Source organism: Astatotilapia calliptera, chromosome 13 (genome assembly GCF_900246225.1).
Source record: "Astatotilapia calliptera chromosome 13, fAstCal1.2, whole genome shotgun sequence".
NCBI classification, from domain to species: domain Eukaryota; kingdom Metazoa; phylum Chordata; class Actinopteri; order Cichliformes; family Cichlidae; genus Astatotilapia; species Astatotilapia calliptera.
This window is the reverse complement of record NC_039314.1, coordinates 1442237-1514325: the sequence shown is the minus strand read 5'-3', so window position 1 is coordinate 1514325 and position 72089 is coordinate 1442237. Positions and strand designations below refer to the sequence as shown.

At 40.9% G+C, this 72089-nt stretch overlaps 2 protein-coding genes across 2 annotated transcripts; both read left to right on the top strand.

Moving 5' to 3' along the window:
* Positions 1 to 22884: 22884 nt before the first annotated feature.
* On the top strand, positions 22885 to 36265 carry LOC113035007 (B-cadherin-like). The gene is made up of 12 exons (XM_026190233.1): positions 22885 to 23023; positions 23617 to 23758; positions 24073 to 24245; positions 26985 to 27113; positions 27737 to 27922; positions 28073 to 28320; positions 30214 to 30356; positions 31174 to 31265; positions 31450 to 31582; positions 31717 to 31932; positions 32034 to 32146; positions 36172 to 36265. The coding sequence occupies exons 1-12, from the start codon at positions 22955 to 22957 to the stop codon at positions 36187 to 36189; spliced, it is 1662 nt and encodes a 553-aa protein (XP_026046018.1). The 5' UTR covers positions 22885 to 22954; the 3' UTR covers positions 36190 to 36265.
* Positions 36245 to 63864, top strand: LOC113035008 (B-cadherin-like). Its single transcript, XM_026190234.1, has 18 exons — positions 36245 to 36297; positions 36998 to 37112; positions 40392 to 40480; positions 40628 to 40849; positions 42068 to 42208; positions 43241 to 43396; positions 44127 to 44268; positions 44577 to 44749; positions 45305 to 45433; positions 52810 to 52995; positions 53150 to 53400; positions 58225 to 58367; positions 59450 to 59541; positions 59686 to 59818; positions 60213 to 60434; positions 60539 to 60669; positions 61045 to 61188; positions 62244 to 63864. Exons 1-18 carry the CDS (start codon positions 36247 to 36249, stop codon positions 62457 to 62459), a joined length of 2736 nt encoding a protein of 911 aa, XP_026046019.1. The 5' UTR covers positions 36245 to 36246; the 3' UTR covers positions 62460 to 63864.
* Positions 63865 to 72089: the final 8225 nt, after the last annotated feature.

Below are 72089 nucleotides of genomic sequence, written 5' to 3'. Positions count from 1 at the left end.
AAAATCAAGCAGCTGCATCAATTTGGGTACCACAAAAAAAGAAATGAAATAAATATTTAGTGTATATCAATGTGTGTGTCTCCTATATGATATATGGGGTGCCTTTGTCTGGATGTGCTTCCCATCCAGAGCTGCACAGCACAGAGGAAAGTTCCAGCGCTCCTGGAATCCCTCTGTGATGGACCGCCAGTCTCCAGGTGAAGGCACAGCCATGGAGTCGTCCACTAGACAGTCCCAGATGGCCGTCGCTACCTGGGGGGTGATCTGGCTCACCGTGGACACACCGACTCTGAAACTGAACCGGTGACAAGGAACCTGGACAAAATTGTTCAAAATCAGTATTATGTGTACTGCAGTTACAAAATACATTATTCAAATTCCAAAACACTTTTGTGATGTCAGATTTAAATTACAAAACATGAATCTTACATAAAACATTTTGTAATTATAAGGATAATTACATAATATATATTAGATATAATATTAAACAGTTGTGTTTGGTTTTAACTTTAACATATCATAATTTGATTGGTAGCAACTTTCACAACTACAGTGAGCCAATCACTCATAATTCCTAAACATGTCAATCAGGTAGGAATGAAGTAAGACATTAATAGAAATAAAGAGTTGTATGTTGACATGTAGCCCTTTCCTTGCTTAAATCATTAATATTTTTGAAAAATTAATCTGTGATAAGACATAGCTTATCAAGATAGAACCATGTAACTAAAGATGAACCAAACTGTTCACAATTTTATCTAACTCTCAGTTTTAAGAAAGGCTGTGACCCCTGCTATAGAGTCTGACAGCTGCAGGAATTATATACAAATATTCAACTATCCCAGAATTAAACCAGGGGCCCGTTCTTCGTACGTCGCTTACTACATCCAAGACCAAATCATCGCGCTAACCGTGAGCTCGCTAATCCGGTTCTCTGAACACACCTGCTGTTGACGATCAGTACAGCTGGATGAAGTAATGTGAGATCACTGGGTGTCGTAAAAGGGGCTACGCATCGATAGTAGAAACATTGATCGGCAACCCTCTGATTGGTCGGCGAAAATGTCGAAGGAGCGCGCTCTGTATTTTTCGGCAGCAGAGCAAGAACTCTTGAGTGAGGGATTTCGGGAGTTTCAGAGTTTAATCAGAACGCAAGGGAACACTGCAAAGGCTGCAAAAGCAAGGAGAGAGGGCTGGCAGGAAGTTGCTGACAAATTAAACTCGTAAGTAATTTAATAATAACAATAATAATGGATTGGATTTATATAGCGCTTTTCAAGGCACCCAAAGTGCTTTACAATGCCACTATTCAGTCACTCTCACATTCACACACTGGTGGAGGCAGCTACAGTTGTAGCCACAGCTGCCCTGGGGCAGACTGACAGAAGCCAGGCTGCCATATCGCGCCATCGGCCCCTCTGGCCAACACCAGTAGGCGGTAGGGTAGATTTATTATATTACACTATAATATCCAATATTATATTACATTATATTATATTATAATATGTTATATTTTATCCTCTGTCACATTAGAGCCACAACAGGACCCACTAGAACATGGGAACAAGTAAAAGTGAAATATAAGAATATTCTACAGAATGGTAATATTTATCACTTATATTGCTTTTAGTCTCTTGGAAAGAGACCCTGGAATACTCTGTTTGTTTGTTCATAACAGCAACCAAGAAAAGGGCAGAGCAAAAACAGGTGGTGGTCCTGCACCCCCTCGTCAACAAGTTGGTTAAGTGAATAATACCCTCACGGGAATATCGATATCTCTCTATGAGCACACTGTCGCGCTGAGCTAAAGGATCCTGTCTATCCCGCAATATATACTGAGCACTCTCCTTATCAATCTTGCACCTTCCGCAATGGGTGGCTCGCGTATACGGACAGGACATGGCTGCGACAGGCTTCCCAAATCCACCTTCGCTTTTATAGCCGTGGTCTCTCATCTTGATTACACAAAGTAATTTACAATTACTACTCTGAAATATGAATTACATCTGTAATAATCACATACATGTAATAGAATGTTAATAGTACATTTCCCTTTTTTAGGAAATGACCTGTATGTGAAATGACCTGTATGTATCTGTGTGAAATCAATAAATGGATCAAGTGCTGCATTATCTTTAGTTACATTGATGTTATTTATTTATGGTGAAACAGTGGTGGAATATCGCTGTTGCTTTCGTATAAATGAAGCGGACATACCTGCGTGGCCGCGATCTAATCCTGTTTACATAAAGTAAACCTGCTCCCGAGCAGGTTTACGCTTACGGCTCTGTTGCTATGGCAGCAAGTCCCGGATGAGCTTCGGGGAACCGAACGATCCAGGATCACGCGAAATCGTCAACAATCAAATCCAGCTAACTTACTTAGCGAGGTACGAAGAACGGGCCCCAGGTCTAAATAAAAAGGAGTGAGTATCACTACAAAGATTAACCCACAGTGGTCCTCGTACCAGTTTGATATCAGCAAACACTGAGAGCATACATTGATGTGACACCACAGCCATGCTATCATTGCAAACACTGATAACAGCATAAGTCGAATTAAATCGGGACTTGATGAGACCTTTCGAGTATCACTAGAAATATTATAAACAGTCGTCTCTGTACCACAGTTTGCTATCAGTAAACACTGACGGCATTCATTGATAGCATGTCTATAAACGATAGTTTAGCATATATTAGCACAGGTATCAATAAAGGACTACCATATTAAATACTTTTACTAACCTCAGGCAGACGGACAGGCGCTCTGCAGGTGGGATTGAGCGCCTGTAGTTGGTGTCTAGGCGGCGATACTTGGACCAACGTGGGACAGCAGGTCCTCAAATTGGGCGAGGGAAAGACGGCGATATCGCAGAAATCGAATGTCATCCAGGTGCAGCTCCTGGAGCAAGTGGTGAAACTCACCAAACTGCTCACCTGTCTGGAGGACCTGATGGACCCAGGTACGGCGAGGACGTCCTTAACGCCGCTGTTCTGCTCTCCACAGTACATAGAGAAAGGAGACTCTCTCTTCAAACGCTAGCTCGACAGCTGCCATCTAGCAAAGATACTGGTCTGGCACAACTTCCTCCCACATCCCTCCCACATTTCCGGTTGAGGCGCGATGGATTTTTCTTGGACACGCGTGGAGGTGCGAATGTGCACGCGTCAAATTAAGGGCGTTTGGGGCGTTTTCGCTAATAATCAGAAGGTTGAAATGATAAGACTTTATTGATCCCATGGTGGGAAAATTTGTGCGTTACCACAGCTCAGGTAAAGATAGCTGAAGAATACAAGAGTATACCAAGAAAATAAAGTGAAGACATACAAAATAAATAAGATTTCGTTTTTTTCTTAGTCAGTTAACACTGACCTAGAAAAAAAGCTTAGTCGCAAAAACACTTCCAGAGGACCAACTCAGTATGTAAACTGAGTGAGTTTATAATTCTTGTGATTTTATACACAGTAGATATTCGCTGTAAACTATACAGGAACATCTACACACTTGCTAAATTGTACAGTACCTTTGACACAATAACAATCATGCTATTCTTATAATCTCCACTAGATGTCAGCAGTGAACCATGGTAAATGATGCTTTGAACAATAACTCTTGCGAATTTTCGGATGAATGCTCTTCTTCACCATCCATGGCACGTATGGGTGCCTCAGGAGCATAGAGAGAAAATGCCTGAAGTGTTTGACCATGAGGATTTAAAGGGGGGGGGGGGGGGGAACAGAACTTCCTCCATCACCTTTACCTATTTGATGCAGTGAGAATGGTAACATTTACATTAGTTAGCATCAGATTAGCTTACAGCTTAGTTAGCATCCAGAGGGATCCAGAGGGATCTGTTTCCCCATCAGCACCTGATACACATGCTTTGTGTGTATCGTGCACACAAGGTTTTGTAAATGAGCCAGAGGGATGTTGTGTACGTATTTTTAGACATTTGCATACATGTGAAATGGATGCAAATGAATATGTTACAAATGTAATTATGGGCAGAAATCTGTGCCACCAGAAACTGAATTTGAAAAAGTTAAATTTGAATTTGAATTGCTCAGACTGAATCTGAATTGTAACTTGAATAAATGCTTTTAATGTTCTCTCACCCCAACCGGTCGCAGCAGATGGCCGCCCCTCCCTGAGCCTGGTTCTGCCGGAGGTTTCTTCCTGTTAAAAGGGAGTTTTTCCTTCCCACTGTCGCCAAAGTGCTTGCTCATAGGGGGTCATATGATTGTTGGGTTTTTCTCTGTATCTATGAAGCGCCTTGAGGCGACTTTTGTTGTGATTTGGCGCTATATAAATAAAATTGAATTGAATTGAAAAACTGAATATGAATTAGCCTAATTTGAAATTCAATTTATTGGTTTGAAAATGATCATCACTAAACTGAAATTGAATTTTATAGTTTGAAAATGAATTCATTTGCTTTGAAACTGCATTTTATCCTTTAAAAATTTAGCTCTCGAATAATTTCAGATTCACTTCTCACCATTCAATTTCACTTCTACACTTCAATTTCAGTTCCAAAATTCATTTTTTTTGGGACTTACATCCGGTTCCGGTTCAAGAGTAATCAAGCGCAGATTAATAGAACTACGTTTTACATAGTTCATAAAAGTGTCAAAAAAGATCTTTCTAGATGGATGGATCTCCCGGTCTCCTGGATAGGAAGAATAAACTTAATTAAAATGAATGTGTTGCCACGGCTTTTATATCCCTTACAAATGCTCCCAATAACTCTTACCAAAAAAATTGTAAAAGAAATTGAAAAAGATCTGTCAAGGTTTATTTGGAGGGGTAAGAAACCCAGATTAAGTATGAAAATGTTACAGCTGCCCAAAGATAAAGGGGGTCTTGCCTTTCCTAACATTTTGCTGTATAACTGGTCATGTCATAGTAGACTTATACATCAATGGATCCACGCATATCTAAAAGAGACAGAGAATCCAAATGAAGCCTGGACATGTTCGCCATTTAATCTCCTAAGCGAACTAGTGAGTAAATATATTAAAAAACGTAACAAAGTAATGATTGATACTTACTTAAAAACATGGCGTGATATGAATAAATACACTGAAAGTAATCCTATACTAAGTTATCTAACACCTTTTATAAATAATCGGCACTTTACACCAGGAATGAAAAGTGTAATATTTCAGAGATGGTTTGGTGCAGTGTGGTGGGTGATTTGTTTGATGGGAATGATTGTATTTCTTTTGAGCAGGTCCAAAAGAAATATGGAATACATCAAATGGATTTTTTTGCATTTTTACAAGCTCGTCACCTAATTACTTCAAGTTTTGATACTTTGCACAATACAATGCAACTAGGACCCATGGAAATTTTCTTTTTACACTTAAATGCAGATAATTGTACTATAAGACAGTTTTACAATACACTAGAAGGTTATAACAAACATAATATTGGAAAACTGATTAGGAGTTGGGAGGGTGACCTCCAGTGTCATTGTGATGATCATGCCTGGAGTGAGTACATACAATCTGTGCATTCTTTATTTCTTAGTAACAGATTTAAAGAAACACAATATAAAATTTTACATAGACAGTATAGAACGTCTATTTTTCTGAATAAAATTGATCCGAGCAGGTCTGCACAATGTATTAAATGTAAATCTGCGGCGGGTTCCTACTTGCACTGTCTTTCGACTTGCTCAAAAATCTCAAAATTCTGCTTCTGTGTAACAAAAGAATTAAAAGGTATATTTAAAAGCAGAATACAAAAAGATCCAGCTCAGTATTTATTGGGGCTGCCAATTCTGAACAAATTTCCAGATAAAAACAAATATATACTATTATGTAAATTATTGTTTTTGGCAAGAAAATGTATTCTTAGGGGCGATCGTGGCTCAAAGAGTTGGCAGTTCATCTTGTAACCGGAAGGTTGCCGGTTCGAGCCCCGGCTCGGACAGTCTCGGTCATTGTGTCCGTGGGCAAGACACCTCACCTGCCGCCTACTGGTGATGGCCAGAGGGGCCGATGGCGTGATATGGCAGCCTCGACTCTGTCAGCCTGCCCTAGGGCAGCTGTGGCTACAACTGTAGCTGCCTCCACCAGTGTGTGAATGTGAGAGTGACTGAATAGTGGAATTGTAAAGTGCTTTGAGGGCCCCGAAAAGTGCTATATAAATACAATCCATTATTATTCTTTTCAATTGGATTAATGAAAAACCACCAACAATAATTCAGTGGTATAAAGAAATCTTTAGAGTTTTACCAATGGAAAGACTGAGTGCAAAATTAAGTGCCAATGAAGATATTTTTTTGGATATATGGCGCCCGCTATTGGATTACTTACCTGATGATCTGAAGAAAACCATAGTGAGAGAGGCAGCCCCACTCCAATGGCAGGTTGAGTTTGTCAGGACAAATGTGTAAATGACTGGTAGACCGAATTATATATACTGTATTAATTTTTCGTTTACATGTCTCAGACTGCTTATTGTGTTTGTTTGTTTGTTTGTTTGTTTGTTTTTGTGTTTTCTCTCTGTTGTTGTTGTGGTAGTTGTTTTTGTCTTCTTTTTTTTTTGTATAAAGGAAAAAAGTAAATAAAAATATGATAATTAAAATAACTGCAAAGTCCTGAAAGCATTTGTTAAATTCCCAGAAACTGTAGCTGGCTGTAGCTCAGGAGGAAGAGTTCTCTACTAATCGGACGACCCACTAATCAGATCGTCCAATTAGTAGATGACCTCATTAGTAGGTCTAATAATCAGAAGGTTGAAATGATAAGATAAGACTTTATTGATCCCATGGTGGGAAAATTTGTGCGTTACCACAGCTCAGGTAAAGATAGCTGAAGAATACAAGAGTATACCAAGAAAATAAAGTCAAGACATACAAAATAAATAAGATTTCGTTTTTTTCTTAGTCAGTTAACACTGACCTAGAAAAAAAGCTTAGTCGCAAAAACACTTCCAGAGGACCAACTCAGTATGTAAACTGAGTGAGTTTATAATTCTTGTGATTTTATACACAGTAGATATTCGCTGTAAACTATACAGGAACATCTACACACTTGCTAAATTGTACAGTACCTTTGACACAATAACAATCATGCTATTCTTATACTCTCCACTAGATGTCAGCAGTGAACCATGGTAAATGATGCTTTGAACAATAACTCTTGCGAATTTTCGGATGAATGCTCTTCTTCACATCCGTGGCACGTATGGGTGCCTCAGGAGCATAGAGAGAAAATGCCTGAAGTGTTTGACCATGAGGATTTAAAGGGGGGGGAACAGAACTTCCTCCATCACCTTTACCTATTTGATGCAGTGAGAATGGTAACATTTACATTAGTTAGCATCAGATTAGCTTACAGCTTAGTTAGCATCCAGAGGGATCCAGAGGGATCTGTTTCCCCATCAGCACCTGATACACATGCTTTGTGTGTATCGTGCACACAAGGTTTTGTAAATGAGCCAGAGGGATGTTGTGTATTTTTAGACATTTGCATACATGTGAAATGGATGCAAATGAATATGTTACAAATGTAATTATGGGCAGAAATCTGTGCCACCAGAAACTGAATTTGAATAAGTTAAATTTGAATTTGAATTGCTCAGATTGAATCTGAATTGTAACTTGAATAAATGCTTTTAAAAACTGAATATGAATTAGCCTAATTTGAAATTCAATTTATTGGTTTGAAAATTATCATCACTAAAATGAAATTGAATTTTATAGTTTGAAAATAAATTCATTTGCTTTGAAACTGCATCTTATCCTTTAAAAATTTAGCTCTCGAATAATTTCAGATTCACTTCTCACCATTCAGTTTCACTTCTACACTTCAATTTCAGTTCCAAAATTCTTTTTTTTTGGGACTTACATCCGGTTCCGGTAATCAACCGCAGATTAAAAGGGAGTTTTTCCTTCCCACTGTCGCCAAAGTGCTTGCTCATAGGGGGTCATATGATTGTTGGGTTTTTCTCTGTATCTATGAAGCGCCTTGAGGCGACTTTTGTTGTGATTTGGCGCTATATAAATAAAATTGAATTGAATTGAATTAATAGAACTACGTTTTACTAGCGGACCGAAAGTGTTACTGACGGGAATCTACAGCATCTTGAGCTAAATTAAGACTTCAAGGTATGTATTTCTATTTCACATCATTTATACCTGTGTTACTGTGTTACAGACACGTTTATATTCAATGACCACTGTCTGAAAGCTTTAGTTAGGTTTAAGTGCAATATCCCATATCCCAAAAATAAAGTAAAAACATTTGATCCTTGTATGTTGCAGATAAAAATGGAAGGCAGTATGAAGCTGTGAATGTTTTTTATTGGATGACATAATTGTGCAATATAACTTACTGAAGATGTTGAAGATATTAGAGCAGTAAACAGATGATGGTTGAGTCTAACAGGAGAGAGACGATACAGAAACAACACATCCTTATAAGAATGTACAACCTTTCACAGCTCTTTGAACTTTTTATTTAAATGAGCTGCATACATTTCCCACTGAAACTAGCACAATTCCACTTTAATGAAAACAATATTTTAACTGAATATATTGTGGATAAATAAAAGCATTATCAAAGTTTGGTTTCCTGAATGCAGCTGGTATAGTTTGAGTTGGAGATACGTCTGCATTTACACAAAACAAATATCTAGAACAGGGGTGCGGACTGCAGACCTCAAGGGCCGGTGTCCTGCAGGTTTTATATGGCAGTGTTCTTCAACCTTTTTTGAGTCGCCGCACATTTTATAGATCACAAATATCCTGTGGCACACCACCAACCAAACGTTTTCCAAAATGACACACTGTAGCCTTGTACAATACATATAATGGAAAGTTGGTCCCTCAGTTTGTTTATACTCACTCAGTGAGAAACCTGGGCCTATCTAGATGAACACAAAGATCATATTCTGGGAGGAATTTAAGAAAGGCATACACAAAGCTCTTCCTCAACAGCTCTTAATCTCGTTCTGTTTTTGGTTTGTATAGCAGCCATGCTTGAAAAGTTTAGCTCACATAAATATGTTGTTGAAAATGGGAGCAATGTCAAAATAGCTCTGTTTGTTAGAATGGGGAACTACATGGCAGCAGTCAACCGTAAACTGTGCAAAGATAGATCAGCAAAACTTAGCTTTAAACCACGGCCTTGTCTCAGTTCAGTTAGTTCCTCCTGCTCCTGCAAAGTCATATCCTTTTCAAAAACTGCTGCTGAGCTATATGGGTCCTTACCCAGTAAAGCCATTCAAGTGGATACTGAGGGGAAATAAATGGACAACTTCTCCTCAAGCGTTTTCAAATGTTTACCTATTATTTCACACAGTGTGGCAGTTTTCATATCTCCTTGCCATTTCTGAGTGAGCGGGAAAATGCCAATCTTGGCACTTTCCAGATGTTGTTGCCAGAGGTGCACCTTTGAATGGAATCCATTTATTTTATCTGTGCTTTTGAGCAGGTTTTCATCTCGGCCTTACATTTGTGTGCTTAGTTCATTTAAATGCTGAAATATATCTGCCATGTAAGCCAGCCTTGCACACCACTCCTCACTTGCAAGCAGCTTTGCATCGTTGTACCTCTCATCACTCAAAAACACTTTTAGCTCTTTCCACAGCTCATACGCACGGGCCAGTACTTTTCCAGATCTGCTGGTAAAGTCTCAGTAATGAGTGCCTCGCAGTGCAGAAATTAGTGCATAACAATAACATCTGGGTGTATCGCTTTCACTCTGCTAAACCAACCTTTGATGTGCCCGCCCATGGCTGCTGCTCCATCAGTGCAGACACTTGTGGAGTTTTCCCACTTAAGTCCTCCTTGTTCAACATATTTGGATGTAACCCAAAACATTTCCTCTCCTGTTGTTTTTTCTGGCAGTGCCTTGCAAAATAGAACGTTTTCTCTGATGGAGTCCCCATCCACAAAACGCAAATTGGCCAAGAGTTGGGTTTGTCCAATAATGTCTGTAGACTCATCAAGTTGCACTGCAAACTTCCCACTGATGCGTATCTTCTCCAAAACCACACTTTTAGTGTCTGCAGACATGTCATCGATACGTCTGTCAATTGTGTTATCTGAAAGCGGGACACTGGCTATTTCCCGCGTCAGGGCCGAGCAATCTCATTCACAATGACTTTGCAGGCAGGTAGTATTAATGTCTCTGCTACAGTGTGTGGTCTTTGGGATTTGGCTATAAGTTCAGCTACTAAGTAGCTAACTTTGAGAGCTCTTTCAGACACATTTGCGTTTTTTCTCATTAAAGTTACCTGTTTCTCAGCGTGTTCATACAGGCGAACAAAATAGCCTGTGTTCTTGTTTTGAAGTGAGGGATGTTTTGTGTAGAAATGGTGTTTAAGATAAGATAAGATAACCTTTATTAGTCCCACACGTGGGAAATTTGTTTTGTCACAGCAGGAAGTGGACAGTGCAAAAGTTATGACGCAAAAATTAGAATACAATAAGAATAAATACAGTACACAACTGTACAGAATAGAATAAAATAATATACTATATACAGTAGAATAAAATAGAATAAAAATATACAATAAGATAAAAATAGAATACGAATGCTATATACAACTGAGTAAAAATACAACGATGCCAGAAAAGATTATTGCACTTAGTGTTATTGCACATGTGTGGATGTGTGTGTTTGTTCAGTTAAAGTCTTTGTTGTGGAGTCTGACAGCAGTGGGGAGGAAAGACCAAGCTTGCTACCTTGGCACTGTTTAAGAGCTTTTCCACACACACCAAAAATAACAAAGTCGTTGCATTCGGATCTCCAGTGAAAGTAATTCCAAATGAAAGATAACTTTCGCTGTACATTGCCTCGAGCTCACCGTTTTTGCTTCTTGATTAGAATGTTGTCCAGGGCCCAGTTCAGAGCCCTTAGTTTTTGATTTCAAATATTTATCCATCTTGGTTGTAAGTCTATTTCCAGTCCATTTTAAATCTTTACTGATTTAAAATGGACTGGTTCAGTGGTTCAGTGTTTGTGCAGATCTACAAATTAGATCTGCACAAACTTAAGTGACAGAGCCTTCTCTGTGCCAGGTACCAGAGTCCGGTACCTGGCACAGAGAAGGCTCTGTTGCCATGAGATTTAGGTTTAGACCATGAAATCGATAACATCCGTTTCAAACAGGACCTCGTGGTTCTTTCTGGAGCATAAATAAATAGATCATAATAATAGCTCAGATAATAATGGTAGTGTAGTAAATTTAACATGACAAATAGTGTCTTTATAATGTTGATTAATAATAATGATTCACTTGCAAGGCTTCCACAGTCGATGATCCATGCAGGAACGTATTTCTGTGGAGGTCACGTGTTTCCGGCTACTGTGGAGGTCCCAATATGGCGAAACTCTGGAACAGTCTTCCCCCTTTCATAAAATCCTCTTCATCCTTACAAAACAATGGCAACAGGTCTTACTGAATGATATACACACCACCGCAACCAAGTAGTTCCTGTGGTGGGATGCACTGATTCACAATAAACAGGTTTTGAAGAGGCCTATACAGGTGGATAATAGACAGTTTCTGTAAAAGTCTGTGATGAAGTGTGTTGTGGCCTAGGGGACACAAAAAGGCTAAAGCTACATGTACCCAATGAACAGGTAAAAACAAACAAAAAACAAAGACTCAAGAGTTTGCTTTTTTTTTTTTTACAACTCTCAACATTTAAGTTGATCAGGTTAGAAACAGAAAACTCAGTCACTTTATTTGCTAGAACAGAAACAGCCAACACTCTCCGACCATAGCAACCCAAGAATCAGTCGGAGTAACGGCTCACTCATGCACAAGAATAGAAGAAATAGTCTTAATGATTGTAGTTGGAACTTCAGGGAGCCCAGTGAAATGAGCTGTGGCTGTGAGAACCCCACTTTCTACTGAAAGAGGGAGCAGCTGGAATGGAGGTTGCGAGCTCCTCATCCTCTGCCCACAACACTGCCAATGAGGAGGCCGGAAATGGCAGCTTTACTTCCAACAGACCAGTCAGGACAACCTCCCATTGAGCTGGGAAATAGCCATTTCCAGACTGAAGACCTAAGTAGCAACTGTGTCGAAGCTGGAAGGCTTGGCAGCAAAGTGAGTACCAAAGGTCTAATAAACCATAGGAGAGCTCCTGATATGTGACTCGAACTAATGATACTGCCTCCACCGTCAGGACCTAGGCTTTCAGGTTGATGCACTGGCCAAGAACAAGTTAATAGTGAGGCTTGGGAGCGGGTAGATGGCACAGCTGGGTTTGAGGATTGTAACAGCGACAAGCCGGCTCATGAGGAGTACTCAGACAGGGTAAAGAGCTAAAAGTGCAGCAGCAGGTTGTTATGGTAAGGACTAACTCAAGAGTTCATGCAGCACCCTCTGGTGGTTGTGCCGTGTGTATTGTATGTTGCAGTTTGGCAATAAAGGGACTCGCCACGATAAGACAGAGCTGTCCCAGTGTCGTTTATGGCGTTGCTATTAAAGTCACGAGAGCTACCAAAACATGGTGTCAGAAGTGCTCGGGAGAGAAGAAGAACATAACGGAACACGGAAACTTCCTCACCGGAGAGAACTCGCCCTGCAAGGTTGCAATAACAGCCACAGTAAGAGCTAAGCTAACAAATTAGCAAGAAGCGCTAACTAGCATCTCGCGACTAGCAACATGGCGGCCGCACCAGCAGCCTTTCAAGTATCACCGCCGTCGAAGTTTGATTTTTCAAAGCCGGAAGAGTGGCCGAAATGGATCCGACGCTTCGACAGGTTCAGGATAGCATCCGGACTCGAGCTACAATCGGACGAAAACCAGGTTAACACTCTGATATATACAATGGGCGATGAAGCTGAAGACGTGATCACCTCGTTGAACCTGACCGAAGAGGAGGCGAGTGAGTACCACACTCTCAAAGACAAACTCGAGGCACACTTTGTAGTCAGAAGAAATGTTATCTTTGAACGTGCAAAGTTCAACCAAAGGCAGCAAGAAGCAGGAGAGACTGCAGACGGGTTTATTACATCCCTATATGCCTTGGCTGAGCATTGTGGCTACGGGGCGCTGCACAGTGAAATGATAAGAGACAGACTCGTTGTCGGAATAAGAGACAAGAGACTCTCGGAGCAACTACAAATGGATGCGGAGCTCACATTAGAAAAAGCAGTGATACGGATTCGCCAAAGTGAACTTGTTAAGAAACAACAGGATCTTCTTAAAAACAACTTCAAGCAGGAGAATCTTTGCAACGTGGACATCGTTAAAGCAAAAACGAAACACTTCAAACCACGAAAGACTGTACCACAAACCACGGAGAGGAATGTGAAAAGCCAATGCAACCGATGTGGAAAGACACCCTTTCACAGCAAACACCAGTGCCCAGCCAGAGAGGTACTCTGCAATCAGTGCAAAAAGAAAGGTCACTACGCAAGAGTATGTAGGTCTGGGGCAGTGGGAGAAATACGTGCAGTGGGTGGTAACAGAGAAGAAAGAGAAATAGCATTTCTGGGAACGGTAGCCTCAGATAGAACAGAGGATGCGTGGTTGACTAAAGTAAAAGTTAACAATGCAGACTGCTGGCTAAAAATTGATACAGGAGCGGACGTAACCGTCTTGCCTGAAAAAGAGTACAACACTCTAGCACAAAAACCGCAGCTGCAACCCACAGATCTGAAACTATATGGGGTGGGAATGTCTCCATTAACAGTTAGAGGGAAATTTACTGCTAACTTGAGCACTCCAAGCAAAGCTACAGTACAGCCTGTGTATGTAGTAGCAGACCTGACACAAGGATTACTAAGCCGCATAGCGAGCGTAGCACTCGGGTTAGTGGCTAGAATAGAAACTGTGTCACTCACTTCAGTAGAAACAGTGAAGCAGCAGTTTCCAACACTATTCAGTGGGTTAGGCCGGATGGCGGGGGAATACAAAATTGAGCTTAAAGCAGACGCCAAACCGTTTGCCCTGTCAACTCCAAGAAGAGTCCCGCTTCCCCTGTTACCCAAAGTCAAAAGAGAGCTTGCTCGGATGGAAGAGTTAGGTGTAATCTCCAGAGTAGAGCAGCCTACCGACTGGTGTGCAGGAATGGTTCCAGTACCTAAACCAAACAGAGATGAAGTGCGTGTGTGCGTGGACTTGACCAAACTAAATAATTCTGTGAAAAGAGAAAGACACATGTTGCCATCAGTTGAGCACACCCTAGGACAGCTAGAGGGCGCAAAGTTGTTCTCAAAACTCGACGCTAACTCAGGGTTTTGGCAAATACCTTTGTCCAAACAGTCAGCTCTTCTCACAACCTTCATCACGCCATTCGGAAGGTTCTGTTTTAATAGACTTTGTTTTGGCATATCTTCGGCCCCCGAACACTTCCAAAAACGAATGTCTCAGCTTTTAGAGGGGCTGGAAGGAGTCGTCTGCCAGATGGATGACATTCTGGTTTATGCTGACACACAAATCCAGCACGACAAGAGACTGATCGCAGTCCTGGAACGGCTCACAAAAGCTGGGGTGACATTGAAAAGTGAGAAGTGTGAGTTTGCAAAGACCTCAATCAAGTTCCTCGGACAGATCATCGATGCTGCAGGAGTCAAAGCAGACCCGGAGAAAGTGAAAGCAGTCAGCAACATGGAAGCGCCCACGGATGTGGGTGGAGTGAGACGATTCCTAGGAATGGTTAATCATCTAGGCAAGTACCTTCCCCACTTAGCAGAGAAAACACAGCCGTTGAGAGAACTACTCAGTACCAAAAACATGTGGTGTTGGAGTGAGGCTCAACAAACAGCATTTGACAACATTAAGGCAGAACTGAGTAAACCACCGAACTTGGCACTCTACAACCCCAAAGCACAAACAACAGTATCAGCTGATGCATCCTCCTATGGACTAGGAGCGGTGCTACTTCAGAAACAAGAGGATGACGCAACCAAACCAGTGGCCTTCGCTTCAAGAGCATTAACCCCCACGGAACAGAGGTACGCTCAAATAGAGAAGGAAGCGTTAGCCATAACCTGGGCATGTGAGCGATTCTCTGATTTTCTTATAGGCATTGAGTTCCATGTTGAGACAGATCACAAGCCTTTAGTACCACTTTTGGGCTCCAAGAACTTAGACGAACTGCCACCACGAGTACAAAGACTGAGAATGAGATTAATGAGGTACTCTTTCACCATCTCACATGTCCCAGGCAAACACATCGCAACTGCAGACGTGCTGTCCAGAGCACCAGAAAAAACTGTTTGTGACGAGACATTAAGAGACGAAATGAACCTGTATGCACATCAGGTGATCTCAGGTCTTCCTGCAACAGAGGAGAGACTACAACAAATAAGAGAGCAGCAAGACAAAGACGAAACACTAAAACAAATCAAACTCTACTGCAAGAATGGCTGGCCGGACAAACTCAAAATACCAGGTCCATGTTTCCCATACCACCAGCATGCAGGGGACCTGACTGTTGAAGATGAACTTCTCCTAAAAGGTATGCGTATAGTTATCCCAAAAATATTACAAAAAGATGTTTTGACACGACTGCACACAGGTCACCAGGGCATTGTAAAGTCCAGGGAACGAGCCAAGCAGTCGGTATGGTGGCCAGGACTGAGCTCTCAACTACAACAGCTGGTAGCAGAATGTGAGACGTGTGCAAAGGTGAGACAGCAACCCAGAGAAACACTCATGCCAACTGAGTTTCCTACACGGCCGTGGGAGTTAGTTGGTGCTGATCTTTTTGAGTGGAGTAACAGCCAGTATTTGGTTGCAGTGGACTATTTCTCACGATACATAGAAATAGCTAAGCTGTCCTCTACCACATCAGCAGCAGTGATTGACCACTTAAAGTCCATATTCGCACGCCACGGCATTCCAACAGAGTTAAGGTCGGATAACGGTCCACAATTCTCCTCAGAACATTTCCAAAAGTTTGCTTCAGGGTGGGGCTTTGCCCACACCACTTCCAGCCCGAGATTCCCTCAGAGCAATGGTGAGGCTGAAAGAGCAGTGAGAACAGTAAAGAGCCTTCTACAGAAAGAAGGAGACCCATATCTTGCTCTCATGGCATATCGCGCCACACCACTTGCCAATGGACATAGCCCTGCAGAGCTTCTGATGGGGAGGAAACTTCGTACCACAGTTCCCATACTTCCATCCTGCCTCAACCCAGGCTGGACAAACATCACTAAACTGAGAGAGAGAGAAGGGAAGGAGAGAGAAAAACAGTGGAAATGGTTCAACAACAGACACAGAGCACAAGACCTCACAGGACTACACCCAGGAGATCAAGTCTGGATAACAGACATGAAAACAAATGGAACTATATCAGGCAGAGCAGAGACGCCGCGTTCTTACCTTGTTGAGACCCCGAGAGGACTTCTACGTCGAAACAGGAGCCATCTCATCACACTAAAAGAGACCAAGACGGAACCGACAGAACAGCAGATCCCTGTCATACCAGAAGACAGCAGCAGCCCGGTTTCGAACCAGGCACAGCAGTGTCTTACACCACCGAATGACCGGATTACTGAGAAAAGATATCCCACCAGAGACAGAAACCCACCGAGGTACCTTAAAGACTTTGAAGTAGGTAGTAGGTACTCTCGAGCACCTGAGTGACCAGCCAGGGGCAGAATAATCCCCTCACTCAGCGGAAGGATTGGGAAGTCTACCCCACCTTCATAGTTGGATAAGTTCACACAGTTAAATAAAATAATTGTTATAAAGTGGAAACAATAAATGTCCGTTACAGAATAAAAGTTAACGTAACAGCATTGAAATATTCAGCTACAAGTTAAGTTGCAGTGAATGTAGTGTTGACATAAATGTGGATTAGCACAGGAAACATTATGGTTATAATGTACTCAGAAAGGGGGATGTTATGGTAAGGACTAACTCAAGAGTTCATGCAGCACCCTCTGGTGGTTGTGCCGTGTGTATTGTATGTTGCAGTTTGGCAATAAAGGGACTCGCCACGATAAGACAGAGCTGTCCCAGTGTCGTTTATGGCGTTGCTATTAAAGTCACGAGAGCTACCAAAACACAGGTTGGAACTGTTTAAAAACTCAAAAACTGTTTTGAAATCACAATGATTTCAAAACGTTTTTTTGTTGCATCTCATAAATGACAAATGGTTCTGTTTTGGCAGTATATTGCGTTTTTTGAGATACTTCGTAAGCAACTTTTGTTAATGTCTGCATTTTAGTGTGTGTGCATGTATGCTAGTTAATTGCCACAGCAAGGAGAGAATGGTGAACACTCTGATTGGCTGTTGGCCCCTGGTGGAATCATGCTCCTCCCATGCAGGTAACGCATGCCCTGGCCGGAGGACTTTTTAACAAATAGATTTCTTCAATTTGGGATGTTTACCATTCCAAATAAATGAAGTGATTAGTGAGTCTAGAGATTTAAAGTTTAGAGTTTGATCGGGAGAGATTATAGCAGGAAGAATTTTTTCCAGCCTGTGCGCCAGTAGCTTAGACAGAATTTTAACATCCGTGTTTAACAGAGATACAGGCCTATAAGAAGCACAGTCCTTGCCCTTCTTAAGTAACACTGTGATACAGGCCTGGTAGCATGAAGGAGGAAGTGCCCCAGAGTCTAGCAATTCTGCAAAAACTTTGCAAAGGAAGGGAGACAAATCATCCAAGAATTTTTTATAAAAGTCTGTAGAAAATCCATCAGGACCTGGAGATTTCCCAGATTGCATAGATGCTATTCCCACCTGAATTTCTGCCTTTGAGACAGGGGCTTCCAGAGTCTGTCTGAGCCCTGGGGGGAGCGAGGGCATATCAATGGAGTCAAAGAAACCATGCAAATCTTTTACATTAACAGTAGATTCAAATGTGCAGCATTCGATACTGTTGACCATAATATCCTATTAGAGCGATTAGAACATGCTGTAGGTATTACAGGTACTGCACTGCAGTGGTTTGTATCATATCTATCTAATAGACTCCAATTTGTGCATGTAAATGGAGAGTCCTCTTCACACACTGAGGTAATTATGGAGTTCCACAGGGTTCAGTGCTAGGACCAATTCTGTTTACATTATACATGCTTCCCTTAGGCAGTATCATTAGAAGACATAGCATACATTTTCACTGCTATGCAGATGACACCCAGCTCTATCTGTCCATGAAGCCAGATAACACACACCAATTAGTTAAACTGCAGGAATGTCTTAAAGACATAAAGACCTGGATGGCCGCTAACTTTCTGCTTCTTAATTCAGATAAAACTGAGGTTATTGTACTCGGCCCTGAAAAGCCTAGAAATATGGTATCTAACCAGATTCTTACTCTGGATGGCATTACCTTGTCCTCCAGTAACACTGTGAGGAACCTTGGAGTCATTTTTGACCAGGACATGTCCTTCAATGCACATATTAAACAAATATGTAAGACTGCGTTCTTCCATTTGCGCAACATCTCTAAAATTAGAAATATCCTGTCTCAGAGTGATGCTGAAAAACTACTTCATGCATTTATTACTTCCAGGCTGGACGACTGTAACTCATTATTATCAGGATGTCCAAAAAACTCACTGAAAAGCCTTCAGCTGATCCAAAATGCTGCAGCAAGAGTCCTGACAGGGACTAGAAAGAGAGAGCATATTTCTCCTGTTTTGGCTTCCCTTCTTTGGCTTCCTGTTAAATCCAGAATTGAATTCAAAATCCTGCTCCTCACATACAAGGTCTTAAATAATCAGGCCCCATCTTATCTTAATGACCTTGTAGTACCATATCACCCTATTAGAGCACTTCGCTCTCGCTCTGCAGGCCTACTTGTTGTTCCTAGAGTATTTAAAAGTAGAATGGGAGGCAGAGCCTTCAGTTTTCAGGTCCCTCTTCTGTGGAACCAGCTTCCAGTTTGGATTCAGGAGACAGACACTATCTCTACTTTTAAGATTAGGCTTAAAACTTTCCTTTTTGCTAAAGCATATAGTTAGGGCTGGACCAGGTGACCCTGAATCCTCCATTAGTTATGCTGCAATAGACATAGGCTGCCGGGGGATTCCCATGATGCATTGAGTTTTTCCTTTCCAGTCACCTTTCTCACTCACTATGTCTTAACAGACCTCTCTGCATTGAATCATATCTGTTATTAACCTCTGTCTCTCTTCCACAGCATGTCTTTATCCTGTCTTCCTTCTCTCAGCCCAACCGGTCGCAGCAGGTGGCCCCGCCCCTCCCTGAGCCTGGTTCTGCCGGAGGTTTCTTCCTGTTAAAAGGGAGTTTTTCCTTCCCACTGTTGCCAAAGTGCTTGCTCATAGGGGGTCATATGATTGTTGGGGTTTTTTCTCTGTATCTGTGAAGCGCCATAAGGCGACTTATGTTGTGATTTGGCGATATATATATAAAATTGAATTGAATTGAATTGAAAATGTATATAAAAAAATGTCACCACTCCATTGTCTGCCGTCACTCCGGTTATGATTTGTTTAGCCCTAATACCACGCAGTTGAGTGGCCAAAAGCTTACCGGTCTTTGCACCATGTTCGTAAAAATCGTTCTTGTTTCTAATCAGACATTCTTCCACTTGTCGAGTGGAAAGTAGGTTGAGTTTGGTTTGTAGACTTAAGCGTTCTTTGTATAGCGCCAGTGATGGTGACTGAGCGTACTGCCTGTCGATGTTTAAAATCTGGTCTGAAATAAGCCTCTGCTCCCGCTGTGCACACTGTCTTTTAAATGCTGCCACTGAGGAGATTTCTCCTCTCAGGAATGCCTTCAGAGCTTCCAACACCGTCCTGTTTGGCATACCAGGTGTTCTATTCTCAGTAAGAAAAATTTTAACTTCAGAAGAGATGTTAGAAACAAATTGTTCATCCGTGAGCAGCAATGGATCCAATCTCCAGAGCTTTCTCTGAAAAGCAGCCCTGAAAAGCTACTTTGAGCACGAGGGGGGCATGATCAGAGACAGTAATGCTTTCATAGCTGCAGAATCCAATACTATTAATTAGCAAATTGTCAATAAAAAAATAAGCTATTCTACTGTAGGTGTGGTGTACGTGTGAAAAGAAAGAATAATCTCTACCAGTAGGGAACAAAAACCGCCAGGGATCCGTGAGACCATAATCTTCAAGAAAAGACTAGACATAAGTTGCAGATTTATTAAGAGTAGCAGGTTTGGGGGATGAACGATCTAATACCGCATGCAAATAAAGATTAAAATCGCCAGAATCAAAGAGTGAGTATTTAAGTCCAGGAGGTGTGAAAACAGGCGTAGAAAAAATTGCACATCATCAAAATTGGGTGCATAAATATTGGCCAAGGTCACAGACCTGTCGCAGAGTTTGCCAGACACTATTATAAACCGACCGTTTTTGTCTGACACAACAGTGGATGGAACAAATGTGATGTTCCGATCGATAAGAATAGCTGTACCCCTGGCCTTTGCTTTAAAATTAGAGTGAAACATCTGTCCTGACCAACATTTCGCCAAGCGTGAGTGATCCGAATCCTGCAAGTGAGTCTCTTGCAAAAAAACTATCCCGGGCTTAAATTGCTTCAGGCGTGATAAGGCTCTCTTTCGCTTTATTGGGTGGTTCAACCCCCTCACATTCCAGCTAACAAAGGTAAGATTACCACTCATCAAGGAAGTCCCACATTTTTATGTGCAGAGTTGCCCAAGGAGGGAAGGGAGGGGACGAAAACAACAACAACAACAACAACAACAACAAAAAACATGACAACCAACCCCACCCCAGAAATAAAATGCAATACAATAACATATCACTGCGTAAAAAAAAAAAAAAAACCAATACCACCCACCAATATCTCCCCAGCAGGTTGCAAAAGCAACCGCGTAAGCCCCTGCTTTCTTCCCATACTAGTCCCAGTTTTCAGGACACGAAGAAGAGAAAGAAAAAAGAACAAGAACAAATCCTACCCGTTGTTTCTACGCATGCGCACAACACAAAATTCTGTGGCGAACCGTCCTGCCTTTGTGAATATAAGCTACAAACATACTTTGACTGGTAAAATTAAGTGCCAAACCGTCCTACCTTTGTAAATGTGACGTACAAGCATACTTTAACAGCTATAATTAAGTGGCAAATCGACCTACCTTTGTTAATAAGAGCTAGAAACATACTCTGACGGGTAAAATTACGTGCCAAACCATGCTACCTTTGTGAATGTTACCTACAAGCATACTTTAATGGGTAAAATGAAGTGGCAAACCGTCCTGGCTTTATGAATGTGAGCTACAAGCATTCTCTAATGGGCAAAGTTACGTGGCAAACCGTCATACCTACTTACATTTGTGCTGGAATTACTCTGTGACAGCAGAAATGTGCATAAACTACTTACGGTAGGACGTTTTGCCAAAGTAGGACGTTTTGTCAGAACACCGGAAAACGGAAGTCCATGGATGGAGCTTTTAACAGTTGCTTCTGCGTCCTCTCCAGTAGACTTTGGGATACACAAAGTTATCCCTCATGCTATGGGCCGGGAGACAGTATCTTGAAGCTTAAAAAAGTTTGTTTGATTCTGAGCTAAGTCTCTTTAAGGCACAAAACCTACTATTAGGTTTGTTTTCTACCAAGTCTCCATCACTCCCTCTGACTTACCTCTCACTTCTCTAAGTTGTGTAATTCTGAGATATACAATATAATCTGTAGTCTTTATTGCAGTTTGTCAATTTGTGAGTGTTCTTCTATCCAAGCTTTCTGCATGTTTTCCCAGATTACCAATGATCCACAAGTGTCTGTTCTTCAATCCCCCAAGTCTGGTGGAGGGGTGAGGAGGAGGAAGAGAGACTGGGTTATTCCTCCACTCAGTGTTACTGAGAATAAGAGAGGAACCTATCCCCTGAAAGTAGCTCAGGTATGAGGAACTGAAGGACCTTGTGAAGAATTTGACACTAAAGTGCATTGTAAATGTTTATATGTTTCCTCTGCAGTCAGCAAGTCTTTTCCCCCTATTTTGAATTCTCATTATTGAATCTGCAGAGTTTTCACTTTTCTTGGATGTGTCTTTGTCATAAGCTGACCTTGTTAACTTTAGTTGAGTAAAAATATGTACATTTTTGGTGAAAGAAACGTTATTTCTTAAATACAGATCAAAAGTTTATTTGCTATTTACGATAATGAGAGCAAGATATTAGCAGTCAACAGTAACTGTCCCACACCTGGGGGAAAAATTAGAATAACAGATTTATCCTAACCAGAGACCACATACACACATACAGAGTCATGTTTCACCCTATTTACATACAGTTGAGCTTAATTTGTCTCACCATAAATGTATTGATATCCACTGCAAGGAAAGAAAGTAAAATGTTTAGTCATATTTTGTGTTTGAAATTTCAGCGTTTAAATGCTAAGCCTGGTCCTGCTGGAAATTTCTTCCTGTTAAGAGTGGTTTCCCTTCCCACTGTCACTAAGTGCTTCCAGACCAGCTGATTCTTGAGGTTCTTTCTCAAATATTGTAGCATCTTTAGGCGGCTTTTGTTGTGAATTGGTACAATATAAATAAAAGTGAATTGGGGGCCACGTGAGCTCAGTGGATGAGCAGGCAACCACACGTCACATGGCTGCAGTGCAGCAGTCTGAGTTTGACGTGCAGCGCTTTCCTGTGTGTGTGTTTCCCTTCTACTTCTTCCCCGTTTTCTGTGTATCTTCACTGCTACATTATCCAATTAAGGTAAAAGATGATATTATAGAAAAAAAGACATTAAAATGGTTAGCACCAACAGTAAGCTAATTAGTTAAAATTAGTAACTGTAGCTTGTCTTCTGATAAAAAAGAAACACATTTAAAAAATCCCAAGTGCTTAGAGAATCTAGCAATCTTGTTGATTTGAGGAATCTCTTGATATTTTTGAAGATGAACTTCCACAGCTTCTTTATTGTTGCATAACCTTTACCATAGACAGTGAGAGTGATCTAACTCCGTCCTGTGTGTTTTTTCCAGATCCGCTCCAATGAAGATAAAAAAAAGAAGCTCTTTTACAGCATCACTGGTCCTGGAGCTGATCTGCCTCCTGCTGGTCGTTTCACAATGGACAGAGAGATGGGCAATCTGTATGTAACACAGCCACTCGACAGAGAGGAAACAGCCAGTTACACGGTAATCATCCTCACTTTGTCCAAATGTGTTCCAAAGTGAGTATGTTTTAAAGATCACTTAGTAATAAAAACTTTTATCCTGATTATTCTATCATGTTGTTGTTTTTTTGTAACATCTTGTGTTTCAGGATCATATTGAAATTAATTCAGTTTTTTAATCAACTACAGACAATACTTCACAGTTAAGAAATAAGATTCTTGATGTGCAGTCTGAAATGTTCAGTTTAGATAAGTATTAAGAGTCTTTACTAGTCTTACTAGGTTTGTTAAACCTTTACAGCTGGACATTGCAGGTCTTTTTGGCTGTTTTGAAATGGAACACACAAAAACCCTTTTGAGAGACAGAAACAAGAAGTCAAGTGACGCCTCACAAAACCTACTGTAAATGAATCAAATGTGTAGAGTCAAGACAATAAGTCTTTTCATTTCATTTTATTTCTAGAATTTTAAAAGAATTCGATTCAGTTTATATTAAATTCACCAGTCACACTGAAATCTTTACCTTGTTTGTATTGTGTGTAATGTTGAAGGCGTAGAGATAAGTGAATCAATTTAAAGCTGAATCAAACATGTTGAAATCTTCTGCCTGTGTAGTTTGAAGCACATGCTGTGGCTGATGGAGCAGGACAAGCTTACGATCCCATGGAGATTATAGTCATTGTGATCGACCAGAACGACAACAAACCTTATTTTACGGTGGAGTACAACGCAAATGTTGCTGAGGCCACGACCATCGGTATGTTTAAACATATTTTTGACATTATTTTGTTTTTTGAGATATTGAACAAGCAAACTTGTTGGCACTTATTTGCAGTTTTCTTTATTTTTTAAAACTATCTACAATTCTCATCAATAGAAATCAATGTAGTGCAGAGGTTTAAATGCAATGAATTTTAAGATAACCTTCAGAAAATTACAATGTGGGTTGGAATGAAATTAGACTTTTTACGCTAACTCTATTTTGATTTAATAAATTCTTAAATGAAGCAATGTGAAGACCTTCTAAAACTTCTGCTCTTTATTTCCTTTTTCTGAATTCCTCCACTCCAGGGACTGAGGTGGTTAGGGTTGAGGCCAAAGATGACGATGAGCCAAATACTGACAACTCAGAGCTCCGCTATCGTATTCTGAACCAGGACCCACCACTGCCCACTGACAACATGTTTGAAATCAACCCAATTACTGGAAGTATCCGAATCACTGGTAGAGGACTGGATAGAGAGGTAAGACTTGTTAAACATATTTAACGTACAAGTGTCCTTTTACACCTAAGTACTGAAAAAAGCATTTTATAATGAATCAGGATCAGTAGTCTGCCTGTCACTGCTAGAAATCAGTCAGAAAGAGGATGCTGCATCAAAACACTGCTGGTGATTTCTTCAATTGTGAAACTTGAAACTGTTTGCCTTCAAATAAAAGTTTTACTTAATGTTGAAACCAACAGATTTCATGAGGCTACACTTTTACTTTACAGGCTAACAGTCTCTATTTCTGGCTTACATTTCACCAGTGGCCCCCAAACCCCGGGCCAAGTCGTTTGGTACCGGGCTGCGAGAGTTGAGGCTCGGGTGTGAAATTCATGGTTTTCAGGGTTTTTATTGTTAACTCGGTTTCCCTGGGACTTTTTCTGGGGGTTCTTGGGAATCAGGGCTATCCGGCCTTCAGTTAGCCATTCCAGGTGTGGAAGAGGTCTCACTGACAAGCAGCTGGTTCATTTGTACTTATAGGCGTTCACATGGAGTACAGTATGTTTCTTCAGTCAGTAAATGTGAACCACGTCGGGGCCTGGTGCTGTCCAATTCTTCATAGAGACCCTTTCTTGGCTGTCTGCCACTATGATGGTTACCCGTACCTGTTCAGGAAAGTTGCTGTTGTCTGTTCTTAGATCCACTAGCCACTGAGCATTGGCGTTATAGGTTGCGTACTTCTATATGCGCTTCGAATATTGCTTTGTCTACAGCCTTGGTGATGCTATTCCCATATTGTTCCCCTGCCATTCTGTTGCTCACCCCTTCAGTGGAGAACAGCTGGTTTATTCTGTTGCCTTCTATTACTCTGGTATAGTTCTTTAAGCAGCTGGCCCAGGCTGTAAGTCATTGTTTGGCAGTTTCTAAGGTCTAAGGTATGGACAGCTTGCTGTACTTACGCACATTCTTCATTGCACCTTTCTGCAGCTCTGATAGTTGGCAAACTTCCCTCCCTGCCACCTTGAGCATACATAGATCAAGGTATGCATGGTATATATCAATCATAGACAAAAAATGCCAGGACTGATTTTTTTTTTGTCCCAGTCCAGTCTGGCTCTAGTTAAGATAGGAATCCTTGCACTTGGCAGCAGTGTTGGGTAAGTTACTTTAAATTAGTAACTTAGTTACATTACTAGTTACTTCTATCAAAAGTAACTTAGTTACTTCAAGTTACTTGTTACCTTCAAAGTAACTAGTTACTAGGGAAAGTAACTTTGGTTTTACTCAGAATTCTCTTGTTAATGTGTTGCTTCCATAACTTTGCCAGTCTTGTGCGCCTTTTACATCCAACACAAAAACTGCAGTCGTGGTGCTGTCGATTGTACTCAGAACTCGGAAATTCTGCCTTCTGAATAGGAAGATGCAGGTAACACCAGACTGCAGATGAGTTGCATACAGGGCTGGACTGGGACAAAAAATCGGCCCGGTCTGATTTTTTTATAGGAAAAATCATAAAGCCTTTGAATGAAAACCAACGCTGTTGTGACAGTGATGTACACTGTTTTGATGGTATATATGTCTCAATCTATCAATCGTTTGTTGTAAGATTAAGATAATTATTTTTTAAAAGCTAGATATTTTAAATGAGAATAAGAAAGAAAAGTATTTCTTTGTGCCCCCCTCTCCCTGTTAATGCCCTACATGCCCCCCTGGCAACACTTTGCTAGACCCGCCCCTGCACAGTTACCAGCTGTCAGCTACTTAGAAAAGGATCCTGGTGTTATTTGTCTCTCAGAAACAGTTCATAACTTCCCTTCAACTCATTCATGTCACCTAAAAGGTAAACCTGTTTCTCCATCACCTGTTCAGCTCTGATGATCCAGTAAGGACATCTCCTGGTTTCATCTTCATGTTTCCCTCTCACCACATATCCAAACCGACATCATGACCAGCAGCTTTACAGCTGTGGCTCCAGCAAACATCAGCTGATACTAGAAAGTAATATTAAATAAATTCTAACAACAGCTGATCAAGCTTAAACGTGCTGCTGTTGTTTAGCGCGACATCAGCTGGTTTCCTCTTTCTGGCGCAAAGTGGGCGATAAACAAACAAGAGAGCCGATCAGCTGATCATTGATCAGTTTCATGATTGAAGTAGAAACAGGAGAGGGAGGGGGGAGAGAATGAGAGAAGAAGTGGCAGCTGACAGCGTAATGACAGAATAACTCCAGCTTTGTGTTTTTCCATTCTAGCTGACAAACTGTGTTCCTTTTCACCTCAATACGAAACGCGTAATATTTTCTCTGAATAAGAGACGATTCGGTTTTTTAGGGGACGGTTGGCAACTCTAATAATTAACTTTATGAACAAAATAAAGTTCAACATCAGTAACATAGCACCCACCCAGCTGTATAGAAACCCAGTCATGCTAGCTAGCACGCAGTACGGGAAAAACTCCACCTAAACTTGTTTTTTTATTGGTTTACCCAGATAGACTGCAGGTCATAACTTCTTACCTGAAGTTCAGTTCACCTGACACTCGGTTTCGACACGGCTATTATTAGTTAATGGCATCAGGTTTACAGGTATTTGTCATAAGCAAAATATAAAATGAGTTTCGCTTCAGCCTTTCGGCAGAGTGCCAAGCCTTCATAGATGAACGACTCTAGTCAGCAGTTTGAAAGCTGTGTGTTATAGAAGTGTGTAAACCGATGTCAGTGTTTCTTCCTTCCTGTTGATGAGCTGATCTACCTTAACAGTCCCTGTATCTTAACAGAAATATCCACAGTACACTCTGACAGTGCAAGCAGCAGATATGGCAGGAGAAGGGTTAACTGGACAAACAAACGTCATCCTCACAGTGACAGACAGCAATGACAACGCTCCAGTCTTCACTCAGAGCTCAGTAAGTATGAAGTAACTGGAAACTTCCTGTTTAACTGCTGCTTTTTCACTCTGTTAAAGCAGAATACATTCATCCTGTATCTAAATGCATTACTAATGTTGCACTCACACATAGTAAAAACAGCAAAAACCCACAATAGAACAAAACATGTCCACAGCATGTGCACTTTAGCAGCTGTTCAACATGTGCTACATTTTGTGTGTAACTTTGGCATTTACATGTGGACAGCCGGCAATGAGTAAAATACTGCTGTCAATTTAAGTAAAAATTATTAAAGAAATTATAATATTTATATCTACATAGTAGAGCTGCCTCCACGTAGTTGACAACTAGTTGTCACAAATGAAAATGTAGTTATCTATAGATTTTGAGATGCATCAGGGTGTCCTGGTTTGTACAGGGAATAGTGAGTCTTTGACAGCACATGGAAAATATGCTAATATGGTTAAAAACACTTTTGTTCCATTTTTAGTGAATTAACTTTATTTAATAAAATTCCACAGCTGTGCAGTAAGTAATGAGCCCAGTATAATGACACAGACTACAAAATGAGGCCATTATTCTCTATCCCTAATGAGGAGGCTTTAGATCTGTTTTCACTGCCATCCTTTATTTTCCCACAGTATAATTCAACAGTTGATGAAAACAAAAAGGATTTTGAGGTGGTTAGGATGGTAGTAACAGATGAGGATGAACCACAAACTCCAGCCTGGAACGCCAAGTTCAAGATCGTCAGTGGTGATCCTGATGGACTTTTCACAGTAAAAACAGGAACTAACAAACAGGAAGGAATCCTTTCTACTGCAAAGGTACGAAGAAAATCAGGAATTCATTCATAATATTGGAAGATAATTGTCATCAATGAGTATTTTCTTTAGTCGATGGAAGTACTTTCTGTGATTTGTTGTAACTTAACATTGCCAACACCCTTGTGTTTTTTTTCTCTTCCTTCCAACCAGGAGCTGGACTTTGGGACGGCCAGCAAGCACACTCTGTTGGTTTCAGTGGAGAATGAGATTCCTTTTGCTGGTGTTTCTGTGGTCACTTCTACCGCCACAGTGGTGGTGAATGTGAGAGATGTGAATGAAGCTCCAATATTTGATCCAAAGGAGACGCTTGTGGTAAAACCAGAGGACCTTGCTGTGGATGAAGTCGTGGTGCAGTACACTGCTTCAGACCCAGACACTGCACGCAAGCAGACAGTCTCGTAAGTCAAACAGGACAAAAAAACGCCTTTTTACTATGAACAAATTTCTCACTGACAGAGACAATGTATCACTAACCTCATAAGTGCCTCAAACATTCAGTTTTTCAGTCAAAAGTACACTATAAAAACACTTCATTAGTACCCAGACTTTGTTTTTTGGCACCTGGCAAACCGACTGAGGGGCTGTAAAAAAGAGGCGTTCAGTTTCCAAACAGGGAATAAAAGTCTGTAAAATGTGTAATATTTCCTTGTAAATTTACATAAATAATAAATTGGTGGAAACAATAGTCGAAGAAAAGAAGTGACTATATATCCATTGATCATTTGAAGGTAAAACTATAGTATATATATCATTTATTTTTGGCTCCACCCACATGGAAAAGAAATAGTAAAAACTTATATGTGATTACTCATGAAAGTGGCCACTTTCATATATTGTTTTAGGAAGTATCCAAAACATACAAGTTTCATTATATAATTTTTCAAGGGATCTTATATCTGTTTTCACTCTTATATGCTTTTCATACAAGTTTCACAAAAGACAGATACAAACTTTATAAGATTTATATACATCTTTTCCATATGAGCATAGTTGGTTTGGCAAGTGAGAAGTTGTATCTGAAGGGAATGTCCAGACTGCTTCAAGCTGATAGGGGGGCAACAGTGACTCAAATAACCACTAGATATTCATAGGTAGACATGCATAACCATCATATGAAGAGCAGCATCTCTAAATGCACAGCACATTCATCCTTGAAGCAGATGGGCTACACCAGTGAACCATCACAGTGCGGGACACAGTTGTTAGCTAAAAACAAACAAACAAACAAACAAACAAACAAAATACAGTTCACTTGGGTTCACCAGAGTTGGAAAAACAAAGATTGGAAGAATATTGTCTGGTCTGAAGAGTTTTGATTTCTGTTGGATGGTAGGATTACATTTTGACAAGCATGAAAGCAATGAAAAGCATGACTCCATCCTGCCTTATGTCAACAATTCAGGATGTCAGTAATGGTGTGAAAGATGTGTTCTTGGCACTTTGAGCCTCTTAATACCAATACTAATTCCACGGCCTGCTTCTGGCTGTATCCCTGCCTTCGGTGTACCAATCTTCGTATTGCTGCTTCCAGCAGGATAACACACCATGTCACAAAACTCAGATAATCTCAAACTGGTTTCTTGAACATGACAGGAACGCTCTGTTCACTGACTACAATTTGCATGATGCTGTCAGGTCAATATAGACCAAAATCTCTGAAGAATGTTTTCAAAATAGGTTCCAGCCCAGTACTACCACTGATTACCAGAGAGAGATGAACTGGTTCTCTCTTTTCTTTTCTTTTTTTTAAAACACTTGATGTTAACAATAGATGTAACAATCCTAACAATGCAAAGTGTTGACGTACTTTACAAAAAAACCCACTTTGTATATGTAATTCAAAATAGATGTGGTACACAAATATTTCTAAAAATATTTGTGTACCACATCTATTTTGGCTACCTCTGGCTACCCTCATAGTACATTTGGTTTGCTTATCAAAGCCCCAAATATAAAGAACGTGAGAAACCTGTAACAGTTCATTTGTCCAATTACAGTTATCATAACACCATGGATTAAACATGAGGGAAGAATTAAGAGATAAAATAATGATAATATTAAGAAGAAATATTAAAAAGAAGAAATATTAAGAAGAAACATATAAGATATTAAGAAGAAAGATAACTATTATTGTCACTCGTGGTCTACACAGAGCTACATTTGCATAATAAAAATACAGCCCGACAAATGTCCAAAATCAAATAACACACTGTGCCATATTGTGAAACATGCTAATTCTAATCATCCTGCCTGCACAGTATTACCATCTTTTCTGTGACTGTCTTGTACAGGTACAAAATAATGAATGACCCTGCAGGCTGGCTGAACGTGGACAAGGACACAGGTCTTATTAAAGTGAGAGCGTCCATGGACAGAGAGGCCATCTTTGTCACAAACAACAGATACATCGCAACCATCGGGGCCTATGATGATGGTAGGTGGGAGTTAAGACTGATGCAGATTATTATCATCATTTGACTCCCATACACAATGACCACTGATATGATTTCATAAAATAACAAGTGTCTGAATAATTACACTGGTAAACAAGAGTTTTGCTGTGGCTCTTTCACCTCTACTTTAACAAATCTGTACAATGTCAGAGATGAACATGAGGAAAGAGTTTATCAAGAAACAAAAGTGATATCAGGGAAACAGGCAAACAAAATGTATTTTATTGTTCACTGGATTAAGGTGTGTGTGCACGTGCGCTCGCTCTTTGCAATACAAATTCCAGTACAAACAGATGTTCCTGGCATGCTCACAGCTAATAACATTGTTGCCCTTTGTTAATGGGTTGCATTTATATAGCACTTTTCTAGGCACCCAAAGCGCTTTACAATTCCACTATTCATTCACTCTCACATTCACACACTGGTGCAGGGAAGCTACAGTTGTAGCCACAGCTGCCCTGGGGCAGACTGACAGAAGCAAGGCTGCCATATTGTGCCATAGGCCCCTCTGGCCAACACCAGTAGGCGGTAGGGTAAAGTGTCTTGCCCAAGGACACAACGACCCAGACAGAGAGAGCAGGGGGATCGAACCGGCAACCTACCGGTTACAGATAAGCTCCCCAATCCCCTGAGCCACTGTCGCCCTTTGTTGCAGTACCTTCAATTATTTGTGTGTCAAATGTCAGTTATGTAAGAACTGGAAGACCAGAGGAAAGTCTCTGAGCGTTAAAATTTGGACTATATTTCACTTTGTCGATGGAACCCACCTGTGAACATCTGTGTTTGTTCTGTGACCAGATGCAGTCCCAGCTACAGGAACTGGTACTCTGATCATTCAGCTGGAAGATGTCAATGACAATGCTCCCATCATTGAGCAGCATAAAATTATGGTATGTCTTATTTCCCACCAGCTCAACAGGTGTTTTCATCTAACACATCAAATAGTGGTGCAGGATGGGTGTATTTATTGAATCTACCGACTTCAAGATGCGATCAATTAAAAAGTTTAACCAAGCCCTATTTATGCAGTCATGTGATACAGAATATTAGCATAAAGGCTTTGTGTTTCCTCAGGTGTGCAACAAGGATCCAGCTCCTCAGCTGCTCTCAGTAACAGATAAAGACGGACCAGAATTTGGAGCTCCCTATTCGGTGTCTTTACAGGGCATGTCAAAGACCAACTGGACCGCTAGGATGAACGACTCCAGTATGTACACTGTATAAAGTGATGCTGTCCAGTCACATGGCCAGAATTTGAAATATTTTGAAATAGAAACGTAATATATTTCATGACTTGTGTTGAGATTATTTCCTGCGAATATCTGTTTTGGTTTTTTTTAGGACAAGGCATCATCTTGAATTTAGCCACTGAGCTGCCCAGTGGAAATTACAGTGTTATACTGACAGTGGCAGACAAGCATGGGTTGGGGCAGGACAACATCATCAAAGCTGAAGTGTGCGACTGCAAGGGAGAAGATTTGATGTGTACTCAGCGTGCTTTAGGTGGCAGCAACCTGCCCATTATTCGGGGAGTACTTGGAGGCATTCTGCTGCTCAGTGAGTTGTGAATGGATTTATAACTTGTAGCCTCTGTTTTCTTTCCCAGCTAAGTGGATTTGGTTGGTTGTTGTGTGCTAAACTTTGTGCTCTGTGTTCAGTGCTGGTCCTGGTTGTGCTGTTTGTCAGTCTGAGGAAAGAGGAGCAGAAGGAGCTAACATCTAAAGACAACATCTTCTACTATAACAGAGAGCAAAGTAGAGAGGATGATCAGGTAAATGGACACCAGTTCTGATTGCAGCGTTAGCCTCATCCACACCTGTGTCTTCATCCACACCTGGTCCGGCCTCTGTGTCTTCATCAACCTCGTCTGCTCCTGCTTCGTCTGGTCCTGCGGTTGCCACACCGTCATTGGACCCAGCTCATCCTATTCCGCCTCGCCTCTGCCGGCCGCTTTCCTTTTCGCCACCGCTGGCTTCGCGGTCGTCCTCCGGACCTGCTCAGTGGCCACCACTGCCTTCCAAGTGGCCGGCCTCCTGATTTGTTTTGTCTGCACCGCCGCCGTTGCTGTGTGCACGGTCGGCCCCCAGAACTGTTTGTACGGTTAGATGTAACGGTTTAGGATTTGTGTTCTCATGTTTTGTGTGGGTTTAGTTCCATGTGTCATTTTCTGTCTGTCTCTCAATGTCGAGTCTGCGTCTTTGTGTAGTGATCTGCGTCTCATGTGAGTGTGTTCAGTTTACCTGCCTTGTCTCGTCTCGTTAATTACTCCCAGCTGTGTCCACCACCTGTAATCTCCCTGTGTTTCTCTGTGTGTATTTAAGTCGTGTCTTCTGTCATTGTAGTTGCTGGTCCGTCTGTGTATCTACCATGTTCCTTTCGTGTGTTCTCCCTGCTGTCACAGTCATATACCATCTTCCGTCTTCCTTCATGTTCAGGTTCGTGTCCTTGTTCAGGCTCAGTAGTTTAGTTGTCCAGTATAGTTTAGTTCTCCGTTTACCATTTGTCCATCTATATTTTTGTGTTTAATAAACCACCCTCACACCTTTGCAAGTGCCTGCGTTTGGATCCTCCTTTATTTCTTCCACACGGCTCATCTCACTCACCGTGACACTTCCGTTGTGTTTTGGAGTTTGTATGTGCTTTGTCTCTAGGGGCCACCGTATGTGACTGATGCAAGCCAGATCCTTTTATTTAGCAAAACTGTGATTAATAGTTAAATATTATTGTTGAGGGGCACAGACAGGACCCCACCCCGCTCTGCACGTGCCTGATTTTAAGTATAAAATGGAATCCTGTTGTTGCATAGAGAACAGAAGTGCACCAAAAGTTTGTGGTCACGTGACCTGTGTGCTTTGAACTGCGTTTCCAAACATCTGCGCTCGACACATTGTCGAAATGTCAGTATCTGCAGAATGTGGCTTGCTGAGCTCAGACTCAGAGCACTGTTGGTAATACTGCTGCCAGCTCCTACTATCTGCTGTGTATCTGTGAAGTCAAGGGCGTAGATTTCGTTTTGGCATTGGTGGGGACGAATGATTCAGTTTTTTTTCCCTTTTGTCTTTGCTTCTTGATAACAAAAGGAGAAATGTACTTGCCTACATATGCTATTCTACATGCTTTTAAACCATTTAAAATTACAATTGATAGTTTTATATGTGAGTTATATAATGCTAAATTACAATTAAACAAATGACTAAGTATTTTAGACTTTGGTTTACTTCAGCCATATTCAATATAAATCAGGTATCATACAAAAATAAAAATAACTTCATATTCAGCAGGGCTGGACTGGGACAAAATATCGGCATTTTGACTAGTGGTCCCACCATGGTATTATAGGAAAAGTCATAAATCCTTTAAAGCCTTTATAATAAACTTAAACCTACACCACCTTCCCTATTCTGGTATTCTAAACAGTAACACCTCATTTATAATTACATATACCTATAACTAAAAGGGTTGCTAACTCCCAGCAAAAAAAGAAAAAAAGTAGGGAACCACTCCCCCACCCTCTGCCTCAAGATGCTTAACTAACAAAACCGATTTAAATTTAATGCGCGTATAAAACAAATGCACATAAATCTATTATTTTTCTCCAGTAATTAAATAGATTCAACATCTTTCTTCAACAGAATTGCAGACTGCACAGAAGGTACCTTAACAAAGTAAAGAATACTATAACTTACTAGGGTATATACTAACGAGACTTAATATTTACTGAATACAATAATGGATTTCTATACATTTTACATCAGATGAAAATGTTGGTTGAAAGATTCAGGTAATTATTTGTTAAAAGCGAGACATTTTAAATGAGAATAAGAAAGAAAAGTATTTCTTTGTGCCCCCCTCTCCCTGTTAATGCCCTACATGCCCCCTGGCAAAACTTTGCTAGACCCGCCCCTGCACAGTTACCAGCTGTCAGCTACTTAGAAAAGGATCCTGGTGTTATTTCTCAGAAACAGTTCATAACTTCTCTTCAACTCATGTCACCTAAAAGGTAAACCTGTTTCTCCATCACAGCTCTGACGATTCAGTAAGGACATCTCCTGGTTTCATCTTCATGTTTCCCTCTCACCACATATCCAAACCGACATCTTGACCAGCAGGTTTACAGCTGTGGCTCCAGCAAACATCAGCTGATACTAGAAATTAATATTAAATAAATGCTAACAACAGCTGATCAAGCTTAAACGTGCTGCTGTTGTTTAATGCGACCTCCGCTGGTTTCATCTTTCTGGCGCAGAGAGAAAAGCCGATCAGCTGATCATTGATCAGTTTCATGATTGAATTAGCAACTTTCTAGCTGAAGTAGTACGGGACAAATCGCGTTCCTTTTCACCTTAACTTTAAAGTTTGACCTCCTCGGCTGTAATTGGTCCAGGCCAGAGTCGATCATGACCAACTGGCCAATCCACCACCGTTCATTTATACCGTTAAAAAAAGAAAAGGAAGAAAACCCCATCGGCCCATAAAAACGAAAAATCACGAGCGGCCCACTGGGCAAATGCCCGGTATGCCCGATGGCCAGTCCAGCCCTGAAATACAGTCATGACAATAAACATGAGTTCAAGGACTTAACAACATTACTTCAGTTATGTTGTCAGTGACCTCGCCTCTCCACCTCTGTCTGAGCTACAACATGGCAGAGCTGCCTCTGTCACCTGATAAATAACAGTGAGACATTCAAATACATGCAGTCACACATGTGCTTCAAATACAGTCATTGAAACAACAGGTCATCATCCAATTCCACCTGTGATCTTGTGTCACCATTACTCTCTGAGCTTTGTGTTGGTTCTTCTGTCACCTGACAAATAGGACATACATGACAATAAGAATAAAATGTGCAGCTGCTTCAGTGTTTCTGTCAAATTGTGCAGATCTTGACTCATCAGTAATGTTTGTAGGGTGAGTGCATTTTTAAAACAATTTGTGCAAACTGCACTGCAAGGTGGAATATTTGCAAAATCGTGACTACCTCATGATATTTTGTCTCAAAAATTAACCCTATGAATATGTCAGTGCCATTAGGATAAAATTGTCACCAACATTTTGACTTTAGACATATAATTTTAACAGCCTCTGTAAACTAATATCCCGGCTCGCTCGAGGCTACGTTTTCTCTGACAGTTTCAATCAAAATTAGAAATGCTGCTCTTGGAGTGCTGCCTGTTGTGCAGTTAGTTTCCAAAACACGTTATTAATGGGTACATACAATTTTAGACTAATGTGGGCCAAAGCCTAGCATAGCCTGTAACATTATTATGACGGACACATTTTATGAGTGAACTTGAGTTTAAGTGACTTACAGGTTTCTTTGAAAAATACTTTCTTATATCCAGGTTCTTCCTTTTTGCTGCCATCCTCCTCTCCTCCTGGCAGCGCAGGCTTGCCGCTGCTAAAACTAAACAGAGCTCACTGAAAAGCACAGCCAATCACATTGGCCATATTTCTCACATGACGTAGGACTCAAGTAGAGAACATAATTTAACTCTTTCTGCACCGCTGGGTGAATGAGACGCTGACAGATGTTTTTTTGTTTTTTCTTTCTATCGGGTTGTTTTTCTTTACTCAAAGAGATCAAATTATTGGTGGGGACAATTCAATAATTGCCGGATATTGGTGGGGACATGTCCCTTCCGTCCATGCCAAATCTACGCCCTTGTGTGAAGTACTCAGGAACAGAAACAGAAACTACCATGTTATGTCTCTTTACGCATGACGGAACCAGGGTGTTGCGCACCTGTAACCTGACATCATCTGCTGAAAGTACTTAAACTTACTTCCATCCAGCTCACACCCAGTTACTGAAGCTACAATTACGGTGCGACAGGAAGAACAGGAATATTAAAGAGGGGATTTGGAGAGATGGGGACCGCTTGGTTCGCGGTTTTTGGCGCTTTAGTCATCGTTTTTCAGGTGAGACGTCTTCCTTTTGTTATAATTAATTTCTGCCATTTTCCATTCTGTTTAAAGTTACTTAAAATAAATATGGTTAATGTTACATTACCTGCTGCAATTAAATAAAATTAGATTCATTTTCATGTGGAAAGCACCAAGTCAAAACAACAGTCACCTCAAAACCCCAGCAATCTAAGAACCACCTAGGAGCAAGTACTTGGCGACAGTGGCAAGGAAAAACTCCCTTTTAACAGGAAGAAACCTCCAGGAGATCCAGACTCACGGAGGGGCAGACACATTTGTTGTGTTTATGCATCAAGTAAACTTTTATTGTAAGAAGAACACTTTTATTAGTCATAGCACTTGCTGATACTCTTTAAATGGGCAGAAAAAACTTGTGCAGGATTTAAAAACTAATTAATCTGTTTCACAGGCATAGCAGGCTTTTTTCCCCATATCCCTCCACGTTGATTCCCATTATTCCACTGATGACGTTGTGTTTTGTAGTTTTATTGTTTCCTCTGAAAAATGGCATATACACGTCTTAAAGTATTCATATTATGCGATGCAACAAAAGTATTTTAATTGTTGTTTAAAATGCCAGTTATAGTTATTGTTATATTGTCTTGTGTTATTCAGTTACTCTTATTTTCTCTTGCTTATGATTAGTCACTTTATTATTACAGGTCCAACCAAAATACTCTTTCTCCTCTTCTAGGTCTCATCACCAGAAATAGCTGCGAGGTCGACATGTGTGCCTGGATTTGAGTCAGAGCTGTTGATTTTCAGAGTGTGCAGGGAACACCTGAGGACGGGCATGAGACTGGGCAGAGGTAAGAACAACCCAGGAATCTAGTGTCTTACTGGTAACCTGAATGAAATGGTTCATGTTTCTTAACATCCAGTAGAATATCATAATAGATATGTGAGGATTTGTTTATACAAACCTGTGGGAGCATTTAGACGTGAGTTACAGCCCTACATGAAAAAACTTTTGTAAACGATTCCTCATGCCCAGATGGCCTTTAACAGGTTAGCTGCTTACGTTGTTCTCGGTTGAAACCCAAACAACATCATACCATTTGTTCCAGATTAAGTTTGTCAGAATATTCGAGTTCCCAATCAGAATTTTCATCTGGACCTCAACTCCAAGTTTCATCTTGGAAATTAGCAGCATCCTCCATTTAATTGTTGTCAGTCCAAGATGGCAGCAATGAAGGTAACAATACTATAATTTTTAATCTGTTCTGCCACAAACTGTTGTTTGTGATCACTAAATAAAGCATATGTAAGGCACTGACAAGGCTGTGTCCAGACACCCATATTAACCCCCCCAACCCCAAAAAAACAAACAAAAAAACAACAACTATGATGCTGTATTGCTTGCAATGTATTAATAGCTCTACCTTGCTTTGAAGTAAAACACGTCTGTTTTTTGGTGCTTTTCCAGCTTAACTAGTTGTGGCATCCAACTGCATCTGAGTTGTAAGGTTTCTGGAATGCAGATTCAGCTCTCACACTGCTCACAAATACTTTTAACCTCAGGTCAGAGCAATGTCACCAAGCCTGTTTAGCAGGTTTTGCTATTCAGATGTTATGAAGCACTGAAAGAGAAGGAGAACTCTGTTGGTTTCATAAAACTGAAAGATGATATAAAACATAAGTGGACTGTAGCCTTTTTCAAATTAACTGTAGTTATGCAGGCTTTAACATGAATATTCACTTGTTGCCTTGCTTTATTTGCCTTTAGTTGCTTTTATATAGTGCCAAATCACAACAAAAGTCACTAAGGTGAAAACAGAGAGAAAGAAAACTATGAATACATTTTGGCACTTCAATTCAAGTGGGGATGAAAAACTGCCTTTTAAAAGGAAGTAACATCAAACAGAACCAGGCTCAGAGGAAAGCATCTGCCATCACCGGGTGGGGGGTGAGGCGAGGAACACTGAAATAATATTCATATCAAAAGTCTTGCGCGACATACAACATAATGTCGAGCAAACAATTTAATTTCACAGATGCAGGTATTCATTGTCATTCACACAATTAAATTCCTTACATGTAAACATTTCGTTACATTTAAACACACAAAGAATAAAGAGGAAGAGCAGTTAGTGAGACAGTGATGTCAGGTGGAGTGAAAGAAACTGTTTTTCTCGTATCTAAAAGAGTTTTAGATACGAGTTTAAGAGTCTCGCAGTACTTGTGACATACTGATCTTTGCTGGGAAAAATATAGCAGGATTCCTTCGTCAAACCACCTGCTTAACAAGCTGTGAAGAAGAGTTTACTTTTCAGCTCCCCCAATTCACCACTGTTTGTTTTACACAGCAAAAAATCTACATTATAGTATTGTACTATAATCACACCTGTAGGATGTGATTATAGATGAACAGATAAGACCCACATAGTGTTTCAGTTGCACACTTTGACAGCAGCTGTGGCTTTCTATCACAGTGCTACCTGTGCCGTGGAGGGGTGGGTGTAAAGAGAGGCATCAGGTTTACTAGAATTTATTGTTTTATTATAATAGATTTTTAGGCTTTAGTAACAAAATATTGCCAATTTAGGATAATACAAAAGATAAATCGTTTGTATTAAATGTTACTATTTCAAATCATAGAAATAAAAGCTTTTTTGCCTGCAAAAAATGTACAGGGGCCAGTGTAAACTCTGTGCTACTGACCTGAGGCCGTTAAACTGGACACTGAATTATTAAGATTAGTTTTTAACATTAATTAATCTACATTATCAGAGCATCTATTTCCAGCTCCAGGAAACTTCAATGTGCAGGACAAGACTCAGTTCTGAGAATGTTTATGCTCACTTTGCTTCATTTTAGCCGCCACATGTGCAACGTATGCACTCATTTACTAGTGCATGTAGACACACACACAAGAACACATGCACACGAACAACAAACATTTTTCTCTTTTTTCCCTTGTCTCTTGAAAATGTACTGTTGCTCATTAATAAGAAGTATTTCTAATCCAGTTCTACCCATTATCCAGTGGAATCATGGGTAAAACTGGTTAAGAAACAAAGAGCAGCCTCCAGCAAAATTCAGTACTTAGCAAAATAAAAAAGAAATTTCCTGCCTCAGGTGGAAACCACAAAAATATTTATCACGATATACATTTGAAAATTTGCGATAACGATATAACTGACGATATAATTGACACTAGACAAAATACTTTACAACTCCACAACTTTCTTAGTGCAAAAAAAAAACATCAATGTATTTTCACTTAAACAAGCAGCTGTTTTTTGCATTAAAGCTATATAAAAATTTAACAGTGCAAATGCAAAATCCTTGCTGACAGTTTAACCAAAAGGCATTTCCAGTGGAAACTGGCTGACATATCCTCAGCATAACCATGTATAATATCCACAAAACTTAAAAAGAGCTTATACACACAATATACGGTAATGTTAAGCACAGTACGTATCACTCCGCGAGGCTCCTCCCTACGATAAACGTAATGCTCCGACAATCCATCAAGTGTTGCGGGTTTGAAGCTTAGCAAAGTCGTACTAAAGCATCAGTCAGTAAACACAACCAGAATTCATACATAAGGCACACGGGATTATATGGGGCACTGTCGATTTTCAGAAAAATCAAAGGATTGATTTTAAGTGCGCCGTATTTTCCAAAAAACACGGTAATAATGACGGCCCGCTAGCATGCGCTACCAAAAATAGTGCTTTGTTGTGTATCTGACGGCTAAACCAGTTCCACACTGAAGTTTTCACATTTTTACAAACCAATTCTGGTTCATCTGTTTCATTCAACGATCCGCTTTCGCCCTTCTCATTCTCTGTCGCCGCCGTGCCTTTTTCGCCATGTGCGTATGAAAACAAAGGCACAGCGCATGCGCGTTTTACCCAAATTCTATTGCGATACTTCATTTTCTTGTCATTGCCCAACATTATATCGGTATTACCGTGAACGATATGATATGGCCCAGCCCCAGTGAGTATTCTGTTGGAAAACACTAAAAAATACAGCAACACTACCAGCAGGACATATGCAGCAAGGTGGTGTAGACTTGCCAGTTATTTCATTACATGTTCCACATTTATAATGATTCACTTTTTTCTATCCTTTCTCAGTGGGCTTCACTGACTGCACAAACCGCACAATATTTCTTTTCGGCACTGATGACAATCGCTTTGGTGTAAAGGCAGATGGTGTATTAATGGTGAGTTAACTTGACGGCAAAGTTGGAATTACTGTAAAAATCACAGGAAAGTTTGTATAATTGTTCTAATGAAATGTAGAAACTCATTTCTAATGAATTGAAGTGTAGTGGATGCACTAATAAAACTTTTGTTTTTTTACTTTCCAGGTAAACAGAGAAGTTGTTCTTTATAATGGACACCAGAATTTCTTCATCCACTCATGGGACTCTCAAGGTCAGAAAATAACAGTTCCAGTCAGGGTAGTTCATTATGAGCATCACCGTGGACACCATCATGGTCATCAATGTGGAAAGCACCACAATGGAGACCACATAGAATACAGTCATCAGCATCACAGTACTGAAGTGAAGTCTGCTGACCACGCAGAGGTAGACACTGTTTCATACGGGACTGTTTAATGTTTTATAGACACTGTTTAATGGGGCATGAAGGAAAAGTTCAAATCTATTTATATTTTTTCCAAAACTACACATTTACAGACAGGGCAGGACTGATAATCTGGCATATTGGACATTTTTCTGGTCCACTGCACACTGACAGCATCCCATTCAATCATTCCACCTGACACAGCCTTCGCTGTGGCAAACAGGTGGAGCTGAAAAGCTGAAAGAAAACAATAAAAAGAATATAAGTGGTACCAGCAACTAGTAACTGGGCCTCACAGTCACAGGATGATGCTGCTAGCACCAGCTGTGGAGGAGTGAGGAAGAAGTGATGGAAGATTAGATTAATGTGGTAAGAAAAGTGAAATGAATGGCTACTTTATCCATGAGCCACTGCTAACAGCTAAAGTGTAACTTTTAATGCTAGGGCCAATTTTTTTGTCGCAATCCATTCCATTCAGATGTGAAGGTTGTTTCTGGAAATCATCTCTTTATTTTGCATGAGAGGCCAGACTTTTACCTAATGTAATTTTTTGTGAAGTGTTCTCCCAGCTTCATGAAAGTCTTTCAAACTGATTTTTCGGACATTGAAAATTATTTAAAAAGTAGCCAAACTGGTCCTTGGTACCCGAGAAGGGAATGTTTTTTCAAGCTTAATTTTAACCTTGCAGCTTAAGGTTAAGCTGCAAGTGTTGACTTGATGGATGTACATGGGCGTAAAACTCTTATCAGCTGTTTCTACTGAGTTTTGTGGGGCTGGGATGATGTCTTTGTAAATGTGTGACAGGACTGAACACACTAACACCTCATGGAAAACCTCAAATTTAAAATTCTGCTCCTCAAATACAATACTTGAGTAATCAATCCCCATTTTATCTTAATGACCTTAAAGTACCGTATCACCCCATTAGAGCATTTCGCTCTCAGACTCTGGGCTTACTTGTGGTTCCTAGAGTGTTAAAAGTATAATAGAGAGGCAGAGCCTTCAGCTTTCAAGTCCCTCTTTTGAGGAACAGCTTCCAATTTTTCTAATATTTTGTTCGATTTTTAATCTATGAATCAGCTGTCTTAGGTTAAAAATGGTGTAGACGATACACAGTCACAGATTCTGAGATATATTATAAGATCTGTGGTCCTCATTACAATTTCTGAGTCTTCTTCTGTTCATGCTTTTGCCAACAATATGTCTGCATGTTTTCCCAGAATGCCACTGATCCACAAGCGCATGTTCTTCAATTCCCCAAGTCTCTTGGAGGACTGAGGAGGAGGAAGAGAGACTGGGTTATTCCTCCTCTCAAAGTTTCTGAGAATCAGAGAGGAACCTATCCCCTAAAAGTAGCTCAGGTAAGGGGAACTGAATGACTTTTGTTGACATTATTTGTGGACAGGATTTCTCTGTTGTTCCTCTGCAGTCAGCACGTGTTTTTCCCATTTTTAGTTGTCACTATTGAATCTCCAGAATTTCCAGTTTTTTTAGATGCCTCTTAGTTATGAGCTAACTTTGTTAATTCTAGATAAATAAAATATCTATGAAAGAGAATGAAAAGTTATTGCTTTAGGGAAAGATCTAAAGTTTATGTGCAGTAATGAGAGCAAGATGTTGGCAGTTAGTACATTGACACTTGTTTTATTACTGTCTTTTCCATACTGTGTGTTGGAAATTGTTGGAATAACATAATTATTCTAAGAAAACTACAGAGTTGTGTTTCACGCTATATACTGTATATTGGTTAATTTATCTTACGACATCCACTACTGTGCTGTCTTTCTCTGCTCTCTTATGTTTGATATCAGGATAACCAGGATTCTGTTGAATATTAATGTGCATAGCCTCTTTGCTGTTGTATAAACGTTAAATGAACTGGTTCATGAACAGAAATTTTTTTACTTCTTCATTCTCTTTCTGAGCACTCAGAGTGCTTTATACAACTTGTCCTATTCATACGAGGACTTTTTCCCATGCTTTTTTTGTGAAAGTGCTTTCTAACATTCACAAACATTATAAAGCAAATCATGGTTAGTATCTTACTCAAGGATATTTGAAAAGCAGAGTGAAGTAGATAGGGATTGAACCACCAACCTTATGATCAGTAAATTACCTGCTTGACATCCTGAGCAACAGCTATCCCAGAACTGTTATCCTCATCACTGAGAGTGATTTAAGTCAATGTGGTTTTTTCCAGATCCGCTTAGAGAATCTAGCAATCTTATTGATTTGAGATCACAAGATGACTGAATCATTCTGATCTGTGTATCAGGATAACCAAGAATCTCTTGATATTTTTGAAGATGAACTTGCACAGCTTCTTTATTGTTGCATAACCTTTACCATAGACAGTGAGAGTGATCTAACTCAGTCCTGTGTGTTTTTTCCAGATCCGCTCCAATGAAGATAAAACAAGGAAGGTCTTTTACAGCATCACTGGTCCAGGAGCTGATCTGCCTCCTGTTGGTCGTTTCAGAATGGACAGAGAGACTGGAAATCTGTATGTAACACAGCCACTTGACAGAGAGGAAACAGCCGAATATCTAGTAAGCATCCCCACTTTGTCCAAATGTTTTCCAAAGTGTGTATCTTTTGATGATCATCAAAAGATACACACTTTCATCACACTTGATGATGAAGGCTTTTATTCTGATTATCCTTTCATGTGGAGTGACTTTGGAAAACTTTTTTATAAACATTTTATGTTATAAGTTCTGTTAAAATTGTTTGTTTTTGATGTTCTTTGTACATCACATAAAAGAATCAGCCCCCATCTTATCTTAATGACCTTAAAGTACCGTATCACCCCAATTAAGTGCTCTCAGACTGCAGGCTTACTTGTGGTTCTTAGAATATTTAAAGTACTCTTCTGTGGAACCAGCTTCCAGTTTGGATTTGAGAGATAGACACCCTCTCTACTTTTAAGATTAGGCTGAGAACTTAGAACTTTTTTCACTCATTGTGTTTATACACTGCTCTGCATTCAATTATTAGTTATTATCAATCTCTAGCTTTCATGTCAGCGTGTCTTTTGTTTTGTCTCCCTTCTCTCGGGGTGAGAGAAGGGAGACAAAACAAAAGACACGCTGACATGAAACCAGTAGCAGCAGGTGGCACACAAAAGAAAAGAATCACAACAAAAGTCACATCAAGACACTAAAATCTTTGCTTTGTTTGTATTGTGTGTAGATTAAAGGTGTAGAGATAAATGAATTAATTTAAAGGTGAATCTGAAACTTTCTGAATCAAACATGTTGAAATCTTTTGCCTGTGTAGTTTGAAGCACATGCTGTGGCTGATGGAGCAGGACAAGCTGAGGCTCCTATGGAGATTATAGTACGTGTGATCGACCAGAACGACAACAAACCTTATTTTACGACAGACTACAAAGCAAATGTTGCTGAGGCCACGACCATTGGTATGTTTAAACATATTTTTGACATTATTTTGTTTTCTTGTTGGCACTTATTTGCAGTTTTCTTTATTTTTGCTACTATCTACAATTCTCATCAATAGAAATCAATGTAGTGCAGAGGTTTAAATGCAATGAATTTTAAGACATTCAGAAACCTTCAGAACCTTCAGAAAATTACAATGTGGGTTGGAATGAAATTAGACTTTTTACGCTAACTCTATTTTGATTTAATAAATACTTAAATGAAGCAATGTGAAGACCTTCTAAAACTTCTGCTCTTTATTTCCTTTTTCTGAATTCCTCCACTCCAGGGACTGAGGTGGTTAGGGTTGAGGCCAAAGATGACGATGAGCCAAGTACTGACAACTCAGAGCTCCGCTATCGTATTCTGAACCAGGACCCACCGCTGCCCACTGACAACATGTTTGAAATCAACCCAATTACTGGAAGCATCAGAATCACTGGTAGAGGACTGGATAGAGAGGTAAGACCTGTTAAACACATTTAAAACACAAGTGTCCTTTTACGCCTAAGTACTGAAAAAGCATTTTTATGAATCAGGATCAGTAGTCTGCCTGTCACTGCTAGAAATCAATCACAAAGAGGGCACTGCACCAAAAACACTGCTGGTGATTTCTTGGATAATGATAATATTTACCTTTGAAGTAAAACCTGAATTTACTGCTGAAAACAAACACTGTTCTTGAAGCTTAACTTTTACTTTAGAGTCTAATGGTCTCCATTTCTAGTTTGTGTCATGCTTGTCAGTTTCACCACTGCTTGGTGAATAATACACTATATTTAAAAAGTTTGACTAAGGCTAATATCAGATAATGGCATCAGGTTTGCATGTATTTGTCATAAGCAAAATATTCTATGAGTTTATCTTCAGCTTTTCAGCAGAATGCCAGGCCTTCATAGGTGAAGGGTTTTAGTCAGTTTGAAAGCCGTGTGTTACAGAGGTCTGTAAACTGATGTCAGTGTTCCCTCCTTCCTGTTGATGAGCTGATCTACCTTAACAGTCCTCGTCTCTTAACAGAAATATCCACAGTACACTCTGACAGTACAAGCAGCAGATATGGCAGGAGAAGGGTTAACTGGACAAACAAAAGTCATCCTCACGGTGACGGACAGCAATGACAACATTCCAGTCTTCACTCAGAAATCTGTAAGTACAAAGTACTGGTAACTGGAAACTTCCTGTTTAACTGCTGCTTTTTCACTCTGTTAAAGCAGAACACATTCAGTCTGTATCTAGCTGCCTTACTAATGTTGCACTCACACATACTGCCACAGCTAATGCACACCATTTAACAAAATAAGTCCACAGCATGTGCAGTGATGCATGTGAAATAAGAAATGACACAAGGAAAAAGTATTGAACATGCTTACTGATGTTTAATACTCCATCCAAAAGTATTTTGGATTCAAGATGCCTCCTTTATGGAGAAACTAGTCGCATGCATGCACACAAGCAGTTTTCAAATCCTGAAGCTTCTGTGGGGCACTTCTATGAATTCTGAAAATGTATAGACAGAGCCGAAGCTCAGGTGGATTCTGGTCTCAGGGCTGGGCCATTCTAGCAGCTTTATTATCTTTCTCTGTTACCAACTGAGTCTTTCCTTGGCTTTGTGTTTGGAATCATTGTCTTACTGAAAGCGACCATCCTTGCCTCATCTTCATCATCTTGGTAGATGGCATGGTGAGTGGGCATGCAGACCATGGCAGTTGAGTGCATTGCTTATTACTTTCTTTGAAACAATTGTAACTACTGCATCCACCCTGCAGGGGCCTGTCCTTCCATAATGGTTCCTACTCTTGCTCCTCTTTCTTGGGTTTCTGCTGCTTGAGTTATTCTCTAAGCACGTGGTCAGTCATGGCCATCTTTTAAGCAATGGTTTAACTAGAGCCAGCTTGAAAGTCTGTTGTCCAGCCATCATCTTCTCCTTATCCGAGGCCGGGTTGCAGGGGACGCAGCCTAAGCAGAGAAGCCCAGACCTCCCTCTCCCCGGCCACCTCCTCCAGCTTGTCCAGGGAACACCAAGGCGTTCCCAGACCAACTGAGAGGTATAATCTCTCAAGCGTGTCCTGTCCCTCCTCCAAGTGGGACACACTCGGAACACCTCACCCAGGAGGCATCCTTGTCAGATGCACGAACCACCTCATCTGGCTTCTTTCAATGTGCAAGAGCAGCGGCTCTACTCTGAGACCCTCCCGGATGACTGAACTTCTCCCCCTATCTCTAAGGGAGATTCCAGCCACCCTTCAGAGGAAGCTAATTTCCACCCCTTGTATCCGCAATCTCATTCTTTCGGTCACTACCCACAGCTCGTGACCATAGTTGAGGGTAGGGATGTAGGTCGACCGGTAAATTGAGAGCTTTGCTTTTACGCTCAGCTCTCTCTTTATCTTTTAGAGAGCTTGTCCATTCAGACACTGAGTCCGAATGGACCATGTTCAGCACCTCCATTGCCGAAGCTGCTACACTGAGCTGCAAACCGCAAGGTTGTTGGAGTCTGTCGTGATGGTAACCCCTGAACCAAATGGTGGACACCAGAGGTGAAGGGAGGCACCAGGCTAAAGAAGGAGTCCTATTGGGCTTGGTTAGCCTGTGGGACTCCGGAGGCAGCTGATAGGTATCGACAGGCCAAGCGGAATGCGGCTCGGGCAGTGGCTGAAGCAAAAACTCGGATGTGGAAGAAGTTTGGAGAGGCCATGGAAAAAGACTTTTGGTCTGGTATGAATAGCCGGTTATTAGCGATAGGTTCATCTCGGTTGTGGGCAAAAGACCTGCAACTGACAAATAAAGGCTATCTCATCTCTCATCTCATCATATTTAAGATTTTAGTATTAATTAATGGTAGGACTTGAGCCGTCTTGTAGGAATTGGGTCTGAAAGAAATGTTCATCCTTTACTAGAAGTGATTACCAAAGTTAACTCAGAAAGATCTCTTGGAAAAAATTGTCTAAATAAATATCAGTGGTATTAAAAGTAGCTGCACATAATTTTATGTTTGTGATTTGTTGGAGTGTTTTTTTTTCTTTAATGGCTAAAATTTTATTTGTGAAGAAATTCATGATGTCATTATTATATACCATCAACAGAATGGTTGGCTTAACAAAGCTCTGACATTTGACATATACATGTGAGTCTGGCTGCGGTGCTGAAGAGAAACCGAGGATTGTTCTTATTTTCTTTAACCTCCTAAGACCCGAACTCTTCCACGGCATGCATTTTAATTTCCCTTTGATATTTGGGCTGGTTGGGACCTGATGAACTACCTGATTTTTTTTACCATGACTTCATCCACAGCAAGGTCCTCTGGTTTCTGTCGATGTGAATTATAATTTTACAGAATTTACATTTACCCTTAGCCAGCAGTTTTAAATGTCCCTCAGTGTCGCCTTTTCTAGTCCCTGGAAGGCACTTGACTATGATTGCTGGTGTCTCTAGCTTCACATGTCCCAGAACATCCATCTCCACTTTTCCAAGGCCGGGTTGGGGGGGGAGGCAGCAGCCTAAGAAGAAAAGTCCTGACCACCCTCTTTCCGGCCACCTCCTCCAGCTTATCCGGGGTAACACCAAGGCATTCCCACACCAGCTGAGAGATATAATTTCTCCAGCGTGTCATTGGTCTGCGCTGCAACATGCTTGGGACACCTCACCCAGGAGGCACCTAGGAACCATCATTGACAGATGCCTGAACTGACTCAACTGACTCCTTTCGATGTGGGGCAGTAGTGGCTGTACTCTGAGCCCGTTCCAGATAGCTGAACTCCTCACCCTATATCTAAGAGGCAGAGTCGAGCCATCCTTCGGAGAAAGATCATTTCCTCGATTTCCTTCTTTCGGGCCTACCCAAAGCTCATAACCATAGGTGAGGGTGTGGATGTAGATTGACCATTAAATTGAGAGCTTTGCTTTTATACTCAGCTCTCTTTTCATCACGATGGACTGGTACAGTGTCACTGCAGCCGCAGCACCAATCTTTGTTGATCTCCTGCTCCTCTTACTTGTGAACAAGAATTTAAATTAAAACTTAAACTCTTCCACTTGGGACAGTAAATTGTCCCTGACACAGAGTGGGCACTCCATTCTTTTCCGGCTGAGGACCATGGTCTCAGACTTGGAGATGCTGATTGTCATTCCTGCCGCTTCACATGGATGTGAACCGCTCCAGTGCGAGCAGGAGTCTGCACAAGTAGAAGCCTTTTGCAGCCTATTACAAGTGTTGTTATTGCTAAAGCAGGCCGATGACTAACTAAACATCTGAGCAGGAAAGTGCACGAGGCACAGGTAAAGAGGCCATGCTGCTAGCGGGTTGGCTATGAGCTAAGCTAAGCTAGCAAATCCCTAAAGACACACTGAGTGACTACTGTGAATGTAATTAGTGGCTGAATCATTCCATAAAATCATCATTCCATAAAAAACTCTGATTAAAAAAAACCCCTGAAAATCAAGTAGCAAATATTTATGTAATTCACATAGTTTTTGAGACGTCATTTTACTGGTTGTTTTCTAATGTCCTGTTTTGTGAGTGCCCCACTTCCCAATTTAAGACATCAGCCAAGTCCCCACAAAACTTAATCCAGACAGCTGATATGAGTTTCACACCCACACATCCACCAGTTAACCCTGGTCTAATACATTATAATTTGAATGACTGCAAAGTTAGAACACAGTTTGAAAAAAGATTCCCCTTCATGCAAAGGCATTGAAGCATTAAAGCAGTCAATGTCCAAAGAACAACTTTGAAATTATGGACAATCTCTACTGCATCTCTAGTACAAATGAACCATCTGTGGATGAATGAGATGCCAGAAAGCCTGATCTCCCAAGGATCCCCAGATGGGACTATTCCCATTCAAGTACCAGCCAATAACTTATCTTAGCACAACATGGAAAGGCCTGTCGGATGTCAGAGGGGCAAGACACTAGCTCGAGCAGTTGCTCAACACTGTAAGACCAGACTGACGAACTTGTGAACCACCTGGATTGTTTAAGTAGTGGGACTGAAAGATAGCACAGAAACGCTTCATCATCATAGCAAGACATGAACGAGTCCTAAGCAGAAGATTGATAGAGAGTGGGGGGCTACCACACCACTCAAGATCCCTGGTGCAGGCTGTGCAAAGAACCCCCTTGAGAGAATCCAACACATAGCAGCAGGATAAAAGATGCTAGCAGACTGGTATAGTATACAAGGTCAATTTGGGATACACCCACTCCAAGATGATTGAGAATGACCAAGCTATGATCCTGTGTGACTCCCAGCTACAGACAGCTACAACTGGTGATGGCTAACTAACTGGACATAATAGTTTTTGATAAGGAGAGGAAGAAGGCTGTAGTGATAGCAAGTAATGGTAAAGCACTTCAGAGCGCCATTATTATGGCCCAAAAAAATCATTGTCCATCCTCTTCCTTCCCTAAAGGACCTGTAGAGCACTCGCTATCTCAAGAGGGCACGCAGCATCCTACGGGACTGTACACACCCAGAATGTTTAAGCTGCTGCCGTCTGGCTAGAGATTCAGGCTGCTGAGGTCCCCGACAAACAGACTCAGGGACAGCTTTTGCAACAGGGCAATAGACCTAACCAATTCTAACAGCTGACCTGAGTGACTACCTCCCTAGACTTTTTGGGGGGCAATAACAATAACAATAATAAAAACAATGTACAATAAACATACGTTCTTTCTTTTTATTTATTAAGATAAGTTACTGTGTTGTGTTGTGTTATGCGCAGTGCTGACGCGGGACAGTTTCCAATTTCGTTGTGCTATTGTACTTGGTATGACTGTGCAGTGACAATAAAGAGTTATCTTATCTTCAATCCCTGTTTACATCCCAAATATGTTACTTTAAATAAGTATCAACTTTACATAAACGTGTATAGTGCTCGTATGCTGCTCTCACCTGAAACACAGCAAAACAGCAGTTCTGTGTTACTGATGGCTTCCATATAATAACCGGCCTGTGTTACTTTTTGTCATGTTTCAGCTGTGTGCAGGCAGAAAAAGGACCCAAACGGAAAACTCACAACAACAAAATTAAACTCAAAAAGCTGCTTTATTGTAGAATAGCATGGAAAAACTAAACTAAATTGGGACATGGATAAACTGACACACAGGGAACCACAGCCATGAGGGAGACTACAACACTGACAAAGAGAAACACAGGGCTTAAATACACTGAGGGATAACGAGGGAATGAGACACAGAAGGAGAGCACAGCTGGGAGTAATCAGGCTGGACCAGACAAGGGAAGCAAAACTAGAAACACTGACATAAGACACGGACCTTCAAAGTAAAACAGGAAACACACTGACTGAACCCTAGACATGTGAACTTAACAGCAACTGAGGAGAAAGAACATAGGGACCTGAAACATGGGACAGAAAGGCACAGTAGACACAACGTGGACATAACAACGCCACAGGGAAAGAGTAAGACAAAACAGAGAACACAGGACCTCTTACAAAATAAAATAGGAAACATAATGAAACGCAGACATGACTACATGAACTTGACAGCATAAGAAGAGACATGAAACACATGAAGGGCAAGGGGGACTTAACAAGGGTTGAAAACACAAGGGGAAACTAATAACAAATGAACTTAGATAACCTAAAGAACTTAAACATACCATAAACATCAAAATAAACTAAAACTCAGAACGTGACACTTTTGTAAGGGATTACTTTGCCAGTTACTAATTTGTCTGAGCCAGTAGGTGGCAGTAGGTGGCCATTGCCACGTACTGGTGAAATTAAATATCGCCTTAACACCACATCAGGTGGGAGCAAATGAGCTTTTCACTCTAGGCTATGAAGTAAACTATTGTCACAACAAAAGCAAAAAAGGTGATGGCAACATTAAAAGAACTTCAACAACAATTCTTAGACTTGTTTTTGATACTTAAAATACTCAGGGTGCCAGACATGTACAGAAGAAAACAACACCCCATCTCCCATAATTGTTTTGAGGATCCTGAAAGGCAGTATAGACCATCCATTCACGTAAACAATGGAATCTACAGTATAAATAATAAATATTGTCTTATTAGAATGATTACTCTAATACAGGAGAGAGAAAACCACAGACCGAATATTTAGCTCCATTCGTTCATATTAGAAGAGAGAAAGAGAAGACTGTGCTGTGAATTCATTAACATCTGTCAAAAATAGCCGCTGCTTTCAAGGAGAAAAATAAAACAAGCATGATTTTTCAGCTCTAAGCTATTCTCTTTTTTTAATAATTTCAACAGAAATCTTTATCTTATTTAAAATAAATTAAATGCTGCATCTAGTACTATGCAAGCTTCTAGCTTTGCTTGACAATGTTTAGAATAAACCTGATGACATGACATTCCAGAAAGTCTACAACAAAAGACGAAGCAGACTGAGCCCAGAAATTGCTAAAAACTTGTGTTACTCTTACAGTAAACACATCAGTCTTGTTAACAAATAGAGAATTTGTCATCACTCTTAAGTAATTAGTTCTTTGATATTTTGCTGAGTGCTTTATGAAGTTAATGGGTTCATCTAACATGTCTGCTTTATCTTTAGATTGTGATTTGTTGTGTTGAGTTTTGGTCAGAAGACTATTGCTGGCTACTTTCCTTTTTGTGTTGTAATCCATTTGACATTTATTTACCCATTTATTTTTGTAAGTAGAAGGTCTATATTCAGTTGCTGGAGTTGAATTGTATGTCTAGTTTAAGTAAGTTGGTATTTAAATATTAAAAATTCACATTTTTGGGCCAGGTGGGTGAGTTTGATGACTGTGCTGAAGTTTTAGTTGATAATTATGTTTGTTGATTTGGTTAATAATGAAAAGAGGTTGTGGAAGAAAGATGGATTGTCATTGCTGGGGCCACAAATGTTGACTAGCATGAATATTTTATTACTTAGGGATAAACTGATAATCTTATTGGATCACTGAGAGATGTATTACAAATTAATGTTTTTTTCACCTCCTTTACTATTATATGTTTGATATTATATCTTGTCAAACTTTGTACTTTAAGATTTCGGATTTCATAGTGAGCAAGTCAGTTTCTTGCAAGAAGTATATGTCTGCAATAAGATTAGACGGAATTGAACATGAATTATTGATGTACAATTTAAGTTATTTGGCGGTTAGGCGACTGTGGCACTGGAGGTTGGGAAGCGCATCTGTAACCGGAAGGTCGCCTGTTCGATCCCCAGGCTCTCTGTCCTGGTCGTTGTGTCCGTGGGCAAGACATTTACCCTACCGCCTACTGGTGTTGGCCAGAGGGGCCGATGGCGCGATATATAGCAGCCTCGCTTCTGTCAGTCTGTCCCAGGGCAGCTGTGGCTGCAACTGTAACTTGCTTCCACCAGTGTGTGAATGTGAGAGTGAATGAATAATGGAATTGTAAAGTGCTTTGGGTGCCTTGAAAAGTGCTATATAAATCCATTATTATTAGACTCCGATGACCCATCACAGCAAAAACAGAACAGAACACCAAGATCTGTTTTGACTCCCATGATTCTGACCCATCCTTAATTTTCTCACAGTATAGTGCGACAGTTGATGAAAACAAAAAGGATGTTGTGGTGGTTAAGATGATAGTAACAGATGAGGATGAACCACAAACTCCAGCCTGGAACGCCATCTTCAAGATCGTCAGTGGTGATCCTGATGGACTTTTCACAGTAAAAACAGGAACTAACAAACAGGAAGGAATCCTTTCTACTGCAAAGGTAGGAAGAAAATCAGGAATTCATTCATAATATTGGGAGATATTTATCATCAGTGATTAGTTGATGGAAGCATTTTCTGTGATTTGTTGGGACTTAATAAAAATCTGTGCCAACACCCTTATAATGTGTTTTTTTCTCCCTTCCTTCCAACCAGGAGCTGGACTTTGAGACGGCCAGCAAGCACACTCTGTTGGTTTCAGTGGAGAATGAGATTCCTTTTGCTCCTGGTGTTTCTGTGGTCACTTCTACCACCACAGTGGTGGTGAATGTGAGAGATGTGAATGAAGCTCCAGTCTTTGATCCAAAGGAGATGCTTGTGGTAAAACCAGAGGACCTTCCTGTGGATGAAGTTGTGGTGCAGTACACTGCTTCAGACCCAGACACTGCACGCAAGCAGAAAGTCACGTAAGTCAACTAGGAACTAAACCCCCCCAAACATCTTTTTACTTCAAACAACATTTGAAGTAAAAAGGTAAACAAAAAATGTGTCACCAACCTCATAAGCAAACATTACATTACTTTTGAAATATTGAAAAAAAAAACCACACTATAAAACACCCCTAGTATTAGTCAGAATTTGCTTTTTAACACCCAACAAGCTGACAGACGGGCTTGAAAAGTTTAATTGTTTTCTTAATGTTTTCTTGATATCAGAGGAGAACGGCCAGACTGCTTTGAGCTCATAGGAAGCTAGCCTTGACTCAAACTACCACTAGAGATTCATATGGGTGCAACGATACACAAAATTCACGGTTCGGTTCGGTTCGATACTTTGGTGTCACGGTTCGATATGTTTTCAATACAAAAAAATATTCATGCCTTTTTAATTTGTCATTTATTAAAATTATAAATATATATTTTAACTCAAAGGTACAGTTTTTAAGTTTAATGTTGCTGAAACAACAAAATAATAAAAAAAATAAATCGATCTGATCGAGAAAACACTCATCTTTGGCGATTTCTCTTTATTACAGAGAAATGTCTCTTTCCAAAATAAAAGTTATACTATAAGCTTCTTCTGGGCTATATTCTCAGCAGCATATTAAACATATCAGGTCCCCATAAGGAGAATCATGTGCTAACGGCTGTCTAAATGACTCGGGTAAAGTTTGTAGCATGCTGCTTGTTGTTTTGTCTGCTTCCACTTGTCTTTGCACCAGGATGATGTCAGCGTAAATACGCAGTCATATTCGTTGTGTTCCCACTAGTGCTGTCAGCGTTAATCTCGTTAAAATGACATTAACGCCATAACGCAGCAAATCTCCGTTAACAAGTTACCGCGGATCGCCGTGGACGGCGTCGACACGTTAACAACCTAACTGCGCTAACGCACTAGTTCCCACCAATTGAGCATTGCGTAGCACATCCGACATACTGTTTTACTTTTGTCCATGACTCGCTTACCATCAGGGTCATACTTCACATGAAAACCAAAATAGGTCTAAAGGCCAGATCTGAATGAGGGTGGGGGAGGTTCAATTTCGGGTAGCGTTGAGGCAGTTGCCATGTTTCAACGAGCTTAGCTTCTGTCTTGCTAGCTTGCGCTGCGCTCAGTGTATATGCACTCGACAGTGCAGCCTAGGCAGAGTAGTCGAACGCAGATCCACTGAGCGCTCAACACAGACAGCATCGTCAGAAGAAAAGCTGATAAAATAAATAAAAAATGTTGTATTGTTCAATACATGTGCGTACCGAACCGAAAGCACTGTATCAAACGGTTGAATATTGATACATGTATTGTTGCACCCCTTGTAGATTTGGATAACCATCATATGCAGAGCAGCATCTCTAAATGCACAGCACATTCAACCTTAAAGCAGATGGGTTACAGCAGTTAAAGATCAAACCAGGTGACTGGGTGATTTGTTAGCTAAGAATAGATAACTGAGGCTACAGTTTACACCACACCTGGACAAACAAAGATTGGAAGAATATTTTCTGGTCCGAAGACTTTTGTTTCTGTTGAAAGGAACAGAATTTGTCAGTAACATAAATTACACAGCCTGCTACATGTCCCTCCCTTCAGTGTACCTGCCCTTCTTATTGATGCTTCCAGCAGGACCACAGACCATATCTCAAAGCTTAGATAATCTCAAACTGGTTTCTTGAACAAGGCAGTGAGTTCACTGTACTCAAGTTGCTTCCACAGTCACGAGATTCAATCCAATGGCACGCTGTTGGGATGGAATGGGAGATTTGCATGATGGCTCCAGAGCTGACAAATCTGCATGATGATGTCATGTCAACGTAGACCAAAAACTTTGAAGAATGTTTTCAAGCACAACGGGGTCGAGCCCAAAACTTGCATTGTGCACCAGAGAGAGATAAACAGAATAAATTGGTTCTCTCATTTATGAAAACACTTGATGATAACAATAAGTGTACAATCTTAACAGTACAGAGTGTTGTTGATAGCTGATTGGTACTTCATAATCGTCACACAGACTAATTATAGATTTTAAATAACATTTGCGGAAGGGGCTCAGAGTAGAGCCGCTGCTCCTCCACATCGAAAGGAGCCAGCTGAGGTGGTTCGAGTATATGACAAGGATGCCTCCTGAGCGCCTCCTGGGTGAGGTGTTCCGGGCATGTCCCACCGGGAGGAGGCCCCGGGGCAGACACAGGACACGCTGGAGAGATTATATCTCTCGGCTGGCCTGGGAACGCCTTGGTGTTCCCCCGGATAAGCTGGAGGAGGTAGCTGGGGAGTGGGAGGTCTGGGCTTCTCTGCTTAGGCTGCTGCCCCCTGCGACCCGGCCCCGGATAAAGCGGATGAAGATGGATGGAAATAGCATTTGGTTTATATATTTTTCTGTGATGCAAAATAAATTTGGTGCCCAAATATTTCTGAAAAAGAACATTCTCTGGCTACCACATAGATGTACTGAAATCTCTACTAACCCCAAGTGAATATGAATGTTAGATAGAACACACTTGTTATACAAAAAATGTTTGAATGGGTAAATGTGGCATGTTATGTGCTAAGGTGGAGCAGAAAAGTGCTGTGTAAGAATCAATCCATCTACCAGATTTTGCACTGTCGCTGCAATTAAGTTCTCATTAATGACAATATAAGGAAAACTGAATTATGACAACACACAGTAGAATCATAAAATGATCTCTAATGATGAAAAGCATTTTACCTAAAAAGTAGAATTTGGAACCTATGTCAGCTGTGGTAGAGGCAGCGTACACCGTGTCTCGCAGAGCCAACACAAACAATTATTCACTCTCCCCCACACTATGGGCACGCAGGTCTTTGGACAGTGGGAGAAAGCTGCAATAGCCGGAGAGAACATGCAATGTCCACACAGACCCAGGACTCGAGACCTTCTTGCTGCGAGGCAACAGTGCTAACCACCATACCACCTCCCACAAACTGCCATAGTAGCAGAAACCCCTAAATAGTTTAAAATTACAGCTCAAAGTTAAGTTTTTTCAAGAAACTGGGTGCCACGGTTGCTATACCCTCAGAGTGAAACCATACTTCAGAACTGGTTTTACTAACATGGAAGGAAATGATTCCTTCCTTTTAGCACATAAAAACACTTTGTGGTGGTAAATATGACGATTTTGAAAAGATGGTGCAGGAAGCTGCACCTGGAGAAGGCCTTTGTGGAGTAGGCGCTTTTTCTCTTAGACTCACTAGACAAGGGAATCTTCCAGTAGCCTTTAGTTGAATCCAGTGTCGTCAAAATACGAGCAGTACCAAACTGGTCCAAGAGCTCATCAACCCAGGGTGTCATGGCCAAAAACCAAAAGCCACCAGGTCAGTGGGTGACCTGAACAACAGCACAAGAGTCCATGGTCACCAAGCCGACGAGACATGCTGGCTGCTTGTCTCCTGAACCTCCAGCTGAGGCAGACAGTGGTACTGGGGCCACTGGTTGCTGGGCTTGACCTGTACGTCCAGCAGAAGTTGATGCAGGACCGGTATGGAGACCCCTGGCAAATCAGAGAGCTGAACAGGAGGCTGAGCTGGTAGCCGAGCTGAAGCCTGAGGGGAAACAGTCTGTTGGGACATAACTCCACACTCCGAGAGGGCAGGTGAAAAACAGTCCTTAGTGCCCACAGCTTTTAAGCAAGTGCCAATAAAGTGAACAGTCTTAATGATCACAGATCCTGAGCAAGGAGTCTTTGAGTTCTCAGAGTCTGAGTAAACAGTCTTAGAATCTTTAAAGCCAGAGTTCATTTTCTCAGGCCTAATGTGAGATAATTAGGTCACATGAACAACATTTGCATTGCTGCTAGTGAAAACGTCTTGATGCACTCGCAATCATCCAGGAAAGTAAATCTCCAAAAAGTTGATTCTGTTCATCTGGACGTAGCGTTTTGTGGGAGAAATGTTTGGTCACTCATCCAAGTGACTGGATGGTTGTTTCCATGCTTTCTGCTCAGGTGCATGTTCATGTTTTTCGTTTCCACATGTACCGTTTCAGATTCATGTTTATGCTCTAAAGTCACAGTTAATCATAGTTTATTCCCAGTTTAGATTTTTAGTTAGTTTATCTCAGTGCGCTTTTGCCTTTGTTTTTTCCGGCCTCCAAAAATTTTTTTGGTAAATCAGATTCCTGCCTTCAGCATCTTAAATAAGCTCAAGGTCTGCTGCTGAGGCCCCGTGACGTTTATCTTCCTTCTGGTCCTGATGCCCCTGAAATAACTGAATTGCTTTCAGCTGCCCTGCCAGCCTCTCTTGTACTGTCCCTTGGGCCTGCTGAACCAAACCCCCTCTGCAGCAGAGCCACAGACCACACCTCCCTCATGACTTTTAATGACTCCTAATACTACTTTGGATTATCGTTATCAGTAAGGTCTTAAAAGCCATTATTAATATTATTATTATTTCTATTTTTTTCTCTGTTTTTTATTTCTTTTTCTGAAGAAAAGCATTTTTTTTACCCTTCAGCCGTAAAATCCTGATTAATAGGTGTGTCTACTAATGAGCTCAGGGGTAGCACTGGTAGGATACAGGAACCCTGTGACAGTTAATGTGTTTCATGAGATTTGCAAATTGAATTGACTGTTGTTGTGATTTATCACAATATAAATAATACTGAATACTGAATAAATGGCATTCTGCGCCTAACCTGTCACTGTGTATTTAGCCTAAGGAAAAAGTAAGTCTATGTCAAAAATCAAATAACACATTGCGCCACATTGTGAAACATGCTAATTGCAATCACCCCGCCTGCACAGTATTGCCATCTTTTCTGTGACTGTCTTGTGCAGGTACAAAATGATTAATGACCCTGCAGGCTGGCTGAATGTGGACAAGGACACAGGTCTTATTAAAGTGAGAAGATTCATGGACAGAGAAGCTCCTTTTGTCACAAACAGCAGATACATCGCAAACATTGGTGCATGTGATGATGGTAGGTGGGAGTTAAGACTGCTGCACACTATTATCATCATTTGACTCCCATACACAATGACCACTGATATGATTTTATTAAATTACAAGTGTCTGAATAATTACACTGGTCAACAAGAGTTTTGCTTCTGGGATTCCTTCACCTTTACTTCAGGAACTTTCACTTGCTGAATAAGAATCTGAAAACTGTTTTTGTCTAACACATCCTGGTTTACAGTATGATGTTCCAAGTACTGAACAACGAAGATGACTGGACAGAAACAGCAGCGCGTTTCAGCATTTAGGAAATACGTTTTGTTTCAAGAAATATGTTCTGTCTTTAGAAATAAAGTGAAAAAAAAGTGAAGCTAAAATTAGGTTTGTCCTGAAATCTGTGAAATCATACTTGACATTGAGCTCAAAAGGAAACTGAGGCCAACTAAACGATCAGTTTGTGAAGCATTCATGCAACCAATATCAGGGAAAATTGAGTATGATGGGTGAATACTGTTGGTTCTCACAAAAAGAGAGATGTGCAGTACAAGCACAAAAAAGGTGCCTCAGACAGGTTTCAGCTGACTGACCTCATTTTATTTTGAGCTGAATTGAAAGAAATATATTTTAACACATCTGCGGTATTGTCATCTAATTCGCTTTCATAATAAAGACATTAAAACAGTTTTCATGAGAAATTATTAGAAATCAATACTTTCTGTTGATTATACTATTTTGATCTTCACAAGTATTAAAACGATGTGTATCTTAAAAAAAACAGAGGCTCAAGCTTAAATTGGATATCACATCTGAAATCAGTGTAAAAGCTGCAATAGCTGGTCTGAAGTTCCCAGTAGCAAAATAATAGTGATATGAAAGTGTGTTATTGCCCTGAAGTTTTTTTCTTCTCCTTAAACAAAATTCCAGTACAAACTGATGTCCCTTGGATGCTCATAGCTAATAACACTGTAGCCCTTAATTGCTCTGCCTTTATTTGTTTAACAGCCAAATGTTAGTTATAAGAATCAGTCCAGAGCAAAGTTTTTGAGCAATAATACAGATTTTATTTAAATACATTTTGGTCTCCTGATGTGTTTGTTCTGTGACCAGATGCTGTCCCGGCTACAGGAACTGGTACCCTGATCATTCAGCTGGAAGATGTCAATGACAATGCTCCGTTTATTGAAGAGCGTGAAATCAAGGTGTGTCTTATTTCCAATAGCTCAAGAATCGTTTTGTGTTGAACTTGTCTAATTGTGGTGCAGGATGGGTGTGTTTGTAAGATTTCCAACTACAGGATGGTCATCAGCATGAAGGAAAGCTTCACTGTGACTTTGTTTCCTCAGGTGTGCAACAAGGATCCAGCTCCTCAGCTGCTGTCAGTAACAGATAAAGACGGACCAGAATTTGGACCTCCCTACTCGGTGTCTTTACAGGGCATGTCAAAGACCAACTGGACCGCTAGGATGAACGACACCAGTATGTACACTGCTAACATGTGACAAGTACAAACTTATGCTGTCCAATAAGATGGCCAGAATTTGAAATATTTTGGTACATAAATTTCACTGATATTTTATCAGCTGTGTTCTTTTGCGATAACAAAAATATTTCCTGTTGTGAACATCAGGGCTGCTTCCTTCCAAAGGCTAAAGTTTAGCTCATACATGATTCAGTTTTCATCACTGAGATTAGAGTGATTGGTGCTTGTGTGAGGAGAGTGAGTACTGCCAGAAAAGAAACCCTAACACAACATACTTAAAAGAAGGATGATTGGCTTTATTCAGATGTCTCATTTTCAAAAATATGTAACAAAACAAATCCATCAACACAGAACTATAAAGCTACATTTCTGCTGTCTTGTTTATTTCAGGAACAGGGGTCATCTTAAATTTAGGCACTGAGCTGCCCAGTGGAGATTACAGTGTTATACTAAGAGTGGCAGACAAGCATGGCCTGGAGCAGGACAGCATCATCAAAGCTGAAGTTTGCCACTGCAAGGGCAAGGGAGCAGAGGCGACATGCACAGACCGTGCTATAGGTGGCAGCAACCTGCCCCTTATCCTCGGAATACTTGGAGCCATCCTGCTGCTCGGTGAGTCACACATCTGTAGTCTCAGGTCAGAGCATTTCTTTCCTTTCCCAGCTAAGTAGGTTTTGGTTGGTTACTGTGTGCTAAACTTTACACTCTGTGTTCAGCACTGGTGCTGCTAATGCTGCTGTTTGCAAAACAGAGGAAAAAGGACAAAAAGAAGCCACTGCTGCTAGATGATAGTGTCAGGGACAACATCTATTACTATGATGAAGAAGGAGGTGGAGAGGATGATCAGGTAAATGGACACATTTACGCGATTACACATTTACACAAGTACAAAGTAATCAAAGCTGCACACGCAGGAGCAGAAAACCTTGGAAAATATGTCACTGTGTTTATTGGAGTACTGGAGAATTCTGCCATTGCCGTTCCCAAGCCTGGATGAAAAAGGAGGGGAGTTGGGTGAAATGCCAAAAAGAAAAACGGAGAGTTTTAAAAGGCTGATTAAATTTGCTGTATTATTTCAGTGATTTGACCCAGGCCTTTTAGTGATAGAAAAGTATGAGTACACAACAGGCCTAAAGCAGTGAGTGGATGAAGAGTGTGGATTGCAGAAGTACAGCATAAAATATTCCATATAATAATGCATCATTAAATCACTTTCTATCAGGACTATGACTTGAGTGTTCTCCACCGTGGTCTGGACAACCGGCCTGAGGTGTTAAGAAGTAACGTGGTGCCAAACTTCATGCCTGCTCCTCAGTACCGACCTCGGCCCACCAACCCAGAAGACATGAACAACTTCATTGAAGATGTGAGTGAGATTCTAAAGTACCTTGAAACTTACTCAAGCATGGTTACAAGATTTCACTTAAGTGGGCTCACCACCCACGGGAGGTACCATAGGGGTTAAGGTGCATTGTGTGTTGGATGGCTGTTATGTGTGCAGGCCCTGGCAGTCTGATCCCTGGCTGTTAAGACTGGCTCTGAGGACATGATGGAGTTGGTTGCGTGGTAAGAAAGGAGCAAGTGCATGAATTTAAAAGTTTAATCTGGTTCACAACTTGGAACCAGTGTCCTGGAAAACAGCTAGACTCTACTCTAGTCTGGAATTTCCGTTGGCAACATGGCAAGCAGGGACGGGTCCTGTTTCACCTTCCCACTGTCACCAGAGGCTTGTTCACAGGTCATCTGATTATTGGGGTTTCTTTCTAATATTGTAGGATTAACTTGATAATTCCAAGTTTCTTGAGTACTACTGTTTTTGTTCTGATCATGAAATGCTGTACCAGCTCTTTATGCTCTAGAGTATTCCAGAATGCCTAAACAGCTTACATGTGCTTTGTCACACTTGGAGAAAGCATTTTGTGCCTTGTGGGCAGTTCTTTTCAAATGAAGGTTTTCTTAGGGGAACTGTGGCTCAGGAGGTAGAAGGGGTTGTCTAAAAGTCATAATCATGGCTGGCTTCCTGGCTCCAGTCCTCATTTTCAAAGGATCCTTGTGAAAGACACTGGACCCTGATGTATCCACTGTGAGTGTGTGAATGCTAGACAAGGCACTTTAGTACAGATAAGGTTTGTATGAATGTTTTTGTTATTGGGTGAATAAAACTAGGTTTCCCCCTGGCGAGGTGTTTAAGGCATCTCCTACCAGGAGCTGGAGATAGTGGCTGATGAGGGAAGTCTGGACTTCTCTGCTAGCAGACGATAGAGGCATGGATGTGGATAGATGTGTACGTCAATTGTACGTCATGTCTGGGCTTTAATAACTTCCACATTCATTATTCTGTTATCTTTATCCAGGCTATGTAAGGTAACCAAAACAAGTTGTGTAAAATTTCTAGAAAAGTTATCTTTGCTCCTCCCTCAGAACCTGAAGGCTGCAGACAACGACCCAACAGCACCCCCTTATGACTCCCAGATGGTATTTGACCATGAGGGAGGTGGTTCTGATGCAGGAAGTCTCTCCTCTTTGAACTCTTCAAGTAGTGGAGACCAGAACTATGACTGCCTCAGTGAGTGGGGCCCTCGCTTCAAGAAACTGGCCAACATGTACGGAGGAGGAGAAGATGATGATATGCTGTAATCATACCACATGGCATGGCCTCATGTTTCATTCAAAGCAAGCCAGAAGGGACTTTCAACTACACATTAGTGTTTTGTCTTGTTTTTCATAGATATATATATATGCATTGTGGTTTGCCTTCTCACTGAAATGCCATTATCAGTTATCGGCCACTGCTGAGAAGCCAAAGGATGAGCGCTTTTGTTTTGTTGTTTTTGAATTTCCTGTTTTGATTGCATTAGGCTCTGTATGCCTTTTTTACATCCCTGTTTGACCTGCAGGCTGAACACATAAATACTTTGGTAGTTTTCTGTTGAATGAGTGCTGGAGCCATGTGTTGCCTTTTTCATAGGGTTTGTGTTTCTGGTCTCTATCTGTTTAATAAGTACTCTTGTGTATTTTCATTTTTTCATTTGAACACAATAACACACTTTAGTTCCTGATCAGCCATTATATATATCCGTGTGTGTCATTTCCTGTTTAGGTCAGTTATGTTTGTTTGGGCAGTCATTTGGTAAGTTTGCAGTTCTTTGCCTGAGTTTAGATTTGTTTCTTTGACCTCTTTTATGAGCTCAACATTTATTACTTTTGTAAATATAATTTTTTGGTTAAATAAATGGAAACCCTATTTTTCTGATAATTCCTGTGACTCCTCTCGTCCATCACAGACAGTAATCTAACCTTTGATAAACAGATTAATGCTGTAATCAAGACCCGTTTCCTTCACCTCTGGCTACTTGCAAAAGTGAAGCAATTCCTCTGTTTTAGAGACTCTGAGAGAGCTATCCATGCTTTCATTTCATCTCACCTCAACTTTTGTAATAGTCTTTACTCAGGTGTCAGTCTGTCATCAGTTAGCTGCCTGCAGCTGGTCCAAAAAGCTGCAGCATGGTTACTAACTGGCACGACATATCTCACATACTAGCATCCTTACACTGGCTGCCAGTTAGTTTTTGAATTGATTTTAAGATTTTATTATTCGTTTTTAAGGCGTTGCACGTGTTAGCACCCTCATAACTTTATGATCTTTTAAATTGGTACACTCCTGCAAGATCACTGAGCCCTGCAGTTCAAATGCTCCTGGCTGTCCTGAGGTCCAGATTAAAGCACAGAGGTGACCGGGCCTTTGCTGTGACTGCTCCTAAATTGTGTAACAAAGTGCCCCTTCATGTCAGGGCCTCCTCAACATTAGACACTTTCAAAACGCATCTGAAAACCCACTTTTATTCCTTGGTTTTTAAATCAGAATGATTTTGTACTACTTTTGTCTTGTTTCTTACTCAAATCTTCTCATTTCATGCTTCTTTTTCTTATTTTTTTGTCGTGTATTTATAGAGATAAAAATCTTTTTTGATTATCTTAAATGTTGTTCAACAGTTGTTTTAAATGTGCTATACAAATAAATTTGACTTTAACTTTAATACGACTGGATTTGTGTGGTCTCTAATTTCATGTGAGCCTGGTTCTGCCGGAGGTTTCTTCCTGTTAAAAGGGAGTTTTTCCTTCCCACTGTCGCCAAAGTGCTTGCTCATAGGGGGTCATATGATTGTTGGGTTTTTCTCTGTATCATGAAGCGCCTTGAGGCGACTTTTGTTGTGTTTTGGCGCTATATAAATAAAATTGAATTGAATTGAATTTGAATGGAGGTCTCGCTGACACAAAGTACAGGTTTTCATTTTGTGAATAACTCGAAAATCTTAGCTCAAACAGCTGCAAAACCGATTTCCCCAGCATGGAGATGCTGGCGGTGACATTTAACGTATTTTATCCGATAAATAAACCCTGTAAAATGTATTTACCCCCCCCCAACAGCCCTTTTGATTGTCTCCCTAGTATGGCCACAAGACCTCACTCTTGGAGCACTTTTTTTGCCACATGTATCGCAAACGACGTCTCAGCTGTTTGTGGACGTAAAATAAGTCCGCACATGACCCCAATTGCGCTCAGCCATAGTTGTGAGTAGTGAAGTGCGAATCATGAACGAATCGTTCAGTACTCGAGAATCACTTTACTGACTCATGAATCATGATTCACAAGCCCAACTGACTCACTGACTCATCCCTGTTGCTGTTAGCAGCAATGTATCTAGCTTATAATTAAAATTATGGAGAAAAACACAACATTACAGCAGAGAGACTGGATGTGATGTCAGAACCCTCTAAATCTTGTAATTTACAGATGTAAATGGCCTGTATTTGTATAGCGCTTTACTAGTCCCTAAGGACCCCAAAGCGCCTTACACATCCAGTCATCCACCCATTCACACACTGGTGATGGCAGCTACATTGTAGCCACAGCCACCCTGGGGCGCACTGACAGAGATATTTAATTCCAAATGATTTGACTGCATCATTGTGTCTTTGAGTTATGACCCAAACTCTCTATCAACTTTGTGAGAAAAATTCATGTGTGCCCAGGTGTATGATGTGGCTCTTTGCGGTGACACAGTAAAAATTGTGGCTCTGTGACTGGTTGGCTGCCCCAGCCCTGGCCCTTCATGTATTTCAGTAATGTCTTTTTCTCCCGTCTCCTCCTCTCGTTTACATGTTTTGCCCTTGTGACCCATCCCTTCTGTCACGTGTGTTTTCCCCCCCAGCCATCATGTTCTGTTTGTGCTTAGTTATGTCCATGTCTCATCCCCAGTCCCCTTTTCCCTCTCTATGTATTCACAGTGTACGTGTTCCTCGTCGGTTCGTCATGCTAAGTCTGCGTGTCTTATTCCGTCATGTTTCATGTATCACTCCAAATCTCACTACCTTTAACTGATAATAACTGTTTCCTGATTGTTATGTCTAAAAGGTATTGCACAATCGCCTCTAGTAGAGGATCAGGTTTGTTTTCCACTGATAATGGATTTTAACATGACTGACCAATGATTGTGGAGCACGTCCATGTAGGATCTTACAAATACAACGAGCAAACTTAAATGTTTTAAAATGTTCAAAACTTAATATATTATATTTCTGAAGTATGACGGAAGGAAAAAGTTTCACATTTTAAAAAAATCCAATTTCATATGATCAAATTTATGTCAAAAAGTTCATATTTATTCCCTCCTACGTCATGTGTGAGTACTGTACTGTAAATGTCACATATATCAGATGATACTGATAACCTAATGCTAATTGCAATAACTATGCAGAGGTCTCTAGGCCTCGACTTTTATGGAGCATGTGAAGTTTGGGGCAGAGTGGACAAAGAAAAGTTTCTCAGCAGGTTCAACAGGTTGCTACAACACAGGCCGATGGAGTATTGCACTCACTCATCCAAACTGGCAAACATGTAACATACACCCTAAGACTGATCCTGCTCTTTACTCCTTTGCTATGATTTAATTTGATATTATGTAGCCTTGGAGACAGTTTGCATAGATTAGAATGTTAGATTCCTGTGATGTCATCAATGCCCGATGTTTTGTTTTAATGTCTTGTGATAGTTCTAAGTGCAGACAAAGTCAGAGTTCAAGTGAGTTTAGTCCAATTTTGAACCAGTTTCTGACATGTGGTCAAAATCTTGGCCGACCTTTACCACACCACGTGCTGTGGGTGTGCGTAAATATCTGGATGAGTAAAGTCTCCTTTACCTGTTAAATTCAATTTGTTTGGTCTCTCTGTAGAGGACTTTGAAGAAGACATTAAGCCAGACAAGAAGAAATGGTAGGTTGTCAGCCTCACTGTTTAAATGTCCTTGCCTGCCCACACGCTTAGTGTCCACATGAATTCCTTACCATGAATAATTACTTTCTGGATTTTAGGGACCAAATCAGCCGCTGTAAACTGGCAGGACTTTAATGCCACCACAGCAGATTGTGTCACAGTTTTGCAGCTGGGTGCGGTGATGGTTTGGCTGGTACGTCACATCATCCCTGATGACAACAACACATCTGAGATGCACACTGACATTTCAGAGGGTAGAAACCTCAGGACTCCCTACAGTTTCTGCAGAGCTCCAAAACCTCCTCTTGTCATGGTCCTGGGTCATTTTGACCCAGCGTTTTGTGTTTCCTTGAAGTTCATTTTTGTGCCTTGTGTTTATTCAGATTTTGTACTAGTTTAGGGTTGAACCTGAAGTTTGGTGTATATTCAGCCCTACCTGTGTCTGTCCTTGGTGCTCTGTTCATGTCCCCGTGTTGTGTTGTAAATCAGTCTGTGTGTTTCCTGCTTTACTTTGAAGGCTCGTGTTCTGGATTAGGGTAGAACACTGCTCACCAAAGCCGAGGGTTTGTCTCGTCTGACCTATGCTGCTCAATCTTTACATGTCAATAATTCTACATGCAAATCTGTTGATAAAATATTATTTATTTTTCTGTGGAAAAACAAAGTTCACTACATTTGCAAATCCGTAGTTATGAACGATTATAACAATGGTGGCTTAGATTTTATAGATTTCAGCTCCCTAAATTACACTTTCAAAATAAATTGGATTAAAAAACATCTCAGCTACTCTGCAAGTACAATATTCAGAAAATCCCAATTAACTCTCAAACTTTCATCAACAAGCTCTTTTGGCATAGTCCTTAATCTATAAACATAACTTTTCTTCACAAAGGTTTTATATTTGGAACAACTGTAACACTAATTACAAGAATAAGTCGCTGATCTTTGAAAACTGGTTTAATAATGGTATTCTTCTGGTGAGTCAACTATTCAATACCGCGGGCTTATTATACAGTTCCTATCCAGATATAACATCCCAGTATCCCCAAGGGAGTTTTGTATTGTTTTTGATGCCATACCGTCTGGTCTGTCCATGTTGTTTAGAAATACCACTGCCTCCCCACTCCTGTTCTTGTCCCGCCCTGTCCTGAGAGGCTCCTTTAGGTTAGGTTTGTTTCTCCTCTTGTAAAGGTGTGAATTTGTGGAAAGATATCGCTAGTTTCATCTCTAAGAATATCTTATCAAATGTTGTGCTTTTTTACCAAAATGTGTTATTTGGTTACACTGACTTTAGTCGAAAAGACTCGAATGCTTTTTACCTCATTAATCTGATTTTACTCCTCGCCAAATACCACATCCATAAATGTAAGTTCTCAAGCAAGGAACCTCAGTAGTAATATACCTATAGCTATCTTATCATGTCAGAGGCCAACAGAAACCATGTCCAACAGAGTCTCCAAAGGCTTTCCACCTTTCTCTTTACAACCTGCTCTTTATATCTGCATCTCAGAGCCCAACTGAAACCAAGTCCACCTATATAAAAACACCCCATCAGACACACAGTATTTTCATCAGCACTTCACAACTGCCGCAAGGTATAGCGTTTTAACTTTTTATTTTTTCACCTGAATGTGCATTGGAGCCGACTTTGCTACCCGCACAGAGCGTTTCTGACAGTCGGGCGCTGCTTATACAATAGAGAAAAGCAACAATACAGAGTGTCTCTCTGCTCCAAGAACTCCGAGGGCCTTTCACAAGGTAAGCATGTCTGTTATACCCAGGGCATAAATGTCTGTATGTCAGTGCTGATTATTCAAACCCTGTTTAAAATGTGACACATATGTTGTCCGAAAACAATTCCTCTAAATTTGCAAAGTTACTGATTTAAAAAATATATATTTTCGAATTTTTAGTTGCATGTCAAACATATGATAGACTCTTGAGCATATTTGTATAGCTAAATTCACAATGGTATAACCGTGCTAAATAAAAGAGGCCCAAGCACCAATGCACTCTAATCCACTCCGCTAAACTGTATGTTGATAAGTACATGAAGCGTACCTCTACCTCTACAACTGAAAACAGTTTGTATCCGCACTCTGAGGGTCTGCTGAATTGTTTTTAATACGGCACTTTTTGACGAACAGCAGATGATGAAATCCTCTTTATTGTAGAAACTGTCCCTAAGCTATTGTTGCTCATACTTACTGAGGTCCCTAGCTACTTCCTTACTATGTCAGTAAACTTTTTTGAAAAGGAAGCTGTTGTAGATTTAAAGAAACATCTTAACTGAAGCAAAGGCAAAAAAACTGGAATGAATTTTATGTGACTGTTCATATTAATAATGACTTTAAAACATCCATCCATCCATCTTCATCCGCTTTATCCGAGGCCAGGTCGCGGGGGCAGCAGCCTAAGCAAAGAGGCCCAGACCTCCCTCTCCCCAGCCATGTCCTCTAGCTTATCCGGGGGAACACCAAGGCGTTCCCAGGCCAGCCGAGAGATATAATCTCTCCAGCGTGTCCTGGGTCTGCCCCGGGGCCTCCTCCCGGTGGGACATGCCTGGAACACCTCACCCAGGAGGCGCCCAGGAGGCGCCCAGGAGGCATCCTTGTCAGATGCCCGAACCACCTCAGCTGGCTCCTTTCGATGTGGAGCAGCAGCTGCTCTACTCTGAGCCCCTCCCGGATGGCCGAACTTCTCACCCTATCTCTAAGGGAGAGGCCAGCCACCCTTCGGAGGAAGCTCATTTCTGCCGCTTGTATCCGCGATCTCGTTCTTTCGGTCACTACCCACAGCTCGTGGCCATAGGTGAGGGTAGGGACGTAGATCGACCGGTAAATTGAGAGCTTCGCTTTTACACTCAACTCCCTCTTCACCACGACAGACCGGTGCAGCGTCCGCATTACTGCAGCTGCAGCCCCAATCCGTCTGTCGATCTCCGGCTCCTTTCTCCCATCACTCGCGAACAAGGACCCCGAGATACTTGAACTCCTCCACTTGGGGCAGGAACTCATCCCCGACCCGGAGTGGGCACTCCACCCTTTTCCGGCTGAGAATCATGGCCTCAGATTTGGAGGTGCTGATCCTCATTCCCGCTGCTTCACACTCGGCTGCGAACCGTTCCAGTGCGAGCTGGAGGCCCTCACCCGATGAAGCCAACAGAACCACATCATCCGCAAAAATCAGAGATGAGATTCTGAGGCCACCGAAGCGAAAGCCCTCCGCCACTTGGCTGCGCCTAGAAATCCTGTCCATAAAAATTATGAACAGAACCGGAGACAAAGGGCAGCCCTGGCGGAGCCCATCACCCACCAGGAACGAGTCCGACTTATTGCCGGCAATGCGAACCAAGCTCTTGCAACGGTTGTATAGGGATCGAATGGCCCGTAGCAATGGGCCAGACACCCCATATTCCCGCAACACCTCCCACAGGACACCCCGAGGGACACGGTCGAATGCCTTCTCCAAGTCCGCAAAACACATGTAGACTGGTTGGGCAAACTCCCATGCACCCTCAAGTATCCTGGAGAGGATAAAGAGCTGGTCCAGTGTTCCGCGACCAGGACGAAAACCGCATTGTTCCTCCTGTATCTGAGGTTCGACTAGCGGACAAACTCTCCTTTCCAGCACCCTTTAAAACACTTAACTCTAATTTCTGTGGTTTATTTTAAGTTTACAGAATATAACATGTGGTAAGACGACGAGTTTTACTTCTCACTGTCCGTGTTATGTGTATCTATTTATCATGTATGCTACTTTGCTCTGTGGACTGTAAAATGTTTCATTGTGTTCATGAAATAAACCAGACTTTCACCGTCTGCATCTTTTACTGTTTTTCTGCTTTTGTTCACTCCAAGTTTGACAAAACCTACAGATATCCAGAGTTAACTCACTAACAATGTGGAGCAGTCTCAGTGTATTTAGCTGCTTTTTCCCTGAACACAACCAACTGAGAGAAACGCCTGTAGGCCTCACTTTGGTCATTTGAACGCTGAAGGAGATTTGTTCCATAGACACATACCGTACTAGTGTTTCCTGCACTACTATGTTCTATTTAAATCCAGATTCCTTTTATAGTTTGCAGTGAAATTTGTTAAACCGTTGCTTAATGGGGCAGAAGTACACGTCACTCTTTACTAACACATTTGTAGATGAGTTTATTGCTGAACAACACAGCTAGCAGTCTCACACACTCTTTAGGTTTTTCAAGTTATGTGTGTAAGGGTTTAGTCTCTCAAACCTTACCCTTTTCTCCCCAGTATCACAACAGTACGACTCCCAAAGTACGGCTCAGTAAACAACCAATGATTCTAAAGCCAGAACAGAAAGATACAGTTGGAAGATGAATGATTGCGTTTTTATGATGCGTAGTAAAACGACCCCCTCTTCTTCTTCTCTGTGTTGTTCGTGTGTGTGTGTGTGTGTGTGTGCGTGTGTGTGCCTTAGAAGTCAAATAATACATTAGCCATACTTAAAAAAACATCAGAATTTCATTTAGAACTGAGATTCTAAGTTGTAAGCAGAAATCTTATGCACAGCCAGAAACATGTTTCCCCACTTTCACAATGCTGAGGTGACAAATCCACAACCCCCAACAAATGGTTTGTTACATGCAGGTGTGAAGGGCAAGCTTTACTTACACAGCCTCACACACAGCAGATTTTTAAAGTTGTTGGGTACAGGGGTTTAGCCACAGATGCAACTTCCACTTTTGATAAAGATCACTCCACCTGTTTATTTCTTAAGAAATTAAGCATCTTTATTAAGCTCTTATTTATAAAAGTCTACACAATAATAGACACCGTGTGCTCTGTGACATTATAGTCTTCTACTTCTGCTTCCATCGGTTTGCATTTTAAACTCCCAGCCTTTCAGTTTGTTATGAGCGACTTATATTTCTAACATTTTGTGATATAAAAGTGAACCATGCGACTTTTTTTATTTTCTGTTTGATGGAAGGACTTAAGACACGAGTTATTTAAACAATTCTAAATGACAGTGTGATGGCCATAGTACTTTATGTGGGCCAAATGTGTTAAGGATAATGTTTATCAATGTAAAATTGCAAAGAACTTGTGGATAGATTATAACATTTTGTAAACAATTACCTCAGAAGCTGTACTGGCAGATCTATGTATGTAAGGTAAAACTTTCCAAAGTACTTCCACTTAAACACATAAAGTCACCCTTAACCAATAATCCACTGCTCCTTGAAAAAGTAGCACAAACAGACAACTGACTGAGCAATGATAAGTAGAGCTACCCGAGGCCGAGACTCAAGCAGAAGAAAATTAAAAGTTGTTTTTGTGGCTCGAAAAATTAAAGAAAGTATGTTTAATAATTCAACAAGACCCGCACCTTCAACACATGTACATTCAAATTTTGGAACAGGCTCAACATTGCTGCTGTTCAATAGTTTTAATCCGTTCGAAAAAGTCATTTTACGGCTTTAATGTTTCCAGCTGATAAGGAGAATGAGGGCATTTCAAATGAGCGTCCAAAGGCTTTTAAACATCTGCTTTGTCTGTAACGACAGTATCAAACTACAGAGCATTGTTTTTACTAAAATTCAACATTTTCAGATGAAAATTTGGCTGCTTTTTGTTTTTTTCACTGTAACACCCACCTCAACGCCGTTTTTAGGATATTCTTGGTGATCCCACCTTTTTCATATTTATGCTTTTGGCACTGAGGGTATCTGATACGCATGTTGTCACTGTGTTTTTGTACTACCAGCTGCGAGGGCTCTGCTTTTGCTTTGAGCAGTCTGTTTTTATTTTGTCTCGTGACTGTGTGTTTTTTCAAACGAGATCCTCGCCAGCTTGATTTTGTTACCACAAACTTTGTGTGAAGTTCACAACAGAGGTAAAGAGATTTAAACACCCCAGTTTAAGGAGGCAGGCAGGGGTTGGACCACCTGCACAGGACAGGTGAAGCAGAGAGTGTCCGGGGAGATGTGCAACAGAAGCAGAGGGAACATTTTACAAGATGA

Excerpts from the sequence above, each read along its gene's own strand:
- LOC113035008 (XM_026190234.1), top strand. The coding sequence starts at position 36,247 with ATGGGGACCGCTTGGTTCGCGGTTTTTGGCGCTTTAGTCATCGTTTTT. Across the intron at positions 40,481-40,627 it reads AGGCAGATGGTGTATTAATG|GTAAACAGAGAAGTTGTTCT; the intron begins GTGAGTTAACTT and ends TTTACTTTCCAG. Across the intron at positions 44,750-45,304 it reads GTAGAGGACTGGATAGAGAG|AAATATCCACAGTACACTCT; the intron begins GTAAGACCTGTT and ends GTCTCTTAACAG.
- LOC113035007 (XM_026190233.1), top strand. The coding sequence starts at position 22,955 with ATGGACAGAGAGATGGGCAATCTGTATGTAACACAGCCACTCGACAGA. Across the intron at positions 23,759-24,072 it reads TGCTGAGGCCACGACCATCG|GGACTGAGGTGGTTAGGGTT; the intron begins GTATGTTTAAAC and ends CCTCCACTCCAG. Across the intron at positions 27,114-27,736 it reads CAGTCTTCACTCAGAGCTCA|TATAATTCAACAGTTGATGA; the intron begins GTAAGTATGAAG and ends ATTTTCCCACAG.